We start from the raw sequence: 72,089 nt of genomic DNA on the forward strand, positions 1-72,089 counted from the left end.
GTGTGTGGTATCTATACACAATAGAATACTATGCAATTCTAAAAAAGAATGAAATTATGCAATTTACTCTCATGTGAATGAAACTAGAGGATATTATGCTGAGTAAAGTTAGTCAGAATGATCTCTCATAGGTAAGACTTAAAAGACACAGAAGGTAACAGCAAAGATCCATAGACAACATAATTGGAAAACTGATCTATACAATTGACTTGGTGGATAGGGAGGGAAAGTAAAAAAAAGGGAGGGCACTGGAGTCTTTGGGGGAGAGAGGTAGATACATTGGTGATGTGAATCACGTGCTCAAGAAACCATTATTAACAGTATTGTAACCCACAAAATATTAATTGGTAAAAATATTGTATAGATCAAATACCCACCCTCAAAAAAAATCTCACTAATTTGATAACCACAAAGTTAATCTCTCACAAAAGATACCTAGTTTAGTTGGCCTAAGTGGCTCAACTTCAAATAACAATTCAGAGATTAGAGGAATTCTAAATCATAGCTTTGCCTATTTAGACCACACAGTAAAACTGACACAATAAACTGTTTATTGAATGAAGAGAAAGCACTAATGAGAGTAATGGATGGCTTCAGGGGCAAGATTCAGAAGTGGCATAATCACTTTCACCTAGTTTCCTTTGATCAAAATTAATTCCATGTTTCCATCTTGGTGCAAAGACTTGTTGCAAGTTTTTTTATTTAAATCTATGTATCCTGATGAGAAAGCATAGAAGCAAATGTCTAGCTTAAAACCACCCATTCTTTGAAATATATAGACATTAACATTGTGACAGCCGTGATTATTTCATTAGCATTTCATGTTTTGAAATAAGATATATTCTGCTATCACTGATTACTGTGTTCCATAAGATTTAGACTCTATTCAAATCTTCAATACTTTTACTGATTATTTTATTTGATCTACCAATTGAAAAGAAAAAATGTTAAAATTTTCCACAACAATAGTGAAAATATTATTCTCCCTATAGTCCAATTAATTGTGTTGTATATATTTAAGGTTATTAGGTATAGGCAAGTTTGTAATTACAAGAGCTTCCTGTTAAATTGAATAATTTTGTCATTACTTAATGATCATATCTAGTAGTACTTTTAATTTCTAGTAATATTTATTTTCTCAAAACATAAATTATCAAATATCAATATTACTATATGATCTCGCTAATATATGAGTATTGGTATTTTTCAACCAATACAGTGCATTTATTAAAGTATTTATGCTTGATGTGTCATTAATTTGTGATAGTAATAATAATAATAATAGTAATTAGGGAGCTTCTAGTTTTAAGATACTTTTATATGTGTTCTTATACTTTTTTTTAGTTAAAATATTTCACTAAGGAGACCAGAGAAATAGTAAAGCAGTACACCTGCTGTGCAGGTGGCTGATCTGGGTTCAATCCCTGGCATTTTCTATGGTTCCCTGAGCACTGCCAGAATTCCTGAGTGCAAAGCCAGGAATAACCCTTGAGTATAGCTTAGTGTGGCCCCCAAACCAAAAAAAAATGTTTTCGTTCAAACATTTACTCAGATAAAACACACATATGAAAAATGCTCTATATCATTTATTATTAGAAAAATGCAAATCAAAGACACAATAATATAACTCCTCATTCAACAAGAATGGCCTACAGTCGAAAGACTGGAAACAAGTGTTAGATTATGGAGGTAAAAGGAACCTTAACAACATTGCCAATGAGAATGAAATTTGGTATAGTTTCCAAGGGAAAATGAGTGTAAATTCCTTAAAATTTGAAAATACTATATGACCAAGAAACCATTTTTAGGAATGTATCTAAAATTTATCAAACTGGGCCAGAGTGATAGCATAGTAGGGCATTTGCCCTGCATGTGGCCAACCTGGGAAGGCCCAGGTTTAATTCCTGACATCCCATATGGTCCCCAGAGCCTGCCAGGAGCGATTTTTGAATGCAGAACCAAAGTAACCCCTGAGGGCCACTGGATGTGGCCCAAAATAAATGAATAAGTTATAAAACCATAATTTAAAAAGCTATTCGCATCCAATGTTTATAGTAGTATCATTCACAATAGTCAAAACCAGGTCTCAATCAAAATGGCCATCAACAGATGATTGGATATAGAAAACTGTGTTGGGACTGCAGAGATAGTGAAGAAATAAAGAGCTATACTTTGCATGAAGCTACCTTGGATCAGTCCCTAGAACTACATGGTCACATCCCCAAACATAGCCTCCACAAATGAAGCCCTTAAGGCTCTGAGCACTGCCGGGGGGATCTAGGCAATCCCTTGTACCAGAGAGATCAAATAGCACCATATCCTCCGATTCTTATATGTCACTACGGGCTAGTTGCTCAAGAATCACTAGAGGGCCCTCCAGACTTCCTGAGCATCACTTGGAAAAGCATTACACCCCATACAACTCACAAAAAAAAAAAAAAAGAGCTGTGTTATAGATACTAGCCTAACACTTAAAATTATGCTACTGGGAAGAGAAATGGATGGAACTTGAAGTGATTATGAAAGTGGAAACAGGCAAGGAATTGAAAGACAAAATTTGACTTTTTTATTCACACAGGAATTAAAAATAAATAAACTAGGAAAAGTCAATCAACAAAGCTAACTCCTAGACTTGGCGAAACTAGGTTGATCACTAGAGGGAAGAGGTGGGGAGGAATAAGTTCAAAGTTATTTTGATAGTAGGTTGACACTGGAATTTTGAAGTAGGATAGGAAATTCCTATGCACATATAGAGTTGTAAAGTATACTGAGATTATATAGTGATGCAATTATGAATCATGATGATAAGTTGACATTGGAATTTTGAAGTAGGAGAGGTAATTCCTATACATATGTAGAGTTGTAAAAGTATACTGAAATTATATAGTAAAGCAATCATGAATTAGTGATAAATCAATGACTAATGATACACTAGTAAAGGGGAATTATAAAATGAAACACTTCATTCAATATCTGATATTTTATTTCGTTATCTTCCAAAGCCTCTCATTGCAATGAACTGCTAATCAAATATGTAATGCTTAAAATGATCCTAAATGTTACCTTACCATGCTGATTTTGTAACACAAATAAACAATAATTTTTTATAAATCAGCTATTTTTCAAATTTTTAAAGAAATCCAACTATATACTTATGTATTTTAATGTACTACATTATGTTAAAATTTTTATGTTCTGTAATATTTAACATTTACTGTCATATACTGGTATATTAAATCAGATTTTTTACTAATATTTACTCCTCAAATATAAGCTTTGACCTTAAAGTTAATTTCTAAAACATAAACTTTTTGATCAATAACTATTCATTTTATTCTAGCACTTTTCTTTGTTATTTATTCATCTATCACTTTTCTCTATTACTTTTCCTTGTTGTTTTACACTATATTTACAAGTATGATGCCAGAACAATAATGATAATACTTTCATTTCATGTAGCAAAATAAAGTATGCAAAGTACTTGTAGTCATAGTAATAGGTGCTTAATAACTATTGGTTGAATTAAATTATCCTATTTTTCATAACTGTAAGTTGTTTAATAATAATACAATCAAAACGTTTCTATGTATGACACTCAGTGTCCTAAAAGCCGATTTTTTTCTGACTCCATATGCTGCCTGTCTCCAACCATGTTCCTGAAATGTCTGCTGCTATTTTGTTCTTTATTATATGCTAAGAATTTAGCCAAAAAAGACTGTTCTCTCTGATGAACTGCATCTAAGCCAAGGACATTAAATTCCATCTTCACCACTGAATACGTATTTTTATGAAAGGTCCAATCTATTCTGAATGGATAATCTAAAAGTAACTTATAGCTGATTAATATTTAGGAACCTAATGATCCAAGAGAAAAATATTTTCTAGATTTATTTAATTTTTTTAATAAAGACTTGTTTTAATTTTCACTTTCTGAGTTACCTTTTTCTGGTCAGAACTAGCCAATGGGATATTATTGTCCATGTTAAGCTCCATGACTCTCCCCACCTTATTGAAATGATCTATTTCTATGGCAAAACAGCCAGCTTGAGATAGTCTTTTTCCTGCTGAGCCATTTGTGGTGATGGATGATATAAGGAACAGTAACACTTTCCAATTTGGCATCTTTTAGACATTAACTGGGTCTTTTACTCCCCATCCTTCAAGTCCTATCCTTATTTATCTTTGAGCTAAGTGACTTCTTGACAAGAAAATGACACATTTCCTTAAGAAATTCCTCCTTATGCTAGGAAGAATGCCTTTTTGTTTTCTAAGAATTATTTTAGAAATGACAGAAGTAACCAAAGCACATGTTTTTCCACTGGCTATGAGGTGGAAGTTGTGTTTAAAATATGTGAATTAAGATTTGTTTGCCCTATAATAGGACATATTAAATAAGGAAGGAATTACCTGAAGCTTGAAATAGGGCTTTTATAAATCTATGAATAAAAAACAGCATTTGTAATAACTTATGTGAGACAGTGATTATGCTATTTACCAAGTATTTTTATTTCTCCCTTTCTGTACACATACATTATAGAGTTGTTCTTTTGGTCTCTCTGTACTTAGATTGTGCCAGTAGCTGGTTTTGTCCAGAGTGTCATCTACAATAGTACATGTCATTTCTGAGCTGGATCACAATGTGAGATCCTTAAATGCTTTCTTCCCTCTGGCCCCTAATTAACAGTGGTTTTGTTGTTGTTGTTGTTGTTGTTTTGTTTTGTTTGGGGCCATCACTCAACAGTACTCAGGATTTACTCCTGGCTCTGAACTCAGGGATCACTCCTGGCAGGCTCTAGGGACCATATGAGATGCCAGGGATCAAACCCAGGCGAGCTAGGTGCACCCTCCAGCAAGGACTCAATAATTAATATATTATTCTACACTTTGTCACTTTAATAAAATTTTCAGATTATTTGTTATAGTTTTACATTCTGTGGCTGAGATAAAATATCTGATGGTTTTTAGCAATAATGGAAACAATGGTTTAGTGAACAGGTAAGTAATCAGCCTTTTACTACAAAGGCATATAATAATACCTTAGGGAGCTAATATACAGACACTGGTGAAGAATATGATTGGAAGCCAGAGATTCCAGTGGCAGCATTTCCCAACAATATGTTTTAGTGCCTTAATCTTACTAGGTATAAAATAACCTCTCAGCTCCTCTCTCCACAGGGATTCTTGGATACAAAGGGTAGACACTCTAATTTGACACCTCAGTGCTCAGTTATACTAGAAACCATATTCAGTTTACATTATGAAAATATCTTGATAAAACACCCCAATATACCTTTTCCCCTGGTTTACGTGCTTTAGTTAGGACCTGAAGCATATGATCATTCAGACCACTGCAACAGTCAACTGAGAACCACAGACTTATATTATGAACCTACTCATCGAACGTGTTTGGGAAAATTAACATTTCCTTTCTCTCTCTCTCTCTTCTCCCTACTTCTTTCCTTCTCCCCTTTCTTCTTCCTCTTCTTCCTCATCAATTCAATCTATGTCAAATAAAACCCACACTGATAGTTTCTCTTTAGGAAAGGAACTTTGACACAAAAGATGCAGCGTAACAATACTACATAGGGTAGCTTCCCACATAAGTAGGCCTCAATAACATATTGTTTAGTTCTCGAGACGCTAAATCTATGTGTATCCTAAACTGCTCTAGCCACTATCTAACCCTTAAACCTTCATTTTGCAAAGCCCAACTCCACCACTGATGAAATGCTTAGAAACAGGGAAAACCCCCCAACTCCGACACACTGACCCAATCAATATCTTTACTATGTTTACCTACTTTTCTGTTCTCCTCTCTCTTATCCTCTGCTCTTCCTTTCTCTCTTTCTTAAGTTATACCTAAGATAATTATTTATCATAATTCAGCCATTCCTTAAGAGCTCAGACCCATCCTATCAGGATCAAATCTCTAACATCATCTTAAGAATAGAGCACTAGTGTATGACTTTATTTGGGCATGTGTACATAGAGGACTCCTCTATGAGACCCAAACCTAAATTGTAAACAATCCATGCCTATAGTGTATTAGCCCCTCCTATGAACAAGCCCTCCTCCCCCTTCAGAAATCTTACTATCCCTTCACCCCCCCCAATCCCAATCCGATATCACACCTTATTAATGATTATTAATGATCTTTACCCTCAGTTCTAAACCCATTAGGTATCAAGATTGACCTCCTGCCCCAATAAACCATCACCCAGCTCCCAAGCAAAGGGACACCCACTCAGCCCCACATCTCATCTCCCCGGAAGAAAATACAACCAACACTCCTACTGAGTGGCCTCTGTGGCCCTCCTCACCCCTCCAAATGTGGACTGTTGCTTGATACCAGATTCAGCTCCAGAAGAACCCCAGTTGCAAGAACTCTACCAGATCCCTTTCTGCTGCAAATCATTGCTGAAACTCAACAAGACCAGGGTGTGTGATGAAAATGTGCCCTGGATTCCATCCCACACAAGAATATATCAAAAGACAATGGGGAAGCCTATATTTCCTTTGTAAGTTTAAGACCTATATAAGTATAGATCTATATATATATAGGTCTACATATAGGTCTATAACACTACCTCTTAACCTGTTTATCTCCAAATGTAAGGTAGTCTCCTGCATAACTTTGTTCCCTTAATTACTCTTGTTGAACTCATTTTATTTATTTTTTCCTTTATATATTGTCTTGTTTTAGCTTTCTTCTCCTCCTTAACTTCTTCTGTTTTGGTTCTGTTTGGTACAAAAACTTACAAGAAAAAGTCTTGCCTGGGATTAAAGCTCAAGTCAAAACCAGGACACAGAGATGATGGAGCCTGACACTCTCAACTCCAAATCCACCAGCAATATAATATAGTACCATTTCTTTATACACAGGCACACTAAAAAGGGGGGAATATTATGTATAGAAACAAGTTCTTATCTACTAGGGATAATAACTAATTCATTTTACAATACAGGGTACCTCCCACCTTAAACATATGTCATGTGGTCACAAATTAAACTCCATGTGATTAGACAGCGACTGTTCAACCCTGTACCCTAAATCTCAGACATAGAACCCACGTATTTCTCTGCAACAGCTCCAGGAACCAAACTCCCTCTGGGACATTCTTAACACTGCTCTGACACCAACCAGTGCCAGTTTTGATAAGACATCCTGACAATGAGGAAATGGCAACAATTTGGTCTAAGAGCAGGTTTTCTTATCTCACCACCTAACAATAAGATGAAATCAGAAGACATGTCATGCTTTGATCTGTGCAAAAGCCAAAATCACTAACTTCAGAAGACTGAATGTGACAATCATGACTGGGCAGAACCTATTTTGGAACCAATAAAAAAAAAAAATAACTAGTCTAGGCTTTGGCCTACGACCTGTACAGCAACCAAGATCTCTAATTCCAGAGGCCTGACTGAGACAACTGCAACTGAGAAGAATTTCTGGAAACATAATGAAAGATTCTATCCTATGCTTTACCCTAGAATCAGTATGAAACCAAGACCAACAACTACAGAAGACTGATTAAAACAACAGTGATGGAACAAAGCTACTAGAACCACAAAGAAAGACTCCACCCTAGGCTCCGTCCTATTACCTGTGCAAATACCTAGATCTTTAGTTACAGAGGCCTGATTTTATCATCCATGACTGAGTGGAAAGTTCCCAAACATCACAAAAAAACATAGGGGAGAGAATAAGAACATGTATGGAGTCTGTGATTGTTCCCATGACAGTATACTTCAAGGGAGGAGAAACTCTGTATCTCTTAGGATATTAGATTAAATTAGATTAGAAAGGGAATTCCCTTTCTAATCACCCTAATATTTACTGTGCTTATGCAATAAAATAAAATAAAATTTTTGTTATTGCTGTTGCTTGTTTTTGTCATTATTGTTTGCTTGTTTTGAGCTTTGTCTGGTTTTTATCTCAGGACCATGGTTATTGCATGGTTGTTGTCTTTATTGCTGTGGTGCTTATTGCTGTGGTGTTTTTCAGGTTCTTTTTTGTTTTGTTTTGTTTTTTCCTTTTTTGTATTCTTGTTATGTTTTTCTTCCTTTTCCCCTTTCTTCTCTTAAATTGATATTTATAGCCTCCAGAAGGACTTCTTCCATTTTTGCTTGTTTGATTTTTGCTCCCGCCCCCCTTTTTTTCTTTGTTCCTTCTAACAGAACCACATAACTTGAACCACCTTGTTCTACCTCACAAATTGGAGGATAAATAATGGAGGGTACCAAGACCAAACAGTCGTATGAATATCAAGTAGAAATAAAAAATCATCAGACTTAAACACCAAATTCAAAGCCAATGACAACAGAATTGATTCCCAATCTATAACAAGACCACTTATATGAGCAGCTGGGAGCAGGGGGGAGGGGAAGGAGGGGATATGGAATGTGTGCCGGGAACAAGGGTGAAGGGAGGACAACATTGGTGGTGGGAATACCACTGATTCAATGAATGTCACTATGTATTAAAATATTACTGTGGAAGATTGTTTAATCCACTGTAATAAAAATAAAAATAAAAATTTCTCAAAAAAAATCTGCTGGTTTTTATTATCTAATTTGGGGATCAAAATATTAGCCATGAAACCTTATAAAAACTTAAAGTGTAAATCTACTGAAAAAAATAAAACCAAATATTTGCATATATGTACAACCAAGTAGTTTTTTGTGTAGTTTTTAAAAGAAGGTAATTGCTTAATGAAATTATCACAAAATGTATCCTTAAATGTCTAATAGATTAAAAGAAAATGCTTTGGCCAGAGAGAGAGTATGCAGTGCACAAGGTTCTTGCTTTGTACACAGCCATCAGGGTTTGAGTCCAAGCATCACATATACCAGGAGTGACCCTTTAGTAGAGTCAGGAGGAGGCCCTGAGTACTGCTGGGTGTGACCAAAAAATGGGATGTTTATGTTACTTCTGGTATTTAAATTTGCAATTTTATATGTCATTTGGAATATCCTGATTTGTGAGAATTTTTCTGGAACTCTTACCTTCCAATTAATTGAATAGATTTGTGCTCTTTCTAATATGAATTTGTAAATAAGAAATTATTTGATTTTGTAGCATGTAAATTTGGAAAACTATTCTAAAGAATCATAGAGATAAGTTAATTAAAGAAATTTGATTAAAGTATATTTTAAATAAGTTTGCTTTAATGGAAGCAAAAAAGAGTATGCATGAAAATATTTGAACATGCATTTTTACATTTTGATTTCTAAAAAATTGAAAATATATTCTGCTAGCTATGTTTTATTTTTGCTTAACTGTTACTTCTATATTTGAAAGGAATACAGAGATATTTTCTTAAGAAAAATATTATGATCTACAGATAGTTCAATTAAATGTGACTAGACCATTTTGGTTCAAACTAATTAGCTGTAAACTATATTTAGAAAAAACATGGCAGAAATTTTATGCAAAATGAACCTTAAATTTTTGGAAAAATATTGAAAATAGCATAAAAATTTTGTTATATACATATCATGCCGGGAAAAGGATTAACATGTGGTGTGTTAATCAACAATGGCTATTTTATGCTATTTTTTAATGTTTTCCTTAAATTGAAAACAATCTTTAAATTAAAATTCTTAAATTGAAAACAATCCATTAATTTTATTCTCATCTTATTTGTGTAAGTAGATAAATGATGTTTATATTTTTAGAAAGTACATTTTTTGGGGGGCCATCCCTGACTGTACTCAACACTTACTTCTCCCTCTGTGTTCAGGAATCATTCCTGACAGTATTCAGGACAACTGTATGGGGTGTTAAGTATTGACCTTTGGTTGATACTCATTGTACTATCTTTCGAGTTCTGAGAAAAATTAGTTTTCTTAGTAAAGTCACTTTATAAATATAAATGTATTTTATAAATATAAATGCAATGGTTCTTATAAAATTTAGGGTATAATTTTAATTTAAGTATAAATAATAACATATAATATGATTAATAAATCATTCTAAATAAGGAATCAATAGGCCATTTGAAAGAAGCATAGACTGTAGTCATGGTGACCATCTCTGTTTCTTTCTTACTCCTCTTGATGCTTTCGGTCAGTTTTGTCTAAGTTGTTTTAAGTAAAAATTGCACATCATCATTTTGCTGCTAATTCTACTTTTCTAAAAGAAGATCTTTCCTGCTGAGTTCTTTCTGATTTGATGACACCGAGAATTCCAGAACAGGCATTCAACTGAGAGTTATGGCTGATAAATGTCTTCATTGCTTAATAAACCACCACTCCTGGGCTGTGACGCTCTCCAGTATTGCCTGAATTCTAAAAGAACTATATGCCTTAGTGACTTGAAAGATTAATCTCTGTCACTCACAGCTTGTTGGCTTCCCCAGCTCTTTTCTGCAATATCTGCAGATGGTGTGGAGCTCTGTGTCAGAGATATTTCTCTACAAGTTCTCTTTGTACACAGCTCCCTCTTTGAGACCGTCCAGGGAGAATTAAATACTGAACAATTATGCAACTCTTCTGTCAACCCATGACTCTTCACAGCTTCTACTGAAGGGATGACTCTCCAGTTGTATCTACCTTTCCTGCAACTTGCTGATTCAATCTCACAGCTCTGTGCAATGAAGACATTAGCTTTAAGAAATCTCTCCAAACACAAAACAAATACTTTCAAAATACAAATAATAAACTTTCATTTGGAAGCATTCCTTGACACTGCCAAAGCTATATGCTGCTTCATTGCATTTTTTCTCATAGACCAAAGTCATAGAATATACCAATCCTCTATCATTTTATTTATTTACAAGACAGCAAACATGTTGTCACTGAGGATCAAAGCTTTAGAAGAAATACACAAGGTAGAGGGAAAAATTGAAAAAAAGGAAAAACAATAATAATAATAAATGTTTTATATCTTTAACTTTTCCTATCAGCACAATGACTATTCTTGTTATTCAATTTCAAATATAAGGAAACACCCTAGAAATATAAAATAACTTTACAATATCACATTGCTACTAAGGGTATAATAAGAGTAGATCTAGGCAGTCTGAATTTGGAGACTGCTATTTTCACCCTATATGATATCTCATCAGCATTACTCACAGAGTAGGAACAGAAGAAAAAAATGGAATAAGGGGAGGGGTTGAAGAAAATTTAAGTAGAAAGGAGAAAAGCAAAGTTAGTAAGAAGATGAGTACTGAGATAAAGGGTAGAACCTGAGAGAGACTGAGTATTGGGAGAGGGAGAGAGGAAAAGAGATGCATGTGGAGGAAGCAATGTTCTCAGAATATTCAATCACACCAATTTAACAATTGCTAAAATAGCTACTATGTTCTTTTCAATGGTCATTTTTTGTTTCATACTGTAAGAGTCTGGTGCCACTGATTTGTTAGGGTAAATGTCAAGTATTAGAACAATTCTGGCTTTCAAACCTGTAAAGCCATTTTCCTCTTCTGCAAATTAGAAATAAATACCCACCCACCTTGTATTTTTATGAATAAGATGCTCTAAGTAAAGCATTGCAAATTGCCATTCAACTTCCTTTGTACTGAATACCATCACTTTAGACAAAGAACTAAGGCATAAAAAATGTATAGCCCCGGGAGAGCTGAGAAATGTTGATATAGGAATTAGGACACATATCTAGTATGCTCCCAACAATGGTTCAAACTCTGGCACCAAAAGGCCTTCCAAGAATCACTGGGTGTGACTCTGAGAGTACCTAAGCATCACACATATGGCCCAAGAGCACCATCTGGGTGGGTCTTTTGGTTCCTAGTACTGTAAGACCCAAGGAACACCACATCCTTGTGCCTGAGCATTGAACAAACAGGCCAGTTAAATGCATAAGAGTGTGAGCTGACTGGACAACGCTTGGGAAACATATCACTGCACCATTCTCCCCAAGGGGAAAGGAAGAAGAAGAAATAGTAAGTTATATTCACTGAGCACCTGTCAAATGCCAAGGACAGTGTGTGCTACCATGATGCACGTAGGAGGATTAAATTCTCATCTCTCTTATGGATGAGAGTATGCACTGACTATTACTTTCAGACCTATATTTTGTATAATCTAGGAAAAGCAATATAAAATAATTATGAGAATTGGGTCAGAGAAATATAGGGTTTAATTGCCACAATACCACTGAATCCATTATGTCCTTTGTCCCATCAGATGTATTCCCTGATTTCTGTTGATGACTATGGACTACCTATCTGGCTTTTCCCCTCACATTTTCTGTTGGATATGACCATTGGAAGGCTCAGGTCTCTCTTTTCCCACAGCTTCCCATTCTTTCATAATAGGATTGACTGGTACAGTAAAAAAAACTTCCTCTTTTAAAAGCAATACTCATAGCCAGGCATCTCTCTCAGGACAGTTTTGTGTTTCAGTAATACTGTATTTAGAGCAGTAACATATTCCAGTTGTTACTTAATTTAAAGGTTCTGGGAGCCATCCCTTATTGATTTCCTTAATCTAGTCTCATCTCTGATGAAGTCCTTTTATTAAACTGCCTTTAAGTGTACTTTACAGTTTAACATCTAGACTTGCCATCTATCATTCTCTGCCATGATTCAGCTTAACACAGATGTGCACTGCCTGTGTGATTTTAGACACCTTATCAACAGAATGCCTCAGTTTTATCATCCATAGGAAGGTATTGTAATAAAATTAAAGGTATACTTAATTTGGTGCTTAATATTGTTCAAGTACATGTACAATAGCAGTTAATTATTAAAACCAGTGGAGGAATGTGATATCACACCATTTATACATGTCCTATTCACACACACACACACACACACACACACACACACACACACACACACACCCCTTTACTCTGGGAAACTCTCTGCATTATCCAGAATTTAAAAACTATTTTAGTGTTCTAAATTATTATATTTTAAAATGAATCTTAAGTGCAAGTGTTTTCATTTAGTTTGTGAAAACCAGAATGTGGAGAATGAAGAGGAAAGTATCTACATGAAATCAGTTTGCCTGGAAGACATAAGGCTCACCCTTTTTACAACTAAATAGAGGCTAAGTCACATCCTTGTCAATTTTTCAAGAATCCAACTATCTCCTGAGTCATCCTTTAAATTTAATAAATAAATTCCAATGGTATCAAATGGCCTCTCGCTCAATTATCCCATGTTAGGTATATCAGATGGGAAACCCTCATTGCTCCATACTTTTTCTGAATCTGGAGATTGCAAAGAGGTTTCTTATTAGATCAACTTAGATCAATTGGCAGTCATTTCCTGGAGTACTGGGTGGGAAAAATTCTCTGAACAACTGCACGCTCAGCATGAAGATGAAGTTCTGTGATTGATTAACAATGTCTGCTATGAAAAGATTTTCTGAAAGAGAGTAGGTGGGATGGTAGTATCCCACTGATTTTCACTGCTTTATACAGCCATGCTCTTAAAGAAATACTCTTTGTACACTTCTCCTGTAGAATTTATTACAAATAAGAGGTAATGGCTAAGATTACAGAAACATTTTCTCATTTGGATCCCTCATTTCTATGTGCACTTGCATTCAGCAGTGAAATTATAACACGTACTTGGTATTTGTTGCAGGCATCTTGGGGATGGTTTATATTAAATAGATTCCAGAAACAGACCTCTCCACTGGACAGTGTTTCAGTCAAAGATGTTCAACATAGCACACTGAGCTCATCTTATAATGATATGTTCTTGCAGTGAAAGGAAAATGTTTAAACATTTAGTTAATGCACCATATGTCTTAAATGTTTTAGTTCCATCTGACATTTTATAAAATCCATTTTAGTGGAAACCTGCCAAGTAAATTTACTTCTATGGAAGATGATTATTCCATTCATCTTAAATTCAAACCTTCTGGACCTCTCAACACAATGAAATCTTAATTTGTAGGCTTCCAAATCCAAAGACAATGCTGTCTTTGGGTTCTGAACCTTGAATTATGTATGTGAAGCTGCCAGGCTAGGTAGTTTCTTAGGACACTTTTTATCCTGCAGATCATACAGTTTGGTGTAGGCACAAAAGATTCAAGCGGAACCAATAATTAACAATGGGGCTCAGAGGGGTGGTAAGGCCAATGTGGAGGACTAGTATAAGGACATATTAGAGTGATTAAAATAAAAATATTTTTAAAAAGAAAAAATACAGAAGCATCAATAAAATAAAGATTATTTACAATAAGGTTTAGAGTTTAGTTTTTAGGCCATACTCTTATAGAATAATAATATGCAAGAAATATATGAAATAATATGCGGAATAAAATAGTAAGCACATAATTCTGCGTTTTAAGAATAGTGGGTAGAGGGGCCCGGAAAGATAGCACAGTGGCGTTTGCCTTGTAAGCAGCTGATCCACGACCAAAGGTGGTTGGTTCGAATCCCGGTGTCCCATATGGTCCCCCGTGCCTGCCAGGAGCAATTTCTGAGCAGACAGCGAGGAGTAACCCCTGAGCAACGCTAGGTGTGGCCCAAAAAACAAAACAAAAAAAAAAGAATAGTGGGTAGAAAATAAAATTTATATGCTATACTAACTTCTACCTCTTGCCAAATATGACCTCAAGAAAATTATTTTTCTCTCTGTCTAATTTTCTTACAGGATTGATTATAGTATTAAACAACTATACTAGCTGCGTATAGAAATTCAGATCTGAAAAAAGAAGAAACTTGTTTTATAAATGAATTTATCTTAATGTACAAACTCCCTGTCTACTATAGTAAAAGATACATTTTATCTTTTTTTTTTTTTTTTTTTTTTTTTGGTTTTTGGGCCACACCCGGCGGTGCTCAGGGGTTATTCCTGGCTGTCTGCTCAGAAATAGCCCCTGGCAGGCACAGGGGACCATATGGGACACCGGGATTTGAACCAACCACCTTAGGTCCTGGATCGGCTGCTTGCAAGGCAAACGCCATTGTGCTATCTCTCTGGGCCCACATTTTATCATTTTTAAATACACTTCATTTGTCAGTAATTTTCATAGTGCAAAAGTAAAGAATACTTTTCTTTTTTTAATTATCTTTATTTAAACACCGTGATTACAAATATAATTGTAGTTGTATGATTACAGTCATGTAAAGAACACCCCTCTTCACCAGTGCAGGATTCCCACCACCAATTTCCCAGATTTACCTACTCCCCACCCCACCCACACCTGTACTCGAGACAGGCTTTCTTTTTCCTTCATTCATTCACTTTGTTATGATAGTTTTCAGTATAATTATTTCTCTAACTGTACTTATCACTCTATGTGGTGAGCTCCATATCATTAGCTGCATCTTCATGGGAGGATGGGGGGAAGTAAGGGTTGGGATAATACTAAATAATAATAATAATACTAAAATATTAGAAATGAGCTTTGTAGGGCAGTATCAAGGTCCCAATACAAGATGGATATGTAGAATATATGCACACAATACTATCAATATGAAAACAAAGAGAAAAAATTTCCACTGACTGTCCCAACATAAACCAGTGCTAGAACAGCCTGCCCTCCTCCCAGAGCGCATTCCAATTAGTGTAGGGAGAGATAGGGGGAAAGCCTGTTGACCCCTATAGAGTCCACCTAGACCGGTGCCCAGGGAAAAACTGAAGTCCAGGGGAAAAAACCCTATACCTGGCAAGAGCTGGTCTCCAGAATCAAGAAGAAAATCAGAATACAAATGTCAGCCCGCCCTCCTCCCCATGCACCTCCCCCTGGAGTATGGAGGGAGGGGGGAACCTGAGGACCACTAATAATCCACCTGAACCCACTTCTGGCCATCTGGACTGGAACCCAGGGAAGGCCTGGAGTCAGGGGGAAAAGACAAGGACGTCTGGGGGCCTGCCAAGCCTCCCAGCACTCCCCAGGCTAGGGAGAAAAGCTCTGGTATGGGGCTTCCCCAAACCCTATACCTGGCAAGAGCTTGTCTCCAGAATCAAAGAGGAAACCAGAAGCCAGATGTCTGCCCACCCTCCTCCACATGCACCTCCCCCCTGGAGTACAGAGGGAAGGGGGAACCTGAGGACCACTAAGAGTCCACCTGAACTCACTTCTGGCCATCTGAGCCAAGCCTCCTAGAACTCCTTAGGCTAGAAATAATGGCCCCAGAAAGCTCATTTTTCTGATCTGTTAGTTCAGTGTGAAAATTTCAGTTGATAAATCTTCTTGATGCTTAATTTTGCTCTAGTCAAGTTTATTGATGCTTTTTTTTAGTTGCCTGAATATTTTCCATAATTCTACTCTAAACTTATTTGAGAGGATACCTATTTGTTTCCTACTTTTTATATTATTAGAGGAGCCATCTTGATTTCTGTAAATATGGTGGTCTACTGCAAAGTTACTCCATTGGCAAGGCTGTAGATTGCTTCTTAAAATGTGCAGAAATGGAATTTAGGGGTTACAAGGTAAGTGTGGTCGCGAAGCGAAGCGGTGTGGTTTATAAGTCTCTGGGTACCCAATCATGGCAGGAATTGGCCCCACGTGCATTGGGTGGGGACATCTTACTGGGTGTGGGTCCTGAAGAGGTTATGGTCCTTGGCGTGTAGGCAGGCTCAGCAGAGAAAAGATAAAGAATAATTTTCAAAGTTTTCTTAGATACTTTGAGGGTAAGAATTCATTTTTGCTAAAGTTTTCTCTACTGTTCCTAACCTTATCCTTGAAGGTAAATATGTTTGTGAAGGGAAGATTTTTACATCATGTCCTTGCTCGTATACTTTGGTTTGCAATTTGCAATTGTTATGCTATTCACTTGATCTCTACCCTCTACTTTTAAAAAACAATATCTTTATTTAAGCACTATGATTACAAACATTTTGTTGTTGGGTTTTATAAAAAAATGACATTCTCCTTCACCAGTGAAACATTCCCACCACCAATTGCCCCCATCACTCTCCTCTACCACCCCCTGCTTGTATTTGAGACAGGCATTCTACTTCTCCTTCTTATTAACATTGTCGTGATAGTTGTTAATGTAATTATTTCTCTAACTGCACTCACCACTCTTTATGGTGAACATCATATAATGAGGTCTTTCCAGCCCTCATCTCTATGTGTCTTGATAATATTATAATAATGTATTTTATTTTTCTTAAAGCCTATATATGAATGACACTGTTCTGTGTCTATGTTTTTCCTCTGAGTTATTTCACTCAGCATAATAGTTTCTATGTAGATCCATGTATAAGAAATTTTTATGACTTTATATCTCCTGACGGCTACATAATATTCCATTGTGTATGTGTACCACAGTTTCTTTGGCCATTCATCTGTTGAAGAGCATCTAGATAGTTTCCAGATTCTGGCTATAGTAAATAGCGCTGCAATGAATATAGGTGTACAGAAGGCATTTTTGTATTGAGTTTTTGTGTTCCTAGGTTATATCCCTAGGAGTGATACAGCTGTATCATATAGGAGCTCAATTTTCAGTTTTCTGAAGAATCTCCATATTGTTTTCCATAGAGGCTGGACTAAATGGTATTCCTACCAGCAGTGAATGAGAATTCCTTTCTCTCCACATCCTCATCAGCATTGATTGTTAGTGTGTGTGTGTGTATGTGTGTGTGTGTGTGTGTGATGTGTCAGACTCTGTGGCATAAAATAGTACCTCATTGTTATTTTTGTTTGCATTTGCCTAATGATTAGTGATGTGGAGCATTTTTCATGTGCCTTTAGACCATTTGTATTTCTTCATCAAAAAAGTGTCTGTTTATTTTTTCTCCCCATGTTTTGATGGGGTTAGTTTTTTTTCCTGTTAAGTTTTGTCACTACCTTGTATATATTAGCCTCTTATCTGATAGGCATTGGGTGAATAGCTTCTCCCTTTTGTACCACAGTTTCTTTATTCACTCATAAAACTGAAATTGAACTCTCATGTGATACAGCAATATCCTATCCTTTTTATATGTTCTGGCAGATTTGGGTTCACAAGCCCTTGGCATCATAATTTGGCTTTCATTTAATTAAAGTTTATTCTGCTGATTTTTATGATATATGTGTTGGCATGTTTAGCTCATGTATCTAGTCAAAATATCTTTCCCATTTTTAATTTCCCATTCTTTACCTGATATATTTACTGTCCATTCCATAACCATTTTAGGAGTCTAAGGACTTTAACAACATCACTTATACAGTGTATAAACAGCACACCTAAGGCAGTAGGAGACTAATAAGAAACTATCTACAGTTCACTATCCATGCCTACCTTTTGATGATTACTAGGGAGAATTACTCTAACATTTTGGCATTGAATACAGGCAAGAAAGGGGTTTCTCTGAGAGGGTGTCAACCATCCCAATTTCTCCCTAGTCAGAAAAGTAAGGGCTCTAGATAAAGAATGGCAACCTTGGCTTTCACTATATATTTACCACACCCAACCCCCCTAAAAAGTGCTTAATACGCTCTAGTTTTCCAAAGTCCTGTTATGACTTATCTCTACTCACAAACGTTCTTCCTCTACTATTTTCTTTCACTGGACTTTGGAGAAGAGGAAAAGAAAGGAAAAATATTAGTACTGATATTAATTCTCACTTTCTTTAAAGAGGATACCAATACAAAGGTGAAGTAAATTTGCAGTGAAAGGTTGAGGGTGAAAAGATTTTCTAGAAAAAGAGAGCAAAAAATATACTTAAAATATTTAATTAAAATATTGTCTTTCCTTTTAAACTCACAATTATTACTCATTTTCCTATCACCCTTCAGGTATTCAAGCAGGTTGATAGCATGCCCTTGATCAAATAAATCATTGCTAATTTCTGAATTTAAAAAAACTTATTTGCTCTTATTCATTGTCTAAAAATAGGCTAAAGACAATTTCTAGAATTCAGGATTTTGATGAGGTACTTCTCTGGATTCTAAATGCTGGGCTTTTTAAATCAAAAGTTAAAGTTAAAAACCTCTAGCCTAAAACCTTGATGTGGGGGAAAGGAAATGATTGAAACAGGGAAAAAACCCCAACTCTGACACACTGACCCAATCAATATCTTTACTATGTTTACCTACTTTTCTGTTCTCCTCTCCAAAGGAGTTAGACCAGTTTTCCTCAATATGCACAGAGAAAGCTCTTCCCCAGTGTGGGGTTGTTCTGAGAAAATAACAATCAATGGAGTCCTGGTGGGGCCTTTTGGAGGAGATTGTACAGAGCTGCAGTAAGGATAAAATCTAAGATATATGATCTTTTACTTTATAATTTACAATTATTCATATGTTAAATTGACTTCTTTTTTTGGGGGGAGGCAAACCTATTTGATGCTTAGGGGTTACTCCTGGCTAAGCGCTCAGAAATCGCACCTGGCTTGAGGGGACCATATGGGACGCCTGGGGATCGAACCGTGGTCCTTCCTTGGCTAGTGCTTGTAAGGCAGACACCTTACCTCTAGTGCCACCTCTAGAGCCGGCCCCTAAATTGACTTCTTGACTACAAACTGGATGATGTTGTTTTGATTGTTCAACCTAAGAGAAACTGGGAAGGATAAAGAATATTTTTTCCTATGTCCCAACAATAATCATAAGTGAATTCATTTTCCTGTTCTCTAAAGGTCAGTGATGGCAAAATGCTAAGTTTTTACTTAGAAACTGGAGGCTACTAGGTATGATTCACTTTTGTTTGTTTGTTTTTTCTTTTAAAAATCTTTCACTAAATCACTGATAGAATTAAAAAGTTGTTGATAGTTGAGTTTCAATCACACAATGCTCCAATGCCCAGTGTAATGTGCACTGTCCTTGTCACTCCAGAAATTATGACTTTCACAGAAGATCTCATACATGATAAAAACATCAACCCAGAGCAGAAATGACCTAAGAAACAAACTTTCTCAAGAAAAAAAAAAGTCTCCCTGGTCCCATTTTAGAAAAATAAAACATACAACAATTTATTTTAAACCAAAAAGCTAAAATTTTTAATTGTTTTACGGATCATGTGCTGATCATAGTGTGAGAGAACAAGTAAAATTATGGAAAAATTGAATTAAATAATAAAAAGAGAAATTGTCGAAGGGACTAGTTTTTATTTTTTTTTACTGTATCTGTTAAGTTTTCTCAGATGGTCATACTAGAATGTCATACATTGGGTGAGTTAATAGAGACACTTGAGAGATTGCACAGTGGGAAGGATCTTTGCCTTGCACACAGTTGACCTTGGTACAATCCCTGAGCCAGACCAGGAGTAACCTGAGTGCAAAGTTAGGAAAAATCCCTGAACACTGCCAGGTGTGTCCATCCCCCCCCCAAAAAAAGAGACAAAACTCAAAAAACAGAAATGGACTCTGATAATTCCATAGGTTTAAGGATCAAAATATCAGTAATTTATTTTCCAGTGAGAATTACCTCCTTGTATTTCAGATTGTGCCTTTTCACTCTATCCTCACCTCGCCTTTTTTCTCTATGTGTTCAGAAGAGAAATTTGGTCTTTTTCTTCTTAAAATGATACCATTTGTATATATTAAGTCTTCCTCAAACTAACTCTTCAAACATTATCTTTCTACATACAATACCATTGTAAATTAAGGCTGTACCATATGAATTTTAAAAAGACACAGTCTATAATTAAAAGTATAGTATTATGTAAGTAAAGAACCTAGTCAATTTCCTGGACTTACTACTCAACAAAAGAAAACTATAATTTAAAAATTACTTTATTCTATTATAAAAATCATTTATAATATGTGCTAGGTATAGTTTTGTGTGTGTTATACATGCTATTGCATTTAATAAGCATATTATGTGATATTTACCATTACTCTATGGTTTTATTCCTGACTAAGAAAAAAATAACTTCCCTGTCCCATACCAAAATTCTATCACTGAAAATCCATAGTGAATAGTTTCCTTAGAAGATATACTGGTAACTGAAAACCATTTTAATTTGTTCATTTCTTCTCCACTTTGTCTACATACTTTAGAGATACCTTTAGTCACTTCTGACACTTGATTATCCACTGATATTGATATCTATTGTAAACATATGGCAACTGCTTTTGTCTAGCAAGGACTCTACATCTACTGCCACTTTTTAAGATATAGTTGGAGCCCCCATGTGCATCCACGAAACTCCCCATAATGGCAGAAGCAGCAAGGGAACTTCTATGCCACCCGCCCCTCCCCCCCACACATCTCCAAGGCTCCCCGCAAGCGTCAGCCACCAGCAGATGCAGCAAGGGAACTTCTATGCCCCTGCCCTCCCCCATATGCATCCAGGAGGTCTCCAGCACTGTGGAGACAGACGGGCTAGTAACTAAAGATGGGAGGGGTTTCCAGCAGAAAACTGGAGGGGGCGGAGCTCAGCTGATTCCAGGTAGGGGAGGAGGGCAAGTGAACCAGGCTCAGCAGTGCCCTCCACCATTGTGGCCAAGGATGGTACTGCACTCCAAGCAGTAAGAGGGGGAAGCAACTAACTAGGCTCCACTAGAGGGTGCATGAGGGGCCAAACTTCAGTCAGCTCACCCAACATACTCACCTATAGCTGCAATCCAGAGAAGCGACCCAGCCACACACCACAGGGGGGGCAAAAGCGGGTTAAAATTGGAAGGCTCTGCACTCCAAGCCACACCATTAAGTGCAAAAAAACATGGGTAAACTAAAGAGGACCCTAACAGCTGGAGATACAGAGATAAATTCTAGCAAGTTTCCAAGTCCACCAAAAAGCACAGATCCAATAAAAGAAGATTTAAAAGCAGCCATGAGAAAGGAAATGCAAGCCATAATGAAAGAAATAAAAGAATCGCTAGCCACCGAGAACAAGAAACCCATGGATGAACAAATCAACCAAATTACAGAAGATCTGTTACAGATCATGAGAGATTCCATACAAAAAGAATTAAAGAAAATAAAAGACACCATGAAAAGCCATATGAGTAGAATCTCGCAGTTGGAGAAGCACATAGAATGAATCGAAGAAAAACTGCAAACACAAAATTACCAAGAAACCAACAGGGAAATAAAAGGCAAGGTACTGGTAGAAAAAGTCCAGGATTTAATGAACAAAGACAAAAGAAATAATCTAAGAATTGTAGGTATACCAGAAGGGGAACAAACAGGGAAAGGGGAAGAACAAGTAGTTAGGTAAATAATAACAGAAAACTTCCCCACCCTTTGGAAAGAGGCCTAGGTGCAAATCCAGGAAGTGAAAAGAGTCCCTAATAAAATAGATGCTAATAAACCAACACCAAGAAATGTAGTAATCCAAATGACAAAAAACAAAGAGAAAGATGAACTCCTTAAAACAATAAGGGGAAAAACCTCAAGTACAAAGGAAGAGACATAAGAATCAAACCAGATCTCCCATTTGAAACAGCTCAAGCAAGAAGACAGTGGAATGACATATTTAAATGACTGAATGAAAGAAATTTCTAAGCTAGAGTCTACTACTCAGCAAAACTCTCATTCATATGGGAGGGTAGACTAAAAACATTCTCAAACAAAAAAGAACTTGCATTATTTGTTCAAGCAAAACCGATTTTAAATGACCTATTCAGAGACAAATTACACAATCAAAACCCCTGATTGCAACAACAACCACCCTACATAACACAACTGCACAACATCCCTCTCAGTCAATAATCTCCCTAAATGTTAATTGACTAAACTTTCCCATTAAAAGACACATAATAGAGAACTGGACTAGAAAACATAAACCGGACTTCTGCTACCTGCTAGAACACCTACAAGTACAATACAGGCACAGGCTTAGAATAAAAGAATGGAAATCAAATTTTCAGACCAATGGAAAACAAAAAAGAGCAGGGACAGCCATTCTTATATCAGACCAAATTCCAATCAACCTCACGAAAGTGATCAGAGACAAAGAAGGTCACTACTTACTAATCAGGGGAAAACTATATCAAGAGGTATTAACCCTGATCAATATTTATGCACCTAATGTAGATTCAGCAAAATATGTGAGGCAATTGCTCGAAAACTTGGAGAAACACATAAAGGGAAATGTTATAATAATAGAAGTTCTCAATACTGCACTATTACCACTGGACAGATCCAACAGACAGAAAAATAGCAAAGAAATAAGAGCCATAAATTAAAAATTAGAAGATCTAGGGCTAATAGAATTATGTAGGGCCCTCCACCCCCAGAAAACAGAATACACATTCTTCTCAAGCCCTCATAGAACCTACTCCAGAATAGACCATATCCTGGGATATGAATACAACAAAACAACAAGTGTAAGGATCATCAGAAGCACCCTGTCGGATCACTATGCAACAAAGATCAAAATTGACTGTAAGAAGAAGCAATGGAGAAAATACAACACCTGGAAATTAAACAACATGCTGCTCAACATTAGCTAGATCAAGGAGAAACTCAAGGAAAAAAATAAATAGATTCCTTGAGACAAACGATAATGAAGAGACAACTTGTCAAAATTTGTGGGACACAGAAAAAGCAGTAATTAGGGGCAAACTCACAGCAAAACTGGCCTACATCGGAAAAGATAAAAATGACAAAATCAACAGTTTAAAGATTACCTGAAGAAACTGGAACAACAGCAACAAAGAAATCCAACCACAACCAGAAGGTAAGAAATAATAAAATCCAGAGCAGAAATAAATAACTTACAAATTAAGAAAGAAATACAAAAATTCAATAAGACCAGGATTTGATTATTCCAAAAAAAAAAGCAAGATAGACAAACCACTGGCAAGACTCACCAAAAAAAAGAGAGCAAACATCCAAATTAGTTGGATTACAAATGAAAGGGGGAGAGATTACAACAGAATCCCAAACAGACACCGAATATCATAAGGTTATATTATGAACAATACTCAGGCTAGAGAGCCCAGTAGAAATAAACAGATTCCTCAAAAAATACCATCTTACAAGACTGGAAAAAGAAGATCTAGAAAACCTAAACAGGCCAATCACTTCAGAGAAAATTGAAGCTTTAATTAAGAAATTCCCTACAAAAAAAAATCCAGGTCCAGATGGCTTTACAGGTGAATTCTATCAAACATTGCAAGATGACATACTAACATTGATCCACAGGCTCGTTTAAACCATTGAAAAGAGAGGAATCCTTCCCAACTCCTTTTATGAGGCTAATATTACACTCATTTCCAAAGATGGCAAGGACACCACCAAGAAAAAAAAAACAACAGACCAATCTCACTAATGAACATAGATGCAGAAATACTCAATAAAATTTTAGCAAACCGAATTCAGCACTACATCACAAAGATTATACAACATGACCAAGTGGATTTCATCCCAGGAATGCAAGGGTGTTTTAACATATGCAAATCAATCAACATTATATACCACATCAACAACAAGAAAGACAAAAACCACATGATCATATCAATTGATGCAGAGAAGGCATTTGACAAAATCCATCACCCATTCATGCTGATAACACTCAGCAAAAGAGGGATAAAAGAAACCTTCCTCAAGACAGTAATAGCTATCTATGAAAAGCCCACAGCCAACATTATCCTTAATAGCGAAAAACTGAAAGCATTTCCACTAAGGTCAGGAGCTAAGCTATGCTGTCCACTTTCTCCACTCCTATTCAATATAATCTTAGAAGTTCTAGCAATAACAATTCAACAAGAGAAGGGAATAAAAGTAATCCAAATTGGGAAAGAGGAACTCAAACTCTCTCTTTTGCAGATGATATGATATACATTGAAAACCCTAAAGAGTCCACAATAAAAATCCTAGAAACAATTAACATATACAGCAAAGCGGCTGGCTACAAAGACAATACACAAAAGGCAATAATGATTCTCTATACAAATATTGAAGTAGAGGAGAGAGATTAAGAATACAATTCCATTTAAAATTCAAAATAATAATACCTAGGAATCAACCTTACAATGGAAGTGAAGGACCTATACCAGGGAAACTTCATAACACTTCAGAAAGAAATTGAAGAGGATCTAAGGAAATGGAAGAACATTCCATGCTCATGGGTAGGTAGAATCAACATAATCAAAATGACTATCCTACCCAAACTCCTATATAGATTCAATGCAATCCCTATCCAAATCCAGACATCATTCTTTAAAGACTTAGAACAATCAATCATAAAATTCATCTGGAATCACAAAAGACCCAGGATAGTCAAACAGATACTGAAAAACAAGAAGCTTGTTGGCATCTCTTTACCTAGCCTGAAGCTATACTATAAAGCCATAGTGATCAAAGCAGCATTGTACTTGGACAAAAACAGAGTCTCAGACCAGTGTGTTAGAACAGAATTTCCAGACATAAATCCCCAGATATACAATCAACTAATATTTGACAAGAGAGCCAAGAACTTGAGATGGAACAAAGAAAGACTCTTCAACAAATGATGTTGGTACAACTTAAAAACCGCCTTAAAAATTGAAATTAGAGCCATACCTCACTCCTTATACAAAAGTCAACTCAAAATGGATTAAAGAACTTGAAATTAGACCAGAATCTATAAAGTTTATTGAGGAAAAATAGGCAGAACACTCGAAGACCTATATATTAAAAAAAGTCTTCGAGGATAGAACACCAATGGCAAGGACTTTAGCATCAAACAAACAAATGGGACTACATCAAACTAAAAAGCTTCTGCATGGCAAAGGAGACCCAACTTAAAACAAGAAGACAGTTAACTGAATGGGAAAATATTTTTGCACTTAACACGTCAGATAATGGGCTGATAACCAGAATATACATAGCACTGAGAAATCTGAGTCCCCCAAAATGAAATAAAGCCATAGAAAAATGGGGAGATAAAATAGACACTTCTCCAAGGAAGACCGAAAGATGGCTAACAAACACATGAAAACATATTCACCTTCTCTCATCATTAGAGAAATCCAAATCAAGACAACAATGAGATACCACCTTACACCAGTGAGGATATCTCACATCAAAAATAACGGGGACAATCTCTGAAGGAGGGGATGCAGTATGAAAGAAACTCTCACCTACTAGTGGTGGGAATATCCCCTTGTCCAACCCCTATGGAAAACAGTCTGGAGAGTGCTCAAGAAACTCAGAATTGAGCTGCCATTTGACCCAACAATTACTCTCCTAGGTATCTACCACAAAGTCGAAAGGACATCCATCCCAAAGTATGTGTGTACCCCACTATTTATTGCAGCACTCAGTATAATAGCCAAGTCTTGGAATTACCCTCGATGTCCAACAACAGATGAGTGGATCATTAAGATGTGGTATCTATACACAATGGAATACTACATGGAAATTAGAAATGATACAATCATGGACTTTGAAGCAACGTGGATGGACCTAGAAAATATTATGTTAAACGAAGTAAGCCAGAAGATGAAAGTTAAGCACAAAATAATAGCACTATTCTGAAGTACATAGTATATGCACCAGATATACAACCAATACTTCATGGTCAAATAACAGGGGTAAAGGATAGAAACCCAAAACTTTGTAATAATCAACATATAGTGGGGCATAGTGCCCAAAACAAGTGAAAGAGAAACAACACATAGTCTGACTACACATTATATCATAAAGAAGCCAGAAACAGCAGCATAGAGAAAACAGGTAAGTTATCAGCCATTTACTACAAAGGCTCATAATAATTTCATAGGAATCTTATACAGGGTTACAGGTAAAGATTACGATGGAATATTACTGACTCCAGTGGAAACAATTCCAATTCAAAACAATATGTTTGAATTCCTTAACCTTACTACATTTAAAATAACCTCTCAGTTTTTCTGTTCATAGGGGTTCTTGGATACAAAGGGTGGACATCCACAGTGGCAACTCAGTGCTCAGTCCCACGAGACACCATACTCAGCTTGCATCATGAAAATGCTTAATGAAACTCTTTAACATACCATTTATCTCTAGGTTATGCCCTCTTTTAGGACCTGAAGCACATGACCAACCAGACCACCGAAGCAGCAACCCTGTCCTACAGATTTATACTACAGGACCTATGCATCAAACACCTTCAAGCAAACTAACATGCCCTTGCTCTTTTATCCTCTCTTCTCAGTACTTCGGGTTTTTGTTGTTGTTGCTGTTTGTTTTGGTTTGATTTGATTTGTTTTTTTTCTCTTTTTGTTTCTCCCTCTTCTACCTTTTCCTCATTATCATCAATTCAATCCATGTCAAATAAAAACCACACGAAAAAAAAACATGGTACCTCCTCTATAAGAAAGGAAATCTGATATAGATGGTGCTGCGGACAATACTGCAAAGGGTCAACACCTATATAGATAGACCTCACTAACATAATAACTATTACTCGAGACACAAAACCTATACATATCCAAAAGTTGATCTACTAGTTTTTCTTCCTTACAAGTACTATACTTACCTATCTTTCTGTACTCAGGGTATATCTTGCTTTCCCTACCTCTTTTCATTAATATATACCTAAGCTAACTTCTATATGTTTATATGTGGGCAGGACCACAAAAAGATAGGAAACCTCCTTGAGAGACAAACCTAAATTATAAACAAGCCATACCTATAGCCTATATAACCCCTCTCCCCCTTCAGAAATACACGATATCCCACCATATTAAAATTCTTCACTCTCAGTTTTTAATCCATTAGGCATCAAGACTGACCTCCTACCCCAACGAACCAGTACCCAGCACCCAAGTGAAGAGACACCCACTGAAACCCACACCTTGTTCCCGACAAGAAAATACAACCAACACCCTGACTGACTCATGCAGTGTGGCCCTCCTAATCACCTCTCCGTAATGTGGACTGTGGCTTGATACTGGACCTAGTTCCAAAAGGATCCCCACTCCAAGAACTCTACCCAAGACCTCCCTGCTGCAAATCTTTTGTCAGCCTCAGGAAGGTGAGGGTGTGTGATGAAAAAGCACCCTGGAGCCACACTCCACAATGAAATCTCAAAAGACAATTTGGAAGCCTATACTTTCATTCTAAGTATAAGACCTATATAACACTACCTCTTAACCTGTTTTTCCCCAAATATAATCTCCTGCATCACTTTGTTCCTTTTTTTTTTTTTTGCTTTGTTTTGTTTTGTTTTTCTTTTGTTTTTGCCTTTTTTGGGTCACACCTGGCAGTGCTCCTGGGTTGCTCCCAGCTCTGTCCTCAGAGGTCACCCCTGGCGGGCATGGGGGACCATGTGGGATGCTGGGATTCAGGCCAACATCCTTCTGCATAAAGGGCAGATGGCTTACCTCCATTCTATCTCTCTGATCACAATTTGTTCCTTTAATTACTTATTTTATTTATGTTTATTTATTTTTATTATTATTTTATTATTCTTTTAATTTACTAAATCATTTATCTTTAGATATATATTTTTAGTTTTTGTCGTGTGTCTCTTTTCTTCCCTCTCCACTCCCAAATCACCAGCAATATAATGTAACACCACTTCTTCCTGAAAAGGCAAATTAAAAAAGGGGGGGATCTTATGTATAAAAACAAACTCTAATCTACTAGGGATAAGAACTCATACATTTTTACAACATAGGGGCATCTCCCACCTTGAACATATAACATGTGGAACCAACTTAGACCCCAGGGAATTAGGCACCGACCATCCAGCCTTGACTCCTGAATCTCAGACATAAAAAGGACATAGTTCTCCATAACAGCTCCAGGAACCAAATCCCCTCCGGGGCATTCATAATGCTGCTCTGACACCAACATGTGCCAGTTCTAAATTGATAACCTGACAACGAGAAAATGGGAACAGCTTGATCTAAGAACAAGTTTGTCCTTCCTCACCAGCCAATGGTAAGACAAAACCAGAAGACCAGACACCATTTGATCTGTGCAAAAGCCAAGACTGCTATCTACAATGACTGGTTGTTACAACCAGGACTGGACAGTACGCATCCTGGGACCAACAACAACAAAAAGCTGTAGCCTAGCTTCTGGTCTACAATCTGTTCAACAAACAAGATCTCCAATTCCAGAGGTTTGACTGAGACAATCGCAACTGAATGGGTCTTCCGGAAACATAACGAAAGATTCTATCCCAGGGTCCATCCTAGGAGCAGCATAATGACCAAGACCACCAACTATAGAAGATGAATTAAAATGACACTGAAGAAGCAGAATGGCTAGAACCACAAAGAATGACTTCATCATAAGCTCCATTCCTTGAGCTGTACAGACACCAAGAACTCTAGATACAGAGGTCTGATTTTACCATCCATGACGAAGCAGAAGTCATCCATAACCACAAAAGCACCGAGGGGAGAGTAAATGATCATGCAAGGAGTCTATAGTTAATCTCATGACAGTATACTTCAGGGGTGGAGAAACCCTGTATCTCCTAGGCCAAAGGAATTCCCTCTATAATGCCTCTAATAGTTACTGTGCCTATGCAGGGGGGAGGAGCAAAAAATCTTTTATCCACTTATATATTTATTTTATTTTATTTAAACACCCTGATTACATACATGATCATGTTTGGGTTTCAGTCATGTAAAGAATACCATCCATCACCAGTGCAACGTTCCCATCACCAATGTCCCAAAACTCCCTCCTCCCCACCCGATTAATCCTGTAATCTAAACAGGCTCTCCATTTGCCTCTATATTCTCATTATTAGAACAGTTCAAAATGTAGTTATTTCTCTAACTGAACTCATCACTCTTTGTGGTGAGCTTCCTGAGGTGAGCTGAAACTTCCAGCTCTTTTCTCTTTTGTGTCCGAAAATTATTATTGCAAGAATGACTTTCAATTTTCTTAAAACCCATAGATGAGTGTGAACATTCTGCATTTCTCTCTCTCTCTCTCTCTCTCTCTCTCTCTCTCTCTCTCTCTGACTTATTTCACTCAGCATAATAGATTCCATGTACATCCATGTATAGGAAATTTTTATGACTTCAATTCTCCTGACAGCTGCATAATATTCCATTGTGTATATGTACCACAGTTTCTTTAGCCATTCGTCTGTTGAAGGGCATCTTGGTTGTTTCCAGAGTCTTGCTATGGTAAATAGTGCTGCAATGAATATAGGTGTAAGGAAGGGGTTTTTGTATTGTATTTTTGTGTTCCTAGGGTATATTCCTAGGAGTGGTATAGCTGGATCGTATGGGAGCTCGATTTCCAGTTTTTGGAATAATCTTCATATTGCTTTCCATCAAGGTTGAACTAGACGGCATTCCCACCAGCAGTGGATAAGAGTTCCTTTCTCTCCACATCCCCGCCAACACTGTTTATTCTCATTCTTTGTGATGTATGCCATTCTCTGTGGTGTGAAGTGGTACCTCATATTTGTTTTGATTTGCATCTCCCTGATGATTAGTGATGTGGAACATTTTTTCATGTGTCTTTTGGTCATTAGTATTTCTTCTTTGTCAAAGTGCCTGTTCATTTCTTCTCCCCATTTTTTGATGGGATTAGATATTACCAATTTAATTTTATTAATGGTGATGGGGGTGTTTAGATATGCTACATCCTCTTCCTTCAATCATGGAAGATTATAAGGTCCAAGAATTTATCCATTTCTTCCAGGTTCTCATTTTTAGTGGCGTAGAGTTTCTCAAAGTAGTTTCAGATTACCCTTTGAATCTCTGTCATATCAGTAGTGATCTCTCATTTTTCATTTCTAATATGAGATATAAAGTTTCTCACTCCCTTTCGTTGTTAGGTTTGCGAGTGGTCTATCAATCTTGTTTATTTTTTCAAAGAACCAACTTCTGCTTTCGTTGATCTTTTGGATTGATTTTGGGGTTTCCACTTCATTGATTTCTGCTCTCAGCTTTGTTATTTCCTTCTGTCTCCCTATTTTTGGGTACTTTTGATGAGCACTTTCTAGTTCTATTAGCTGTGTCATTAAGCTACTCAGGTAAGTTCCCTCTTCCTTCCTGATGTGTGCTTGCAAAGCTATAACTTTTCCTCTCAGTACTGCTTTTGCTTTATCCCGTAAATTCTGATAGTTAGTGTGTTTATTGTCATTTGTTTCCAAGAACCTTTTGATTTCCTCCTTGATTTCATCTCTGACCCATTCGTTATTGAGTATGAGGCTGCTTAACTTCCAGGTGTTAAAGTTTTTCTTCTGAGTCCCTTTGGAATTCACAAATAATTTCAGAGCCTTGTGGTCAGCGAAGGTAATTTGCAAAATTTCTAACTGCTTGAAATTATGGAGGTATTTTTTATGTGCCAGCATGTAGTCTATCCTGGATAATGTCCCATGTACATTGGAGAAGAATGTGTACCCAGGTTTCTGGGGATCGAGTGTCCTATATATATCCACTAGGCCTCTGTCTTCCATTTCCATTCTCAGGTCTAGTATATTCTTGTTGGGTTTCAGTCTGGTTGACCTATCCAGTGTTGACAAAGCCTTGTTGAGGTCCCCCACAATTATTGTGTTGTTATTGGTATTATCTTTTAGATTTGTCAACAGTTGTATTAAATATTTTGCTGGCTCCTCATTCAGTGCACATATGTGCATATATGTTTAGGAAAGTTATTTCTTCCTGCTCTACATACCTTTTGATTAATATAAAATGTCCATCTTTGTCCCTTACAACCTTCCTGAGTATCAAGTTTGCATTATCTGATATTAGTATGGCCACTATAGCTTTTTCATGGGTGTTGTTTGTTTGGATAATTTTTCTCCAGCCTTTTATTTTGAGTCTATATTTGTTCTGACTATTCAGGTGCGTTTCTTATAGGCAGCAGAAGGTTGGATTGAGTTTTTTGATCCATTTAGCCACTCTGTGTCTCTTAACTGGTGCATTTAGTCCATTGACGTTTAGAGAAAGAATTGTCCTGGGATTTAATGCCATCTTTATATCGAAATTTGGTGTGTCCTTTGGTTAGTTTTGTCTTAAATTAGGTTTTTCAGATTTTCTCTTAAGACTGGTTTGGGTCTGTAAAGTTTCTGAGCTGTTTTTTGTCTGTGAAACCATATATTCTTCTGTCAAACAAGAAAGTGAGTTTTGCTGGGTACAGTATTCTAGGTGAAGCATTCATTTCATTCAGTCTTGTCACAATATCCCACCACTGCTTTCTGGCATTGAGTGTTTCTGGTGATAGGTCTGCTGTAAATTTCAAGGATGCTTGCTTGAATGTAATTTCCCCTTTTGATCTTGCTATTTTCAGAATTCTGTCTCTATCTGTGGGATTCGTCATTGTGACTAGGATGTGTCTTGGGGTAGTTTTTCTTGGGTCTCTTTTGGTTGGTACTCTTCGAGCATGCAGGATTTGATCACATATATTCTTTAGCTCTGGAAGTTTCTCTTTAATGATGTTCTTGACCATTTATTCTTCCTGGAAATATTCTTCCTGGGTCTCTGGGACTCCAATGATACTTAAGTTGTTTCTGTTGATCTTATCATAGACTTCTATTTTCATCTGTTCCCATTCTTTGACTAATTTTTCCATTGTCTGTTCATTTGCTTTAAGTTTTTTTTCCAATCTCTCCTGCTGTATGGAATTGTTATGTATCTCATCTTCCACAGCACCAAGTCTATTCTCAGCTTCTGATACCCTGTCCCAGAGCTTATCCATTTTGTCATTCACTTCATTTACTGAGTTTTTTAGGCCTGTTAGTCGACATGTTATTTCAGTTTGGAGTTTTGTGATTTCTGTCTTCATATTTTCTTGGTTCTTATTATTGTTCTGTTCAACTCGATCCATGGTTTCTTTGAGTTCTTTGAGCATCTTCCATATTGCTAGTTTAAAGTCCTTATCTGAGAGGTTGATTAGTTGGTTGGTCACTATCTGGTCATCAGAATTGTCATCTTCATTCTCTATGTCTGATGCTGGCCCGTGTTGTTTCCCCATGTCACACTTGTATTGTGGGTTTTTCTACGTGTTGTGGTGCTATTCATCAGCTTAATGATGCGGGCAGCACACTCCTCTGGCTCCGCCCTTTCTGGATTGTCCAACTTGCCTCTAAGGGAGGGGAGTCCTCGGTGGATGAAGCCTCACACAGGATTAAATCTTAGGCCTGAGCATGCAGCAGAGAAGACAGTCCGGAGAGAAATGCTTGCTTCTGTGATCCAACACAGTTCTTAGTGTGATTTTTTCTTCTTGTTGCGATGCTGTTCTTTTTTTAGAAAGAGCGCACGGCCGTGTAGTGAAGCGGAGCCAAAGTGCTGTTCTGGAGCTCTTTTTGGCCTACTCCCAAGAGGTTCATGCAACAGGATAGTAGACAGACACACACAGGCAGCACTCACAGTTTTTCACTATCGGGCCCCAATGGGCAGGTGTAGAGTCGTGGATTTTCCCAGCCTGACATCACAAACAGGGGATCTGGCTTCTGCAAAGCATAGCCAGTTTTCACGTTATGGAGTCCCACCCTGGAATTGGCCTCTGGGAGAGCAAGTTTTCTGGAGCCTCTTTTCGGCCCACTCCCAAGAGGTTCAAGCAACAGGATATTAGACAGAAACACACAGGCAGCACTCACAGTTTTTCACTGTCTGGCCTCACTGGGCAGGCATAGTTTCATGTTTATATTTATTGATTGATTGATTGATTTTCTTGACTTCTTTGTTTTGGTGTAGATATTGAAGTTGATGTCTCCAATTTTATTTTATTTTATCTTTCTCTTTCTTTTTGCACTTTGACATGGTTTTATTTCAGGACGGAGACTATTTAGTGGTGCTTGTCTTTATTGCTGTAGTGCTCACTGGATATTTTATTTTATCTTTCTTTCTGTATTGTTGCAATGTTTCAATTACCTTTTTCTTGTTCTCTCAAACTGAGGTTAAAAGCCTCTAGAAGGACTCTGCCTATTTTCAGCTTAATTGATTTTTTTACCCCATTCTATTGCTTTTTCCCTTCAAACAAAACCACATAACTAGAATTATCTAGCTCTGCTTCTCAAATAGAGGGGGAAACAAGGGAGGGTACCAGGACCAAACAAATATATGATCACTCATAATAAGCTATACAAAGAGGGGACCACTTTCTCTAGCAGCCCTGGGGGTGATGGTGGTGGATATGGGTTGCAGGAAGGGAACGGGAATGGGGAGAGGACAAATTTGGTGATGGGTAGTCCCCTGATTCAATGTTAATATGTACCTAAAATACTACTGTTAAAGATATGTAAGCCAATATGATCAAAATAAAAATTTAAAAGAAGATCAAGGCACTAAAACATATTGTTATGAAATGCTGCTTCTGGAGTCTCTGGCTTCCTATCATATTCTTGACCAGTATTGTATATAAGCTCCCTAAGACATTATTTCCGTATACTTGCAATATTTCAATTACCTTTTCCCAGTTCTCTCTCATACTCAGGTTCAAAGCCTCTGCCCGTTTCAAGTTATTTGATTTTTTTACCTCATTCTATTGCTTTTCTTTCCTTCAAACTAAACCACATAACTGTAACTATCTAGCTCCGCCTCTCAAATAGAGGGGGAAACAAGAGAGGTTACATACCAAACAGATTTGTGATCACTAGTAGTAATCTAGACACAAAACGGATCACTTACTCTAGTAGCCTGGGGTGTGAGGGTAGGGGATATGGGTTGCAGGAAGGGAACGGAGGTGGAGGAAGGACAAATTTGGTGATGGGAATTCCACTGATTCAATGATAATATGTACCTAAAATACTACTGTGAAAGATATGTAAGCCATATGGTCAAAATAAAAATTAAAAAAAATATGTAGTTGGAACAATAAGATTACTGAAGTCATTATCATGGAAGTCCATAGCCTTCCATATGCCTGTCACCAACAATGCTATCACACCTATACTAACCTAAGCTAGTGCAAGCAATGCTTCTTTGATCCTATTAAAGCCATAGCCCTTCATATTAGCTTATTGCTGATAATTCTTTGACTGTCATACAATACTATATCCAGAATTGTATGTCCTTTCTAAGTTTCTGCAGCTTTCTTCTCCTATCTACTTGTATTTCATACTTTTATTAATATATCTAGATGTTATGAAGAATACAGCTTATGCTCCAAAATACAACTAAAAAGTAAATGAAGGCTTAGGAAGAAGGGAAAAAACAAAGAAGAGATAGCACAGCAGACAAGGCACTTGCTTTACATATGGCTGACCCAAGTGTCATTTGCAGCATCCCATGTGGTCTCCCAAATCTGCCAAGAGTTACTGCTAGCACAGAACCAGGATGAGGCCCTGTGTACCATTGGGTGTGGTCCAATAACTGACTAAAAGCAAGTACCAGCTAGGCAAGAGGTTTGGTGTAATAGAGAAAATAATTTATAAATTTACAATATATGATAGGCTAAACTTAATATTCACAAAGACCATGAGTGTTTTTCTAGGAATAATATTCCATGTATATCATTTTCATGACTAGTAGTTGATTGTTAAGTGTCAATACTCTAGAAAATTATCACTGCAATTTCAAAGAATAGTTAAAATATCGAGCAAAAACAATTTTATGCTCAGTTTGGGCAATCTTTTTTTTCAACTTTATTTTATTTGAAGCTGCCTTTTTCTCTTTATTTTTTCACACCAAAGCTCAAATTTAGAGAGATGATAAATCTGTAGTTCATGCTCCCCTTGATACTATCTTAGTGTGATTCCATTTGATGTCTTCTAGATAAAACAATCAACCTGAAATGGAATGTGGAACCTACATAGTAAAATGTGACATGTAATTATTAGTGCACTTATTAAGTGAATAAAGAGGCAAAGCCCAATTACATCTTTGCAAGATACAGTGAAATACCTCTTAAACAGTTCTTCAACTAAGAAATAAACCTGTCACGAAAGAAAAATTTTCTGCACATCAAGGCTACGTATTAAAGAAGTAATGTTGTGGTCAGGATCATGCTAGCTGTAACTCAAAGTATAATTAAGGAAAATTAGAGGCAGTTCTCATTACATACATTTTACACTTTGTTTAGTGTGCTGCGAATTTTATAGTGCAGCCACTGACTTATAGCAACGATAGCTTATTTAATGGAAAATGAGAATGTTAAAATAGAATGTTTGAGGGTTGAAGGACAGAATGCAGCTTCTTGCTAAAACTGGATCTTTGAATTATAACAAAAAATATTAGAAAGATTTAAGACTTGAGTATTAAGATGTAAAGAATTTACAATAAATATTTCTGAGGAAACTATTTGCCATCAAAATACAATATGTATAGACCAACATTTTCTTCTTGATGAGTTTTAGTTCAATATGTTTGTCTCAGTCATTTTTGAGTTTTTCCTTTCTTCTCTGTAAAATAATTGATTGATATAACAGGATTTTTAAATTTTTTTAAAAAATTTGACTTTTTTTCAAGTAGAAGTTCAGATATGTCATATACATATAATGCCAAGCCATTATTACACATCTAAGAGGCCAGAGTCATAGTGTACTGGTAGGATACTTTCCTTTCATGTGGCTGATGCAGGTATGATTCCCAGCATCCCATATGACCCCCTGAAGCATTGTGAGGGGTCATCCCTGTGCACAAAATTAGGAGTAACCCTGAGCACTGCTCAATGTGATTACAAAACAAATAAAAGCATATGACACCACTGAAATTCTACTTGGGAAAAGGCAAATTTAAAAAATGTTGTTATCAGTTGTTGATCATTTTCAGCTCAAAGAACAAATTTCCAATTAATTCTTTGACAAAGAAGTAGAAAGAAAAACTCATAAATAACTGAGACAACTATGCTGAACTGAAACTCGTCAAGTAGAAAATGCTAGTCTATATAGACTATATTTTGAAGGCTAACAGTTCCCTCAGGAATACTCAATGTAAATTCTTTAAATCTTAAATTCTGATATATCTAGTCTCATAACCTCAGAGTTGCTTCTCAGTATTATGTCTACAAACTTCCACTATTCAGTCATATAGAAATAATAAAAAGTGAAGCTATAGAGCAACGAATTGTAGAGTAATAGTGTAGTATTGATGAGTGTCACATTGTTCTCATGGTTGGGGGAATGGAGTGGAGACTGGACATATAAAATAATGCAAGCATTTTATGCTTCTTTGGAACTAGATCACCTCAATAAACCTTTGAAAGAGAGTGAGTACCAAATTTCTAAAGTTAGAAATGATGCATGGATTCTTATTAAAAGTTATAACCTGACTTTGATGTTGGAGGAAGAGTTGAGGTGTGTGGCAGTAGCAATACTGGCAGATGAAAAATCGGACCACATGGACTTTGAAAGTCTCCTCTCAGAAGAGAGTCCAAAGTTAATTTTGAAAGAAATGTGTAAGCTTTTCCCTCCCCAGAAATTTCTGGCATCTTGAACACAAACTCAATCCAAACAAACCAGGCATCCCCATATTTGATGTTAAATACTCAGATAATAAGACCACACTTGAGGTTATTTTCTCTTAAAAAATTAAGAATGGCTGTGTTTCTTGAATACTTGAAGCTCTCCTCAGAAACCTAGGGAGCTCACTCCAAAAAAATTGTCAACTAGAGGCAGCAGAAGAGCATTCTTTATAACCAATGAAGCCCACCACAAAACACAGGAAAAACCACACTACAAGCGTGACAATGGGGAAACCATGCAGAAAAACACCATGCACAGAGAATGAAGACGATAACTCAGATGACCTAAAAAATTCCAACCATCTGATTAAGCTCTTATATAAGGAATGTAGAATAGAAATATGGAAGATGTTTGTAGAACTCAAGGAAAGCATAGATCGATCTGAACAGACCACAAAGACATAAATCAGAAAACTGCAAACTGAAATAACAGATCTGAAAAACACGGTAACTCAACAGAAAATCTCAGTGGATGACCTCACCAGCAGCATAAAAGCAGCTGAGGAGAGAATCGGTGTACTGAAAGAGGAGATGCAGAAAACCTCAACAAAGCCGAAGACAATGGAAAAGACACTTAAGATAAACGATCAGGCAATGGAAAAAGTACTTAAGGAACGCAAACAGATGAAAATAGAAGTCTTTGATAAACTCAACAGAAACAACATAAGAATCATTGGAGTATCAGAGACCAGGTAGGAGATCTCCAGGAAGAATCAACTGTCAAAGACATCATTAAAGAGATACATGCAATCAAATCCTACATGCACGAAGGGTACCAACTAAAAGAGACCCGAAGAAAAACACCCCAAGACACATCCCTGTTACAATGAGAAATCCTACAGATAGAAATAGAATACTGAAAGCAGCAAGATTAAAAAGGGAACTTACATTCAAAGGAGCATCCCTAAGACTTACAGCAGACATGTCACAAGAAACTCTCAAGGCCAGAAGACAGTGGTTGGATATTGTGACAAGACTGAATGAAATGAATGCTTCACCGAGAATACTGCACCCAGCCTGACTCATGTTCAGATTTGAAGGAAGGATACATAGCTTCATGGATAAACATCAGCTTATTCAAAGATGAGAAACCAGCCTTAAAGAAAAAACTGACATGTCTACTTTAAGACAAGAGAGACCAACAAACACAGCGAACCTATCTACAAAGATGACATTAAATCCTATGACAATCATCTCCCTCAATTTCAATGCACTAAATTCATCAATTAAAAGACACACAGTGGCAAAGTGGGTCAAAAAGATGAATCCAACATTCTGCTGCCTACAAGAAACACATCTGAATAGTCAGAACAAACATAGACTCAAAATCAAAGGCTGGAGGAAAATCATCCAAGCAAATAACACCCTTAAAAAAGCTGGGGTGCCCATATTAATATCTGATGACACCAACTTTAAACTCAGAAATAGATACTATGTGCTAATCAAGGGATATGTGCAACAGGAAGAAATCAGACTATTAAACATATATTCACCCAATCAGAGACCAGCAAATTATCTAATACACTTACTAACAAATCTGAAAGAAGACATCAATAATAACACAATAATTGTGGGAGACCTCAACACGGCTCTATCAACACCTGATAGGTCAACCAGACTGAAACCCCAAAAAAACATACTAGCCCTGAAAAGAGTAATGGAAGAAAGAGGACAAGTAGATATATATATAAGACACTTTATCCCCAAAAACCTGGATACACATTCTTCTCCAATGTACATGGGTCCTTCTCCAGGATAGACTACATGCTGACACATAAAACATACCTCCATAAAATCAAGAGGATAGAAATCTTGCAGGCTACATTTGCTGACCACAAGGCTCTGAAATTAGATGTGAGCTACAAAGGCACACAAAAGAAAAACTTTAAAAATTGGAAAATAAACAGCCTACTACTGAAGAACCAGTGGGTCCGAGATGAAATCAAAGATGAAATTAAAACTTTCCTGGAAACAAATGATAATAAAGACACAAGCTGCCAGAATCTACGGGACACTGCAAAAGCAGTCCTGAGAGGAAAATTGATAGAACATTGGCAAAACTCACAAAGAGAGAGAAACCTGATAACCCATATTAGAAATAAAAGGGGGGAGATCATGACAGATATTGCAAAGATACAAAGGGTAAACAGAGACTACTTTGAGAAACTTTATGCTACTAACATGAGAACCTAGAAGAAATGGAAAAATTCTTAGACACTTATAACCTTCCACATATAAGTAAGGAGGATGTAGCATATATAAACACCCCCAGCATTATTGAGGAGATTGAAACTGTAATAAAACATCTGCCCAATAATAAAAGCCCAGGCCCAAATGAATTTCCTAATGAATTCTTTCAAATCTTTCGAGAGGAGCGACTACCAATCCTACCCACGCTCTTCCATGAAATTGAAAAAATGGGAACACTCTCAAACAGCTTTTATGAAGCCAACATCACCTTGATACCAAAACCAGACAGAGATGCTGCCAAAAAAGAAATTTATAAATCAATATCCCTAATAATGCACATGCAAAGATCTTCAACAAAATCCTGGCAAATAGGATCCAATGCATCATCAAGAAGATCCTGCAGTACGACCAAGTATGTTTCATCCCAGGAATGCAAGGATGGTTTAACATCCTTAAATCTATCAACATCATACACAACATCAATAACAAGAAACATAAAAGTGATATGATCATATCAATAGACGCAGAGAAAGCATTTGATAAGGTCCAACACCCATTCTTGATAAAAAAAAAAGAAGTCTCAGCAAGATGGGAATGAAAGGAACCTTTCTCAATATAGTTGAGGCTGTCTACAACAAACCAATAGCAAATATTATCCTCAATGGAGAAAAACTAAAAAACTTTCCTCTAAATTCTGGTACAAGAGAAGGCTGTCCGCTCTCACCACACCTCTTCAACATAGTACTAGCATGGTATTCGAATAAAGACAGACCCTCAGATCGGTGGAAAATGCTTGAATTCTCATACAGTGTTCCCCAGACATAGAATCACCTAATTTTTTAGAAAGAAGCAAGAAATCCTAAATGGAGCAGGGAAAACCTCTTCAACAAGTGGTGCTGGCAGAACTGGTTAGCCACTTGCCAAAAAGCAAACTTAGACCCCCAGTTAACATCATGTACGATGGTAAAATTCAAATGGATTAAAGACCATGATATCAGACCTGATACCATAAGGTATATAGAACAACACATCTTAAAACACTCCGTGACATTGAGACTAAAGGCATCTTTAGGAGGAAACTGCACTTTCCAAACAAGTGGAAGCAGAGATCAACAGATGGAAATACATTAAGTGGAGAAGCTTCTGCACTTCAAAAAAAACAGTGCCCAGGATACAAGAGTCACTCACGATGTGGGAGAAACTATTCACCCAACACCCATCAGATAAGGGGCTAATCTTCAAAATATACAGGGCACTGACAGAACTTTATAAGAAAAAAATCTAATCCCATCAAAAATTGGGGAGAAGAAATGAACAGACACTTTGATTAAAAAAAAATACAAATGGCCAAAAGGCACATGAAAAAATGCTCCTCGTCACTAATTATTAGAGAGATACAAATCAAAACAACAATGAGATACCACCTCACACAGCAGAGATTGGCATGCATCACAAAGAATGGGAACAATCAGTGCTGGCGGGGATGTGGAGAGAAAGGAACTCCTATCCACTGCTGGTGGGAATGCCGTCTAGTCCAACCTCTATGGAAAGCGATATGGAGATTCCTTCAATATCTGAAAATTGAGCTCCCATTCGACCCAGCTAGTCCACTCCTAGGGATATACTATAGAAGCACAAGGATACAATACAAAAACCCCTTCCTCACACCTATATTTATTGCAGCACTATTCACAATATCAAGGCTCTGAAAACAACCAAGATGCCCTTCAACAGATGAATAGCTAAGAAACTGTGGTACATATACACCGTGGAATATTATGCAGCCATCAGGAGAGATGAAGTCCTGAAATTTTCCTATACATGGATGTACATGGAATCTATCATGCTGAGTGAAATAAGTCAGAGGAAGAGAGAGAGATGCAGAATAGTTTCACTCATTTATGGGTTTTAAGAAAAATAAAAGTCATTTTTGCAACAATTCTCAGAGACAATGAGAGGAGGTCTGGAATTTCCAGCTCATTTCATGAAGCTCACCACAAAGATTGGTGAGTGTATTTATAGAAATAACTACACAGAGACCTATCATAATCACGTGAATGAATGAGGGATCTGGAAAGCCTGTCTAGAGTACAGGTGGGGATGGCATGGGATGGAGGGAGATTTGGGACATTGGTGGTGGGAATGTTGCATTGGTGAAGGGGGTGTTCTTTACATGACTGAAACTAATCATAATCATACTTGTAATCAAAATGTTTAAATAAAGAGAAATATAAGCAAAAAGCAAAAAAAAAATAAAACCAAAATAAAACATTGTATGCCTTGGCTGGAGCAGTGGTGCAAGTGATAGGGCTTGTGCCTTGTATGTGCTAATCTAGGACAGACTCTGTTCGATCCCCTGGCATTCCATATGGTCCCCCAAACCAGGAGTAAAAGAAAAATTAAGAATGACCCCATAATATTGGAATATTCGTTACATATTCAATTTACAAAATCTTCAGGAAATGGTGCTGAGAGATAAACCTATGCCCATGCTTAGCAATGGCATTGATGTGTGTTAATTAGGAGAGTTGTGGGTAGGGGTGACAGAAGATGATGAAAAAAGAAAGTAAAATGCCTGAAGTATTTGCCAGAATTCTCAAGGAGAAGGTTGTGCTTCTGAGCAATTAAAGGAATCAGCTGAAGTCAAAAAAGCATGCCAAGCTGGAGATGAGGAGCTATTAAAATTGTGCTTATCTTCCGTCAGGGAAAAGAACAGTTACATTTTTAACTCTTTTGAGGCTTCAAAGACATATTTATGAAATAGTGTTTTATAAATTGGGGATTCTTAGACTTGCATTGCTCTCTTGTAAGACTAAGCTTGCATTGATTGGTAGTTATTTTTTGTCAGTAGTTTGATGTCTGATTTAATTGAGTTTTTGATGCACTGGACAATAGAAGGGAAAATTGGTGCCTTAGATTGCAAAAAATTGATTTCAAAAATTTGCTCCCATCCTTTACATGAAATAAATAATTTGGTAAACACATACTAGAAACTTATTTGAAATCTTCCTCTCCAATTTCTCACACAATTCCCAAAACAGGTGTGATGGAAACATACTGTCTAGCTCTACGTTAAATCCTGGCCCTATTATGATTTAAGTTACATAACCTTACTAAACCTCCCATGCTCATTTTCTTCATATGTGAGAATAAAATAAAATAAGAATAAAAATAATTGGGGCCGGGAAGGTGGCGCTGGAGATAAGGTGTCTGCCTTGTAAGCACTACCAAGGAACGGACCGCGGTTTGATCCCCCGGTGTCCCATATGGTCCCCCCAAGCCAGGGGCGATTTCTGAGCACATAGCCAGGAGTAACCCCTGAGCATCAAACGGGTGTGGCCCAAAAACCAAAAAAAAAAAAAAGAATAAAAATAATTTTGTTTATGCGTTGGCTGAAAAACATAAAATTTTAAACCTATGAATTAAATGGAGTGCTATTGTTTCAAATATAACTGCTTATTAGATGTTAGTAATAGTTTAAACCATAGGCAAAACATATAATTAATTCTATTTAGTTTGGTAGGGATTAAAATATTTTGAGTAATTTTACTGAGGTCCTAGTATTTATAATATTTTATTTATATATAATGCATACATAATTTCAACACCACACCCATCACCAGAGTTCATAGGGAATTTTATCAATAAATATCCAATAGAATTGCATCTGGGCTATCAAATCAAATATGCTGACAAAAATATAAAAGACAAGAAAAAGGAGTTAAAAAAAAGAGAGAAGAAAAAGTATGTACTTCAGAAAATGTCAAAAGACTTTTTCTGGAGTGTATATTTGGGAACTAGAACAATTTTTAAAGACAAAATATTGGCTTCTAGTACTTGTATTTTGCCTACATTCTATCATATTTTCTCAAATTTTAGCTTAGTCTGATGTGACAGCAATTATTTTCCAAATTTTATAACAATAGTTTCTATCATTCTACATGCTCCTCTTACAATGTCACCTTAACTTTCTTCTTCCTCAACAATTGATGAAGGTCTATGCTAAATTTTCCTTGAACTTAAATAGAATTTTGCTATTGTCTCAACCAAAGGAATAGAAAACAGAACTGACCTCTAAGAATATATCAAAACTCTCTTTGCTCCTGTGGTCTTGGCACAGTCATTCTTGAATACGAGCCACCATGACATAAGAAAAACCAAATTAGTCTGCACAGAGAGATAACATAATGAGGAGACTTCATGTAGATGACCTAGCTAACAACCCACTGTGCTCTCAGCTGATGGCCATCATCAACTTCCAAGCTATAAATAAAAAGACTCCCAGATAATTCCAGCTTTCATATATCACATCACTCCCTATCTTCAGGTCTTTCCAAATTAGGTGTCAGTCATAATGAAGCTGCACAAATCATTCTGGCTCTATCCTGTCCTAATTTCTAGCCCACTGAAACTAATATAAAATGGTTATCCTTGGGGCATGTGATGTGGTGCTAGAGGTAAGGTGTCTACCTTGCAAGTGCTAGCCAAAGAAGGACCACGGTTTGATCCCCTGGCATCCCATATGGTCCCCCCAAGCCAGGGGCAATTTCTGAGTGCTTATCCAGAAGTAACCCCTGAGCATCAAACGGGTATGGCCCGAAAAACCAAAAAAAAAATGGTTATCTTCTCATTAAGTTTTAGGGTAGCTTGTGTAATATCAGACTCAATTTCGAGAGTGCTAACTGCCACCTTACATGGAGAAGTTTCACCTTATGACTCTAGTCAGTTGAATACAATTACAAACTGGTTTTATTGGAAGGATCACAACACAGTAATTATACAATTCAATTTTCACTATACGATGAAGGAAATTGTGTGTCCCACTTAGGACAGAATGTTTAGAGGACAAGCTCGCTAGAACACAGTAGTGGCAATCCAAAGAGTTTTTAATCCTCAACATAGTTTTCTGTTCACAAAGAACCTACAGTAAAGAAGACCTTAGGACCACTGGTTAAATTCTAAAGGCATCTCAAATCTGGCCCAATTCAATGGATAAATTTATGGCATATTTCAAAGATTTTTTTGTTAGAATCATTTATTAATTTTTATTACTTTTTGTGGTTGTGGTTTTAGGGCCATACCTAGCAGTGCTCAGGGCTTACCCCTTCTAAATTAGGGGATCAGATAGATGACAGGGGTAATTGAATTCAGGTCAGTCAAGTGCAAGGCAAATTCCCTATCTACAATCCTATCTCTCTGACCTCAGAGACCTATTATTTTATTATTTTATTTTATTTTATTTTAGATGTGTTCTCCCACATTCTATTCTTGCCTCATACTATCTACTTAGGTCAATAGTATAAGACTCTATATTGCCCCCATCTTTGTATCAGTAGAGGTACTGTTCCACTTCCAAGACCCATACTTTTCAGCAGTTTCATTCATCACAATGTCAGTACAAAATACATTTATATCTGTCAACTTTATTACAGCATTAGTACATATAATAATTATTTTATCCATATAGTATCTAGTACAGAAGATATTCTTCTGATTTCTTTGGAAACTTTTGCTTGTCATGATATCAATTATGGCTGCCAGTCCTTTTCTAAGAATTTACTTCTGCTTGAAACCAACAATGGGAGAACCCAACAATGGCAGTAACCATAATCTTCTCTAGGACACAAGGCATTTCTGGGTTTTAAAAAAAAGAAAACAATTTTTAAGGACTTAGAACAATCAATTATAAAATCCATCTAGAAACACAAAAGACCCAGGTTAGCCAAAAACATACTGAAAAACCAGAAGGTGGGTGGCATCTCTTTACCTAACCTGAAGCTTTACTATAATGCCATACTGGTCAAAACAGCATGGTTTTGGAACAAAGACAGAGTCTCAGATCAGTGTGTTAGAAAAAAATATCCAGAGATAAGCCCCCAAATATACAGTCAACAAATATTTGACAAAAGAACCAAAAACTTGAAATGGAACAAAGACAGTCTCTTCAACAAATGGTGTAAAATAACTGGATAACCACCCATAAGAAATTTAAAACTGATCCATACCTCACACCTCACAGAAATGTAAACTCAAAATGGATTAAAGACCTTAAAATCAGACCTGAATCAATAGTTTTGTGAGGAAAAAATAGGCAGAACACTTGAAGACCTATATAACCAAAAAGTCTTTGAGAACAGAATGCCAATGGCAAAAACTTTAGCATTAAACCTAAATAAATGGGACTACATCAAACTTAAAAATTACTGCATGGCGAAAGAAACCTTACTTAATACTTAACAGAATGAGGAAAAAATTTTTGCACTCAACACATCAGATAAAGGGCTGATATCTAAAATATACAAAGCACTCATAAAAATGAGCTCCAAAAAATCTAATAAAGGCATAGAAAAAAATGGGGAGAAGAAATGAATAGACACTTCTCTGAGGAAGACCAAAAGATGGCCAACAGACACATCAAAACATGCTCACCTTCACTCATCATTGGGGAAATCCAAATCAAGAAAACAATAAGGTACCACTTTACACCAGTAAGGATGGCTCACATCAACAATAATGGAAACAATTTCTGTTGGCAAGGATGTGACAAGAAAGCAACTCTCATCCACTACTGGTGGGAATGCTGCCTGGCCCAATCCCTATGGAAAATAGTGTAGAGAGTGCTCAGTGAACTTAAAATTGAGCTGCCGTATGATCCAGCAATTGCTCTTCTGGGTATCTATTCTCAAGTCAGAAGGGCATTTATCCAAAAGTATGTGTAAACTCCAGTATTTTTCACAGCACTCAGTTCAATAGCCAAGATTTGGAACCAACCTTGATGTCCAACCACAGATGTATGGATCATGAAGATGTGTTATTTATACAAAATTAAATGCTACATAGCAGTTAGAAATGATACTGTCATAGACTTTTCATCAATGTGGATGTATCTACAAAATATTCTGTTAAATAAAGTGAGCCAGAAGATGAAGGATAATTACAGAATGATAGCACTTTTCTGACGTACTTAGAATATACACCATATATACATATCTATGTAAGAACAAATACAATGGACTAATAGGGTAGAAACTCTAAGTACTGTAGTTGTCAGCATTTACTGGGGAAAGGGGTCCAAAACAAGTGGAAGATAATCAATACAAAATCTATACTATCCATAAAGAAACCAGCAGCAATGAAAACAACGGTTTAGTGAACAGGTATGTAATCACCCTTTTACTACAAAGACCCATAATAATGTCTTAGGGAGTGTACACACAGATACAGGTGAAGAATATGATTGAAAACTAGAGACTCCAGTGGCAGTGTTTCCTAACAGTATGTTTTAGTGCCTTACACTTACTAGGTATAAAATAACCTCTCAGCTTCTCTCTCCACAGGGATTCTTGGATACAAAGGGTGGACACCTTAATTTGACACCTCGGTGCTCAGACATACTAGATACCATATGCAGTTTGCATTATAAAAATACCTTGATAAGACACTCCAATATACCCTTTTATGGTTTATGTCCTCTATTAGACCTGAAGCATTTGATCATTCAGACTGAAACAGTCAACTGCGAACCATAGACTTATAGACTTATATTACAGGACCTACTCATTGAAAACATTTGAGCAAATTAACATTTCATTTCTCTCTCTCTTCCCTCTACTTCTTTTCTTCTCTCGTTTCTTCTTCTTCTTCTTCTTCTCCTCCTCCTCCCCTTTCTTCTTCTTCTTCTTCTTCTTTCTTCTTCTTCTTCTTTCTTCTTCTTCTTCTTCTTCTTCTTCTTCTTTTTCTTCTTCTTCTTCTTCTTCTTCTTCTTCTTCTTCTTCTTCTTCTTCTTCTTCTTCTTCTTCTTTTTTCTCCACCTCCTCCTCTTCTTCTTCTTTCTTCTTCTTCCTCCTCCTCATCAATTCAATCTATGTCAAACAAAGCCCACACTGATAGTTTCTCTTTAGGAAAGGAACTTCGCTACATAAGACGCAGTGGACAGAGTAGCCACCTAAATATGTAGGGCTCATTACCACATTGTTTAGTACTCAAAAAGCTAAACCTATGGTCTTCGTAAACTACTTCAGCCATTATTTAACCCTGTAACCTTCATTTAGCAAGGCCCAATTCCATCACTGATGAAATTCCTAGAAAATGGAAAAACATGAGTTTTCTTTTGGGGGGGAATGGGAAGACTTCCCAACTCCAAACCACCAACCCAATCTCTTTAATTTGATTTATTAAATTTTTTAAAATTTAATTTTACTATATTTACTTATTTTTCTTTTTTATGTTTGTTTTTGTTTGGTTTTGGGTCACACCCTGCAACGTTCAGGGATTAATCCTGGCTTTATACTCAGAAATCATCCCTGGAAGGCATAAGAGACCATATGGGATGCCAAGATTCAAACCACTGTCCTTCTGAATGAAAGGTAAATGCCTTATCTACCTGCTATCTCTCCAGCCCCATATTTACTTATTTTTCTGTTTTGCTCTCCATTCCTCACTTTTCTAAGATATAATTAAGCTAATTATTTATCTTTTTTTTGTTTGTTTTTTGTTTTTGGTCCACACCCGGCAATGCTCAGGGGTCACTCCTGGCTGTCTGCTCAGAAATAGCTCCTGGCAGGCACGGGGGACCATATGGGACACCGGGATTCAAACCAACCACCTTAGGTCCTGGATCGGCTGCTTGCAAGGCAAACACCACTGTGCTATCTCTCCGGGCCCTAATTATTTATCTTAATTCAACAAGACTTTAAGAACTAAGACCCATCCTAGTAGGGTCAGACCTCTCTTAAGAACAAGTTAAGAATAAATCACTGGTTCACTCTGAGAACTTCAAGGGAAACTTCTCCTGCCTGTGCCTGTATGCCTGTGTTTCTGAATCCCTGTAGGTCTTCTCAGAGGTCTAGGGAGTGCACCCCCCAAAAAAAACTGCATTTTGATGCTGCCCAGTGAGTAAATTCTAGCTGTGGGGTTGCCATCCAATAAGCTGAGCTCTCTGGCCTGCGGAGGGTCCGCCCAGCTGTGCCTTTGTTCTCTCTGAGGACCTCAAGGGAAACTTCTCCTGACTGTGTTTCTGAATCCTTGAAGATCTCCTCAGAGGCCTAGGGAGCACACCCAAAAAACTGCATTTTAAAGCTGCCCAGTGAATAAATTCTGTCTTTGGGGTCGCCGTCCAATAAGCTGAACTCTCTGGCCTGCAGAGGCTCCGCCCTGCTGTGCCTTTGTTCACTCTGAGGACTTCAAGGAAAACTTCTCATGCCTGTGCCTGTCTGCCTGTGTTTCTGAATCCCTGAAGGTCTCCTCAGAGGCCTAGGGAGCACACACCCAAAAAACTGTCAACTAGAGGCAGCAGAAGAGTGCTGCTTTGATTCGCAACTGCACACTCTTTCTAAACAATGAAACCCACCACAACATGCAGGAAAAAGCACACTACAAGCGTGACAATGGGGAAACCCCGCAGGCAAAAACCATGCACAGAAAAATGAAGACAAAAGCTTGGAAAACCTAATAAATTCCAACCACCGGATTAACCTCTCAGATAAGGAACTTAAAATAGCAATATGGAAGATGTTTGAAACTAAAAGAAAGACTAGATCTATCTGAACAGAACACAAAGAAATAAATCAGAAAACTCCAAACTGAAATAACAGATCTGAAAAACACAGCAGCTCAACTGAAAAACTCAATGGATGGCCCAAATGAATTTCCTAATGAATTCTTTCAAATCTTTCAAGAGGAGCTACTACCAATCCTTGCCAGGCTCTTCCATAAAAGTGAAAAGATGGGAACACTCCCAAACAGCTTTTATGAAGCCAACATCACCTTGATACCAAAACCAGACAGAGATGCTGCCAAAAAAAAAATTACAGACCAAAATCCCTGATGAATGCAGATGCAAAGATCTTCAACAAAATCCTGGCAAATAGGATCCAATGCATCATCAAGAAGATCATACACTACGACCAAGTTGGTTTCATCCCAGGAATGCAAGGATGGTTTAACATCCATAAATCTATCGACATCATACACAACATCAACAAGAAGAAAAATAAAAATCACATAATCATATCAATAGACGCAGAGAAAGAATTTGATAAAGTCCAACACCCATTCTTGATCAAAACTGTCAGCAAGATGGGAATGGAAGGAACATTTCTCAATCTAGTTGAAGCCATCTACCACAAGCCAATGGCAAATATTATCCTCAATGGTGAAAAACTAAAAGCCTTTCCTCTAAATTCTAGTATAAGACAAGGCGGTCTGCTCTCACCACTCCTCTTCAATATAGTACTGGAAGTTATTGCTATAGCAATCAGGCAAGGAAAAAATATAAAGGGAATCCAGATAGGAAAGGAAGAGGTCAAGCTCTCATTGTTTGCAGATGACATGATACTCTACTTAGAAAACACTAAAGCCTCTACCAAAAAGCATCTAGAAATAATAGACTCATATAGCAAGGTGGCAGGCTACAAAATTAAAACACAGAAATCTATGGCCATTTTTTAAAATATAATTTTTATTTTGAACATAGTGGCTTACATATTGACAATAATATTATATGTACATATTTACATAAAACCAGGGGGATTCCCATCACCGATTTGTCCTTCCAATACCTCCGTTTTTGTCCTACCTCCCAAATCCTCCTCCCTCACTCCCAGGGCTGCTAAAAAATGTGGTCCCTTCTATACCTAGCTTACTACTTAGTAGTCTTGCACCTGTTTGGTTTTGATGCCTCCTTATTTCCCCCTTTAACTGGGAAGCGGGACTAGATAGTTCAAGTTATGTGGTTTTGTTTGAAGAAGAGAAAAGTAATAAACTGGGGTAAAAGTCTAATATGCCGAAAATGGGCAGGATCCTTCTAGGGGCTCTCATCATCGGTTTGAGAGACAAAGGAGAAAAATAAGGTGTAACACCCCAAAAGTACAAAAAGAAGTGTCAAATATCCAGGGAACACTCCAACAATAACAATTATAAGCACCAAAAAAATAGCCATGGTCTTGAGATAAAAAACATTGCAGGGCATATAAAGAGGGAAAGGAAAAGAAGGAAAAAGCATAAATGCAAATAGGGATAACAACTTCAATAACCACAACAAAACAAGGAAATCGACAAGAAATAGATAGGTAAATAAAAATAAAAATAATAAAAATGAGTATTTTAAAAATAATATATAAAAAATATAAAAATGTTTTGTGCTTTTTGCCTTTTTTCCCTCCTGCAATGGCACAGTAAATATTGGGGTCATTTGAAAAGAAATTCACTTGGCCTATGAGTAATGGCGTTTCGCCACCCTTGGAGTATATTGTCATGGGATTAACTATAGACTCCGTTCAGGTTCATTTACTCTCCCCTTGGTGCTTTCGTGGTGTTTGGAAGGCTTCTGATCCTTCCTGGGTTATAAAATCAGACCTCTGTATCTAGAGACTCATTATCTGCACAGGTCCAGGGGTGGGACTTATGATGAAGTCTTTCTTTGTCATTCTAGAAGTTCTGTTCCCTCAGTGCCATTTTAATGCAACTTCTGTGTTTGGTGATCTTGGTCTTTGCACTGATCCTAGGATGGAACCTAGGATAGCATCTTACATTGTGTTTCCAGAAGCCCCATTTCTTTGCAATTGTCTCAGCCACACCTTTGGAACTGGGGATGACGGTTGTTGTGCAGGTCGTAATTCAAACCCTAGACTGGGCCTTTTTATTGGTCCCAAGATATATACAGTCTAGTAATGATTCTAGTAGCCAGTCATCTGTAAATTGCGATCTTGGCTTTTGGACCGACCACAGGGTGACAAGTCTTCTGATTTTGTCTTATCATTGGCTGCTGAGGTAGGATAACCTGCTCTTAGGTCAAGTTGTTCCCATTTTCCTCATTGTCAGGATATCATATTAGAGCTGGCACTTGTTGGTAGCCCAGCAGTATTAAGGATGTCCCGGTTGGGATTTGTTTCCCGCAGCTGTTGTGAAGAACTTTGTCTTTTCCATGTCTGGGATCCAGGGTTCAAGGCTGGACTGATGGTGTCTAATCACCTGGGGTCTAAGTTGGGTCCGCATGACATATTTTCAAGATGGGAGATATCCCTGTAGTGTAAACAAGTATGAGTTCTTCTCCCTAGTAGATAAGAGCTCGTTTTTATATGTAGAAATTCCCCTTTTATTAGTGTGCCTTTGCAGGGAGGAATGGTGCTACATTATATTGTCGGTGCATTTGGGGGTGGACAGAGAAGAAAACAGAAACAGGTCACACACCCAAAAACGATAAAAATAGGAATAAAAATATATGTGCTCACCTATGTATATGTAGAACAAATATTTTTAAAAAATAAATTAAAGTAATTAAAAGAACAAATTGATGCAAGAGACTACTTTACTTTTGGAGATAAGCAGGTAAGAAGGTGGTTTAATACAGGTCTTATACTTACATTGAAAGTTTAGGTTTCCCCATTGTCTTTTGGGATTTTCTTGTGGTGTGTGGGTGCCCAGGCATCTTTCCATCACAGCCCCTGACCTTCTTGAGATTGGTAAAGATTTGTGGCAGGGGGCCCGAGAGATAGCACAGCGGCGTTTGTCTTGCAAGCAGCCGATCCAGAACCAAAGGTGGCTGGTTGGAATCCCGGTGTCCCATATGGTCCCTCATGCCTGCCAGGAGCTATTTCTGAGCAGACAGTCAGGAGTAACCCCTGAGCACTGCCAGGTGTGGCCTAAAAAAAATGATTTCTGGCAGAGAGGTCTTGGAAGAGCTCTTGCATTGGGGATACTTTTAGAGCTAAGTCCGGTTTCAAGTAACAGTCCACGTTAGGGGAAGTTGGTAGGGAGGGCCACGCAGCCTGAGTCCACAGGGGAGTTGGTTGCCTTTTCTTGCAGGGGACGAGGTGTGGGTTTGACTGGGTGTCCCTTCGCTTGGGTGCTGGGTACTGGTTTGTTGAGGTAGGAGGTCAGTCTTGATGCCTAATGGATTAAGAACTGAGGGTGAAGAGTTTTAATACGGTGGGAGGTCTGGATGGGATTGAAGATGAAGGGATAGTTGGATTTCCAAAGAGGGGAAAGGGGGAAGTATATGGAAGGGTTAGGAAGAAAGAAAAGAGAAAATACTTTAGAAAGAAAGAGAGAAGAGGAAAGAAAAAAGGAAAAGAAAAGAAAGGTATAGAAAAAATAAAAAAGAAACTAGTGAGATAAGAGGAAAAAATAGCAAGGGAATGCTACTTTGCTTGAATGTGTTCAATGAGTAGGCCTGTAGTATAAGTTTGTATGCCACAGTTGCTTCTTCGGTGGTCTGACTGGTCACATGCTTTAAATCCTAAAAGAAGGTATAACCTAGAGATAAAGTGTATGTTAAAGAGTTTTCTCAGGACATTCTCGTAGTGCAAGCTGGGTATGGTATCTCGTCTGACTGGGCCCCAAGATGCCATCTTAGTTTGCCACCCTTTGTATCCAAGAACACCTGTGGATAGAAAAACTGAGAGGTTATTTTAAATATAGTAAGACCAAGGCATTAAAACATAGTGTTATGAGATGTTTCCATTGGAGTCAGTGACTTCCCGTGGTGTTCTTTACCTGTGATCCTGTATAAGATCCAGAAGGGATTATTATGGGGATTTGTATTAGAAGGCTGATTACATACCTGCTCTCCCAATGCTGCTGTTTCTGCTGTTGCTGGTTTCTTTGTGGTATAATGTGTTGTCAAGAGTTTGTGTTGCTTTTTCTTGTATTTTGGACCCTACTCCTGAGTATATGTTGACTATTACAGTGTTTGGAGTTTCTACCCTGTTAAACCCTGTTATTTGGTTGTTGAGTATTAGTTGTCTATAAGATGTATGTTCTAGGTGCTTCAGAATAGTGCTTTCATTCTGTGTTTATCTTTCATCTTCTGACTTACTTCGTTTAACATAATATGTTCTAGGTCCATCCATGTTGCTGCAAAGTCTGTGATTGTATCATTTCTGACTGCCATGTAGTATTCCATTGTGTATAGATACCACATCTTAATGATCCATTCATCTGTTGTTGGGCATCAAGGTTGGTTCCAGGACTTGGCTATTATACTGAGTGCATAGATAAATAGTGGGGTGCACACATCCTTTGGAATGAATGTCCTTCCAACTTGTGGGTAAATACCTAGGAGAGCAATTGCTGGGTCAAATGGCAGCTCAATTTTGAGTTCTTTGAGCACTCTCCAGACTGTTCTCCATAGGTGTTGGACTAGGAGGCATTCCCACCAGCAGTGGATGAGAGTTCCTTTCATACCACATCCCTGCCAACACAGATTGTTCCCACTATTTTTGATGTGAGCCATCCTCACTGGTGTAAGGTGGTACCTCATTGTTGTCTTGATTTGGATCTCCCTAATGATGAGTGAAGGTGAGCATGTTTTCATGTGTTTGTTGGCCATCCTTCTGTCTTCCTCAGAGAAATATCTATTCATTAATCTCCCTATTTTATGGCTTTATTTGGTTTTGGGGGGCTCAGCTTTCTGAATGCTTTGTATGTTCTAGATATCAGCCGATATGTCGAGTGAAAAGATTTTTTCTCATTCTGCTAACTGTCTTTTTTCTGTTAAGTAAGATTTCTTCACCTTGCAGAAGCTTTTTAGTTTAATGTAGTCCCATTTGTTTATGTTTGATGCTAAAGTTCTTCCCATTGGTGCTCCATCCTCGAAGACCTTTTTGATATATAGGTCTTTGAGTGTTCTGCCTATTTTATTCTCGATAAACTTTATAGATTCGGGTCTGATTTCAAGGTATTTGATCCATTTTGAGTTGACTTTTGTATAAGGAATGAGGTATGGGTCAATTTTCACTTTCATACGTGTGATTTTCCAGTTGTACCAACACCGTTTGTTGAATAGACTTTCTTAGTTCCAAGTTCTTGCCTCTTTTATCAAATATTAGTTGGCTGTATATCTGGGGGTTTATGTCTGGGAATTCTGTTCTGACCCACTGGTCTGAGGTCCTGTCTCTCTTCTAGTTCCATGTTGTTTTGATCACAATGGCTTTATAATATAGTTTCAAGTTAGGTAAGGAGATACCACCCAGCTTTTTGTTTTTCAGTATGTGTTTGGCTATCCTGGGTCTTTTGTGGTTTCAGATGAATTTTTTGATTGATTGTTCTAATTCTTTAAAGAATGATGTCTGAATTTGGATTGGAATTGCATTAAATCTATACAGTAGTTTGGGTAGGATAGTCATTTTGACTATGTTATTTCTACCTATCCATGAGCATGGGGTGTTCTTCCATTTCTTAAGATCCTCTTCAATATCTTTCTGGAGTGTTTTAAATTTTTTCTGGTATAGGTCTTTCACTTCCCTTGTAAGGTTGATTCCTAGGTACCTGATATTTTTTGATACTATTTTAAATTGGAATTGTATTTTTAATCTCTCTCCTCGACTTTGTTGTTTGTATATAGAAACGCTACTATCTTTTGTGTATTGACTTTGTATCCAGCCACTTACCTGTATTGGTTAATTGTTTCTAGGAGTTTTACTGTGGACTCTTTAGGGTGTTCGATGTAAAACATCATATTGTCTGCAAATAGAGATAGTTTGAGTTCCTCTATCCCAAATTGGATTCCTTTGATTTCCTTCTCTTGTCGGATTGCTATTGCTAGGACTTTTAAGGTTATATTGAATAAGAGTGGTGAGAGTGGACAGCCTTGCCTAGTTTCTGACTTTAGTGGGAATGCTTCTAGTTTCTTGCCATTAAGTATAATGTTGGCTGTAGGCTTTTCATAGATAGCTGTAACTATCTTGAGGAAGGTTCCTTCTAACCCTATTTTGCTGTGTGTCTTTAACATTAAAGGGTGTTGGAATTTGTCAAAAGCCTTCTCTGTATCGATTGATATGATAATGTGGTTTTTGTCTTTCTTGTTGTTGATGTGATGTATAATGTTGATTAATTTGCATATGTTGAACCAACCTTGCATTCCTGGTATAAAACCCACTTGGTCATGATCTTTTTGATGAAGTGCTGAATTTGGTTTGCTAAGATTTTGTTGAGTATCTTTGCATCTATGTTTATTAGTGAGATTGGTCTATAGTTTTCTTTCTTGCTGGTGTCCTTGCCATCTTTGGGAATGAGTGTGATATTAGCCTCATAAAAGGAGTTGGGAGGATTCCTGTTTTTTCGATGGTATGGAAGAGCCTATGGAAAAGCGATAGTAAGTCTTCTCGGAATGTTTGATAGAATTCACCTGTAAATCCATCTGGGCCTAGACTTTTGTTTATAGGGAGTTTCTTAATTATATCTTCAATTTCCTCTGAGGTGATTGGTTTGTTTAGGCTTTTTAGTTCTTCCTTTTCCAATCTCTAAAAATGGTATTTTTCCACTAATCTGTCTATTTCTACTGGATTTACTAGCCTGGCTGACTAAAGTTGTTCATAATATGATCTCATGATATATTGTATTTTTTGGGGTTCTGTTGTAATCTCTCCCCTTTTGTTTATAATCCTAATGATTTGTGTGTTTCCCCTCTTTTTTTTTTTTTTTGGTGATTTTTGCCAGTGGTTTGTCTATCTTGTTTATTTTTTCAAAAAACCAACTCCTGGTCTCATTGATTTTTTGTATTATTTTCTTAGTTTCTATGTTTTTTAATTTCTGCTCTGGTTTTTATTATTTCTTGCTTTCTGGTTTTGGTTGGATTTCTCTACTGCTGTTGTTCCAATTACTTGAGGTGATCCTTTAAACTGTTCATTTTGTCATTTTCCTGTTTCTTGATATAGGCCTGTATTGCTATGAATTTCCACCTAATTACTGCTTTTGCTGTGTCCCACAAATTTTGACAATTTGTCTCTTCATTATCATTTGTCTCAAGGAATCTTTTTATTTCTTCCTTGAGTTGCTCTTTGATCCAGCTTTTGTTGAGCAGCACGTTGTTTAATCTTCAGGTATTAGTTTTTCTCCATTGCTTCTTCTTGAAGTCAATTTTGACCTCTGTTGCATAGTGATCTGATAGGTTACTTCTAATGATCCTTACATTTGTGGTCTTATATAGGTTGGCTTTGTATCCTAAGACATGGTCTATTCTGCAGAATGTTCCATGTGGGCTTGAGAAGAATGTATATTCTGCTTTCTGGGAATGGAGAACCCTATATAAGTCTATTAGCCCTAGATCTTCTATTTTTCATTTAGGGCTCTTATATCTTTGCTATTGTTCTGTTTGGTGGATCTGTCCAGTGGTGATAGTGGAGTATTGAGGTCCCCTACTATTATCACGTTTCCCTTCATGTTTTTCTCCGGGTTTGCGAGCAGTTGCCTCACATATTTTGCTGACTCTACATTAGGTGCATTGTTACACCCCACTCAGGAAGGGCACACATGAAAAAAGTGTTGCACTCCTGAAAGAAAATTATTTGCCAAAAAGGCCCGCTTAGAGCAGTCAAAATCAGTTGACCCTTTGTGTGGATTGTTTGGCCATAATTCTAATATGTGGCTGTAACTATCTCTCTTTATTTTTAACCAATATTAGAAATCAGGCCTTAGTAATTCTTTCTAATAAAGAACAGTACAAATCCCGCCAAAAGTCTCCCACTAACCAACTCTTGTGATCTTTGCTACCTTGGCGCCAAGTTCATGTTTTTTCCAAAACTTAGCTCATAGTAAAGCAATTTTCAGCTTTCCCCCAAAACTCTAAAATATTTCTCTCTCTTCCCACTTCCTGAAAATTACCTGGTTTCCCCTGCTTACCCAAAACAAAGCTAACCCAAAACAAAACTTCTTTTCACCTTTAGTATCGGTTCTTTAATGTGCAAATTTTAGCCACCTCTTTCATTCTGTTTCCCTAACTATCTCCCACTCTCTTTGATGTCAAAAATTACACCCTGCATTCCAAACCTCAACCTTAAAAGCTACCCAGCTCAAAAAATAAATTTGTCTTCGTCTTTGTAGACGCAAGTCCCCATGCATTTTGTGTGGTCTCATTCATTTCATATTTCATAATTCATATTTCATATTCACCTCTTCGTGCTTCCGCTTGACTTCCAGTGTGAAAATGAATTCACTAAGGTTTTGCTTAGGAACTTTTTATCTCATCAGGATAAAACAGTCCTCAGCAGTGCATAGCTATTGACCAGGGTTAGTGTTTCTTGATCTAATGTTCCCCTGATCAGTAAGTAGTGACCCTCTTTGTCTCTGATCATTTTCTTGAGGTTGAATGCAATTTGGTCTGATATAAGAATGGCTGTCCCTGCTCTTTTTTGTTTTCCATTGGCCTGAATAATTACTTTCCGTCCTTTTATTCTAAGCCTGTGCTTATCCTATAGTTGTAGGTGTGTTTCTTGCAGACAGCAGAAGTCCGGTTTATATTTCCTAATCAAGTTCTCTACTATGTGTCATTTAATTGGACAGTTGAGTCCGTTAACATTTAGGGTGATTATTGACAGAGATGACTGTTGTACATTTGTGTTGTGTAGGGTGGTTTTTGCTACAATCGGGGGTTTGGATTGTGTAATTTGTCTCTGAGTAGGTCACTTAGGATTGACTTTGTTAGCTCAAATAGTTCAAGTTCTTTCTTGTTTGAGAATGTTTTTAGTCTGTCTTCCCATGTGAATGATAGTTTTGCCAGGTATTGGACCCTTGATTGGAAATTTCTTTCATTCAGTCGTTTAAATATGTTATTCCACTCACTTCTTGCTTAAATTATTTCAAATGGGAGATCTGGTTTGATTCTTATGTCCTTTCGTTTGTACTTGAGATATTTTTTCTCCCTTATTGATTTAAGGAGTTCCTCTTTCTCTTTGTTTTTTGCCATTTGGATTACTATATGTCTTGGTGTTGGTTTTTTAGGGTCTATTTTATTAGGGACTCTCTTCACTTCCTGGATTTGCACTGACGTTTCTTTCCAGAGGGTGGGAAAGTTCTCTGCTATTATATCTCTGACTACTTGTTTTTCCCCTTTCCCTATTTCCTCCCCTTCTGGTATACCCACAATTCTTAGATTGTTTCTTTTGTCCTTGTTCTTTAGATACTGGACTTTTCCTTCCAGTGCTTTGCCTTTTATTTCTTTGTTGGTTTCTTGGTCATTTTATGTTTGTAGTTTTCCTTCGAGTTCTTCAATGTGCTTCTCCAACTATGTGTTTCTGCTCATAAGGCTTGTTACTCTGTCTTTTAATTCCTTCAATTCTTTTTGTATGTTATCTCTCATGTTCTTTAACATTTCTTCTTTAATTTGGCTGACTTTTTTATCCACAGATTTCTTATACCCAGTAGCTAGCGTTTCTTTCATTTCTTTTATCAATTTTTGCATTTCCTTCTTCATGGCTATTTTAGGTCTCCTTCCCATGGATCTGTGCATTTTGGTGGACTTGGAAACTTGTTAAGGTTTATCCCTGTATCTCCAGATGTTAGGGTTCTCCTTTATTTACCCATATTTCTTTGCATTTATTGGTGTGGCTTGGAGTTCAGTGCCTTCCAAGTTCAGCCTGCTTTTGCCTTCTGTGGCGTGTGGATGGGTCCCCTCCCTGAGCGTGGCTGTAGAGGTGTTGTTGGGTGGGCTCACTGAGGTTTGTCTCCTCCTGTGCTCTTTATGTGGCCTAATTTGTTGCTTTTCCTTTTTGTTGTCAGCTAGTGCAGGTCCTCTCCTGCGCACAATGGTGGAGGGTGCTTTTGAGCCTAGCTCCTTTGACCCCCTCCCCTATCTGGAAGCCAGCCCTCCTTCAGTGGGTCTGCTCAATTTCCTTCTCCTTATTCCTGCCAGCAAATGCATTTCTTCCCCTGGCCACAATGGTTGAGAGCGCTATTGAGCCTAGCTTTTATCCTACCTCCCTGTCTGAAAGTCAATGGAGCTCCACCCCCTCCTAGCCTCAGCAAGTGAAATCCCCGTAGTCAAACCCACCCAGTAACTGCCCTCAGTTTTTGGGGAGTCTCAGGTCCACTCCGAGGCTCAGGGGGTTAGTCTGCTCTAGGTTAGCCAATGGTCCAGGTGGCAGGCCCAAGCTCACCCAGTCTATTGGTCCTAGCCCATCCAAGCGGCTCAGAGTGGGTCAGGTGCAGGGTACTCCTCACCCAGTCTGCATTCAGCTCAGGCTCAAGGGCGCGGTGAGAAGGCTCAAGGGCATGGCGGTGAGAAGCATGTCTTAGGCTCCCACGTGCGGAGTGTGGAGATTCCGGGGAAAGCACTCACCTGTGTGCTCTCCGCTCGGACTTGGGGTCCCTAGGAGGGGCACGGGGTGCGGAAGCAAGAAGCCTGTCTCAGGCTCCCACGTGGAGAGTATCTAAAATGTCCTCAATGGCCTTTTTATACACCAATGATAAGAAAGAGAAGGAAGTCAAGAGGCAATCCCATTCACAATAGTGCCACACAAACTCAAATATCTTGGAGTCAACTTGACCAAAGATGTGAAGGACCTATAAAAAGAAAACTATAAAGCCCTGCTCCAAGAAATAAGAGAGGACACATGGAAATGGAAACACATACCCTGCTCATGGATTGGCAGGATTAACATCATTAAAATGGCAATACTCCCCAAAGCATTATACACATTTAATGCTATCCCCTAAAATATACCTATGACATTCTTCAATGAAGTGGATCAAACACTTATGAAGTTCTTCTGGAACAATAAACACCTTCGAATATCTAAAGCTCTCCTAGGGAAAAGGAAAATGGGAGGCATTACTTTCCCCAACTTTAAACTGTACTACAAAGCAATAGTTATTAAAACAGCATGGTATTGGAATAAAGACAGACCCTCAGATCAGTGGAATAGGCTTGAGTTCTCAGACATTGTCCGCCAGACATACACTTACCTAATTTTTGACAAAGGAAAAAGAAATCCTAACTGGAGCATGTAGAACCTCTTCAACAAGTGTTGCTGGCAGAACTGGTTAGCCACTTGCAAAAACAGCGACCATAGACTCCCAGTTAACATCAAGTAAGAAGGTAAAATCCAAATGGATTAATGACCTTGATATCAGACCAGATACCATAAGGTATATAGAACAACACGTCGGTAAAACACTCCATGACATTGAGACTAAAGGCATCTTCAAGGAGGACACTGCACTTTCCAAACAAGTGAAAGCAGATATCAAAAGATTCAAATACATTTAACTGAGAAGCTTCTGCACCTCAAAAGAAATATTGCAGAGATACAAGGTCACCCACCAAGTGGGAGAAACTTTTCACCCAACACCCATCAGATAAGGGGTTAATATCAAAAATGTACAGGGCACTGACAGAACTTTACAAGAAAAAAAACATCTAATCCCATCAAAAATGGGAAGAAAAATAAACAGACACTTTGTAAAAAGAAATACAAATGGCCAAAAGGCACATGAAAAAATACTCCACATCACTAATCATCAGAGAGCTGCAGATCAAAACAACGATGAGATACCACCTTACACCACAGATTACACACAAAGAATGAGAACAATCAGTGCTGGCGGGGATGTGGAGAGAAAGGAACTCTTATCCACTGCTGGTGGGAATGCAGTCTAGTCCAACCTCTATGGAAAGTGATATCGTGATTCCTCTAAAATCTGAAAATTGATCTCCCATTCGACCCAGCTATTCACTCCTAGGGATATACCTAAGAACACAAGAATACAATACAAAAACCCCTTCCTCACACCTATATTTATTGCAGCACTATTCACAATAGCCAAGCTATGGAAACAACCAAGATGCCCTTCAACAGATGAATGGCTAAAGAAACTGTGGTACATATACCCAGTGGAATATTATGCAGCCATCAGGAGAGATGAATTCATAAAATTTTCCTATACATGGATGTACATGGAATCTATAATGCTGTGTAAAATAAGTCAGAGGGAGAGAGAGATGCAGAATAGTCTCATCTATGGGTTTTAAGAAAAATAAAAGTCACTTTTGCAACAATCCTCAGAGACAATGAAAGTAGGTCTGGAACTTCCAGCTCACTTCATGACGCTCACCACAAAGAGTGGTGAGTGCATTTATAGAAATGACTACACAGAGAAATACCATAATCATGTGAATAAATGAGGGAATTGGAAAGCCTTTCTGGAGTAAAGGTGGGGGTGGGGTGGGATGGAGGGAGATTTGGGACATTGGTGGTGGGAATGTTGCACTGGTGAAGGGGGTGTTCTTTACATGACCAAAGCCTAATCACAATCATATATGTAATCAAGATGTTTAAATAAAGAAAAAAAGATTGCTAGATGATTAGAACCGCCAATAGAATAGAAATATGAAAATTTTACCAAATATGTTAATTAATATGTAAATTAATAAAGAATTTTGTCAGTTAAAAATTAAAAAATAAAAAATAAATTAAAAAGAATAAATCACTAATATTTGTCTTTATGTAGGCATGAGTACCTAGAGAGAGGACTCCTCTATGAGAGTCAATCCTAAACTGTAAATGAACCATGCCTATAGTGTATATATATCCCCTCTAATATACAAGCCCTCCCCCTCCAGAAATCCTAGTATCCTTTCACCCCCCCCATCCCAATTTGATATCCCATCTTATTCTCTTTACCCTCACTTTTTTTTTTTTTTTGGTTTTTGGGCCACACCCTGTGACGCTCAGGGGTTACTCCTGGCTATGCGCTCAGAAGTTGCTCCTGGCTTTTTGGGGGACCATATGGGACGCCGGGGGATTGAACCGCGGTCCGTCCTAGGCTAGCGCAGGCAAGGCAGGCACCTTACCTCCAGCGCCACCGCCCGGCCCCTACCCTCACTTTTTAACCCATTAGGTATCAAGATCGACCTCCTGACCCAATAAGTCATCACCAAGATCCCAAGTGAAGGGACACCCACTCAGCCCCACATCTATTCCCACGGCAAGAAACCACAACCAACATTCCCGCTGACTCGTGCTTTGTGGCCCTCCTTCTCACGCCCCCCAAGTGTGGACTGTTGTTTGATACCAGATTCAGCTCCAGAAGGACCCCCAATACAAGAATTCTACCCAAGCCTTTTTAGCTGCAAATCATTTCTCAAACTCAACAAGACCAGAGTGTGTGATGAAAATGTGCCCTGGATCCCACCCCCCACAAGAATATCTCAAAATACAATGAAAGTCTATATTTCTTTTATAAGTTGAATACCTCTTTTATATTGTAATAATTTATTCAAGAGACAAAATTGTTTAACATATTGAGGTAAACTGACATAACATAATATAGTAACATAACATAACATATAATTAATATAATAATACATGTAAGTCAAAGAACATTTCTAATTAAAACACAATTTTTATCATAATGACTTACATATCTTTCACAGTAGTATTTTAGGTACATATTAACATTGAATCAGGGGAATATCCATCATCCCCAGTGTTGTCCTCCCTTCATCCTTGTTCCCAAGCATATACCCTTTCTCCCTCCTTTATCCCCCCAAATGCTAATTTAACTAAAAGAATATATGTTAACACTAATGTAAACCTTTTTTTTTTGCAGTTCCAGATATTTTTACTAGTGTTTTTTAAAGGTTTAGAGTCAAAGGAGCACTGTATAAACAATGTTAGAGTGGCAATTATCATTTGCATGGGCCCACCAAAGTATGGGGGTCATGGAAAGGAAAAACTTTTGGCCTAAGTACAAAAGACCTTACCCCTGAAGTTTCCTGATATAAGACCATTTCTAGGCTCCAGGCAAACTAGTTTGTCCAATCCTGGTCATTGTCTATAGTGCCCAATCAGTTATATTTTTCAGTCTCTGTTGTTGGTATCCTGTTTCTGTATTGAAGGTCCTGGAATCTGTATATTCTACATTGAAGTCATGATGGTGTAGAGCGGCAGAAGACCTCTTTAATATTACCTCTTTACCTGTTTATCCCTAAATGTATGGTAGTCTCCTACATCACTTTGTTCCCTTAATTACTTTTTTAAACTCATTTTTATCTATTTTTTCCTTTATACACATGAGTGTGTATGTGTGTATATATACATATATATTAAATCTTTTTGTTTTCTTCTTTTCCTTAACTTCACCTGTTTTGGTTCTTCTAAGTACAAAAGTCTACAAGAAAAAGTCTTGCATGGGATAAAAACTCAGGTTAAAATCAGGGTACAGAGATCCTGATACCCTCACCCTCAAATGCACCAGCACCATTTCTTTGCAAAGGCATACTAAAAAAGGGAAAATTTTACTTATAGAAGCAAGCTCTTATCTACTAAATATAAGAATTCATACATTTTACAATACAGGGATGCATCCCTAATTTAACATATGTCATGTGGTCCTAACTTAGACTCCATGTGACTGGACAGTGACCATCCAACCTTAAACCCTAGATCTCAGACATAGATTTGCCACGGTTCTCTGTAACAACTCCAGGAACCAAACTCTCTCTGGGACATTCTTAATAGTGCTCAGAACCAATATGCGCCAGTTTTGATATGATATCCTGACAATGAGAAAACGTCAAGAACTAGATCTAAGAGCAGGTTGTCTTACCTGCTTCAATAAGATAAAATCAGAAGACACATCATCCTTTGATTTATGCTAAAACCAAAATAACTAACTACAGAAGACTGACCATGACAACCATGACTGAGCAGAACTTATCCTGGGACCAATAAAAAAAAAAAAAAAAAAAAAAAACCTAGTCTAGGCTTTGGCCTACGACCTGTACAACAACCAAGATCACTAATCCCAGAGGTCTGGCTGAGACAACTGCAACTGAGCAGAATGTCTGGAAACATAATGAAAGACTCTATCCTAGGCTTTATACCAGGATCAGTGCAAAAACCAAGACTGATTAAAATTACAGTGTTAGAACAAAACTTCTAGAAATGTAAAAAAGACTTCACTTTAGTCGCCATCCAATGACCTGTGCAAATATCTAGATCTCTAGCTACTGAAGCCTGATTTTATCTTCCACAACTGAGCAGAAAGTTTCCAGCCAGCACAAAAGGACATGAGGAAGATAAAAAGAGCATGTACAGAGCCTATGGTTATGCTTCAAGGACAAGGGAATTCCTTTCTAGTCTCCCCAATATTTACTGTGCCTATGCAAAAAAAACCCCACTAATTTATTTTGTTGTTTTCTTTTCTTTTCTTTTGTTTGCTTTTTTGTTTTTATCTCAAGACCATGGGTATTGTTTGGTTATTGTCTTTATAGTTGTGCTTTTCAGGTTCTTTTGATTGATTTTTTTGTATAGTTTTTTATGTTTTTCTTCCTTTTCCCTTTTTTTTCTTAAATTGATACTTATAGCTCTAGAAGGACGCCTCCCGTTTCTTTCTTGTTTGATTTTTACCCCCCCCCTTTTTTTTCTTTTTCTCTTTCCTTTTTTTCCCTCCAAACAGAACTACATAACTTGAACCATCTTGTTCTGCTTCACAAATTGAGGGGGGGAAATGGAGAGTATCAAGACCAAACAGGTCTATGAACATTGAGTAGAAATAAAAAAAATGATCATACTTAAACACCATCTCCAAAGCCAACGACAACAGAATTGAAACCCAATCTATAACAAGCTAGACACAGAGGAGACCACTTATACTGGTAGCCCTAGTGTCAAAGGAGGCGTATATGGGATGCATGTTGTGTACAGGGGTGGAGGGAGGAAAAAACTGGTTGTGGTAATGCCCTTGATTCAATGTCACTATGTGCCTAAAATATTACTGTGAAAGATTTGTAATTTACTTTGGTCAAAATAAAAATTTATTTAATTAAAAAAAAAGAAAAGAACATAGAATGCCTCTCTCAAATACAGGCAGGGGATGTGGGAGGAAGGAGATGAAAAGCATTGGTGGTGAGAATGTTGCACTGGTGAAGGGGGGTGTACTTTCTATGATTGAAACCCAGTTACAATCATGTTTGTAATCACGGTGCTTAAATAAAGATATTTTTAAAACAGAAATCCTAAAAAATATAAAATTCATTGAAAGAAACAAGCCAAAGACTGGGGTAAGAAAACTAGCAAATAGGAAAGTTTTGATTTTATCTTGGACTCACTGGTTATTCAGTATGAGGCTGTTTAACTTCCAGGTGTTAAACTTTTTCTTCTGTGTTCCTTTGGAATTCACATATAATTTCAGAGCCTTATGGTCAGCAAAGGTAGCCTGCAAAATTTCTATCCGCTTGATATTACGGAGGTATGTTTTATGTGCCACCAAGATAGGAGAATGTCCCATGTATATTGGAGAAAAATGTGTATCCAGGTTTCTGGGGATGGAGTCTCTCTCTCTCTCTCTCTCTCTCTCTCTCTCTATATATATATATATATATATATATATATATAGATAGATAGATAGATAGATAGATAGATAGATAGATAGGTAGGTAGGTAGATAGATAGGTAGATAGATAGATAGATAGATAGATAGATAGATAGATAGATAGATAGATAGATAGATAGATAGATAGATAGATAGATAGATAGATAGATACATACTAGGCCTCTTCCATTTCTTTTCTCAAGTCTAGTATATTCTTGTTGGGTTTCAGTCTGCTTGACCTATCCAGTGTTGACAAAGCCGAGTTGAGGTCCCCCACAATTATTGAGTTGTTATTGATATTATTTTTCAGAGTTGTCAACAATTAAATATTTTACTGGCCCATCATTTGGTGCATATATGTTTAGGAGAGTGATTAATATAAAATATCTATCTTTGTCCCTTAGAACTTCAAAGAGTATAAAGTTTGCATCATCAGATATTAGTATCACCACTCCAGCTATTTTTTCCTTTTTTTATTTAAACACCTTGATACATACATGATAGTGTTTGGGTTTCAGTCATGTAAAGAACACCACCCACCACCAGTGCAACATTCCCATCACCAAAGTCCCAAATCTCCCTCCTCCACACCTGACCCCGCCTGTACTCTAGACAGGCTTTCCATTTCCCTCATACATTCTCATTATTAGCACAGTTCAATATGTAGTTATTTATCTAAATAAACTAATCACTCTTTGTGGTGAGCTTCCTGAGGTGAGCTGGAACTTCCAACTTCTTTAACTTTTGTGTCTAAAAATTATAATTGCAAGAAAATCTTTCATTTTTCCTAAGATCCATAGATGAGTGAGACAATTCTGTGTTTTTCTCTCTCTCTCTGACTTATTTCACTCAGCATAATAGATTCCATGTACATCCATATATAGGAAAATTTCATGACTTCATATTTCCTGACAGCTGAATAATATTCATATTCCATTGTGTATATGTACCACAGTTTCTTTAGCCATTCATCTGTTGAAGGGCATCTTGGTTGTTTCTAGAGTCTTGCTATGGTAAATACTGCTGCAATGAATATAGGTGTAAGGAAGGGGTTTTTGTATTGTATTTTTGTGTTCCTAGGGTATATTCCTAGGAGTGGTATAGCTGGATCCTATGGGAGCACGATTTCCAGTTTTTGGAGGAATCTCCATATTGCTTTCCATAAAGGTTGAACTAGACAGCATTCCCACCAGCAGTGAATAAGAGTTTCTTTCTCTCCACATCCCCGCCAACACTGTTTATTCTCATTCTTTGTGACATGTGCCATTCTCTATGGCATAAGGTGGTACCTCATCATTGTTTTGATTTGCATCTCCCTGATGATTAGTGATGTGGAGCATTTTTTCATGTGTCTTTTGGCCATTTGTATTTCTTCTTTGTCAAAGTGTCTGTTCATTTCTTCTCCCCAATTTTTGATGGGATTAGATGTTTTTTTCTTGTAAAGTTCTGTCAGTGCCTTGTATATTTTGGAGATTAGCCCATTATCTGATGGGTATTGGGTAAATAGTTTCTCCCACTCAGTGGGTGGCTCTTGTATCCTGGGCACTATTTCCTTTGAGGTGCAGAAGCTTCTCAGTTTAATATATTCCCGTCTGTTAATCTCTGCTTTTACTTGCTTGGAGAGTGCAGTTTCCTCCTTGAAGATGCCTGTAGTCTCAATGTCCTGGAGTATTTTGCCTATGTGTTGTTCTATATATCTTGTGAGTTTGGGTCTGATATTGAGTTCTTTAATCCATTTGGATTTTACCTTTGTACATGATGTTAGCTGGGGGTCTAAGTTCAATTTTTTGCAAGTGGCTATCCAGTTGTGCCAACACCACTTGTTGAAGAGGCTTTCCTTGCTCCATTTAGGATTTCCTGCTCCTTTATCGAAAATTAGGTGACTTTATGTATGAGGAACATTTTCTGAGTATTCAAGCCTATTCCACTGATCTGAGGGTCTCTCCTTATTCCAATACCATGCTGTTTTGAAAACTATTGCTTTGTAGTAAAGTTTAAAGTCGGGGAAAGTAATTCCTCCCATATTCTTTTTCCCAATGATTGCTTTACCTATTCTTGGGTGTTTATTGTTCGAAACGAATTTCAAAAGTGCCTGATCCTCTTCTTTGAAGAATGTCATGGGTATCTTTAGAGGGATAGCATTAAATCTGTATAATGCCTTGGGGAGTATTGCCATTTTGATGATGTTAATCCTGCCAATCCATGAGCAGGGTATGCATTTCCATTTCTGCATGTCCTCTCTTATTTCTTGGAGCAGAGTTTTATAGTTTTCTTTGTATAGGTTCTTCACATTTTTCGTCAAGTTGATTCCAAGATATTTGAGTATGTGTGGCACTATTGTGTATAGGGTTGTTTTCTTAATGTCCATTTCTTCCTTATTACTATTGGTGTATAGAAAGGCCATTGATTTTTGTGTTAATTTTGTAGCTTGCCACTTTGCTATATGAGCCTATTGTTTCTAGAAGCTTTTTGGTAGAGTCTTTAGGGTTTTTTAAGTAGAGTATCATGTCATATGCAAACAATGAGAGCTTGAGTTCTTCTTTTCCTATCTGCATTCCCTTGATATATTTTACTTGCCTAATCACTATAGTGAGTACTTCCAGTGCTAGGTTGAATAGGAGTGGTGAGAGAGGACAGCCTTGTCTTGTGCCAGTATTTAGAGGGATGGCTTTACGTTTATCTCCAGTGAGGATAATATTTGCCACTAGCTTGTGATAGATGGGCTTAACTATATTGAGGAAGGTTCCTTCCATTCCCATCTTGCTGAGAGTTTTGATCAAGAATGGGTGTTGGACCTTATCAAATGCTTTCTCTGCATCTATTGATATGATCATGTGATTTTTATTTTTCTTGTTGTTGATGTTGTGTATTATGTTGATAGATTACGGATGTTAAACCATCCTTGCATTCCTGGGATGAAAACTACTTGATCATAGTGGATGATCTTCTTAATGAGGCATTAAATCCTATTTGCCAGGATTTTGTTGAGGATCTTTGCATCTGTATTCATCAGCGATACTGGTCTGTAAGTTTCCTTTTTTTAGCATCTCTGTATGTTTTTGGTATCCAGGTAATGTTGGCTTAATAAAAGCTATTTGGAAGTGTTTCTGTTTGTTCAATTTCATGAAAGAGTCTTGCCAGGATTGGTAGTAGTTCCTCTGGGAAAGTTTAAAAGAATTCATTAGTGAATCCATCTGGGACTGGGCTTTTGTTTTGGGGCAGACATTTGATTACCGTTTTAATTTCATCAATAGTGATGGGGGTGTTTAGATAGGCTACTTCCTCTTCACTCAACCGTGGAAGATTATAAGAGTCCAAGAATTTATTCATTTCTTCCAGGTTCTCAATTATAGTGGCATAAAGTACCTCAAAGTAGTTTCTGATTACCCTTTGAATCTCGGTCATGTCAGTAGGGATCTCTCCATTTTCATTCCTAATACGAGTTATCAAGATTCTCTCTCTCTTTTATTGTTTGTTTTGCCAGTGGTCTATCAATCTTGTTTATTTTTTTCAAAGAACAAACTTCTGCTTTCGTTGATCTTTCGGTTGTTTTTTGGGTTTCCACTTCGTTGATTTCTGCTCTCAGCTTTGTTATTTTCTTCTGTCACCCTATTTTTGCATTCTTTTGTTGAGCACTTCCTAGTTCTATTAGCTGTGTCATTAAGCTACTCAGGTAAGCTCCTTCTCCCTTCCTAATGTGTGCTTGCAAAGCTATAAATTTTCCTCTCAGTACTGCTTTTGCTGTGTCCCATAAGTTCTGATAGTTTGTGTCTTTATTGTCATTTGTTTTCAGGAAACTTTTGATTTCCTCCTTGATTTTATCTCGGACCCACTGGTTATTGAGTACGAGGCTGTTTAATTTCCAAATTTTAAAGTTTTTCTTCTGAGTCCCTTTGGAATTCACAAATAATTTCAGAGCCTTGTGGTCAGCGAAGGTAGTATGCAAAATTTCTATTCTCTTGATATTATGGAGGTATGTTTTATGTGCCAGCATGTAGTCTATCCTGGATAATGACCCATGTACATTGGAGAAGATTGTGTATCCAGGTTTCTGGGGTTGGAGTGTCCTATATATATCCACTAGGTCTCTTTCTTCCATTTCTCTTTTCAAGTCTAGTATATTCCTGTAGAGTTTCAGTCTGGTTGACCTATCCAGTGTTGACAAAGTCTTTTTGAGGTCCCCACAATTATTGTGTTGTTATTAATATTATTTTTTAGATTTGTCAACAGTTGTGTTAAATCATTTTGCTGGCCCCTCATTCGGAGCATATATGTTTAGGAGAGTTATTTCTTCCTGCTCTACATACCCCTTGATTAATACAAAATGTCCATCTTTGTCCCTTACAACCTTCCTGAGTATAAAATTTGCATTATCTGATATTAGTATGGCCACTCCAGCTTTTTCTTTTTTTTTTTATCCAAATAAATTTATTTGTAAAGTGGGTCTGTGCTCTAATTACACATTATAAACTCACTAACAGAGAGAATTGTGAGAAATATTAATACAAAACTGATATCTGGGACAGCACTTTGATATCAAATTATGCTTATTAAATTACATTTTACAACACTGGAATCTAGAATTGAATAAGAATGCGCAAAATCATGCAACATATTTCCATATTATTGAATACTGATATTTTTTTCTATTAAACATTTTATTTTCTGTTTTTTTTTAATTTTTTTAAACACCTTGATTACATACATGATTGTGTTTCGGTTTCAGTAATTAAAGGAACAACGTCCATCACCAGTGCAACATTCCCATCACCCGTGTCCCAAATCTCCCTCCTCCCCACCCGACCCCCGCCTGTATTCTAAACAGGCTCTGCATTTCCCTCATACATTCTCAATATTAGGACAGTTCAAAATGTAGTTATTTCTCTAACTAAACTCATCACTCTTTGTGGTGAGCTTCCTGATGTGAGCTGGAACTTCCAGCTCATTTCTATTTTGTGTCTGAAATTTATTATTGCAAGAATGTCTTTCATTTTTCTTAAAAGCCATAGATGAGTGAGACCATTCTGCGTTTCTCTCTCTCTCTCTCTGACTTATTTCACTCAGCATAATAGATTCCGTGTACATCCATGTATAGAAAAATTTCATGACTTCATCTCTCCTGACAGCTGCAAAATATTCCATTATGTTTATGTACCACAGTTTCTTTAGCCATTCGTCTGTTGAAAAGCATCTTGGTTGTTTCCAGAGTCTTGCTATGGTAAATAGTGCTGCAATGAATATAGGTGTAAGGAAGGGATTTTTGTATTGTATTTTTGTGTTCTTAGGGTATATTCCTAGGAGTGGTATAGCTGGATCGTATGGAAGCTCGATTTCCAGTTTTTGGAGGAATCTCCATATTGCTTTCCATAAAGGTTGAACTAGACGGCATTCCCACCAGCAGTGGATAAGGGTACCTTTCTCTCTACATCACCGCCAGCACTGTTTGTTCTCATTCTTTGTGATGTGTGCCATTCTCTGTGGTGTGAGGTGGTATCTCATTGTTGTTTTGATTTGCATCTCCCTGATGATTAGTGATGTGGAGCTTTTTTTCATGTGTCTTTTGGCCATTTGTATTTCTTCTTTGTCAAAGTGTCTGTTCATTTCTTCTCCCCATTTTTTTATGGGATTAGATGATTTTTTTCTTGTATATTTCTGTCATTGCCTTGTATATTTTGGAGATTAGCCCCTTATCTGATGGGTATTGGGTGAATAGTTTCTCCCACTTAGTGGTTGGCTCTTGTATCCTGGGCACTATTTCCTTTGAGGTGCAGAAGCTTCTCAACTTAATATATTTCCATGTGTTAATCTCTGCTTTCACTTGCTTGGAGAGTGCAGTTTCCTCCTTGAAGATGCCTGTAGACTCAATGTCCTGGAGAGTTTTGCCTATGTGTTGTTCTATATATCTTATGGTTTGGGGTCTGATATCCAGGTCTCTAATCCATTTGGATTTTACCTTTGTACATGATGTTAGCTGGGGGTCTAAGTTTAATTTTTTGCAAGTAGCTATCCAGTTGTGCCAACACCACTTGTTGAAGAGGCTTTCCTTGCTCCATTTAGGATTTCCTGCTCCTTTATCAAAAATTTGGTGATTGTATGTCTTGGGAACATTTTCTGAGTATTCAAGCCTATTCCACTGATCTGAAATCCTGTCTTTATTCTAATACCATGGTGTTTTGATAACTATTGCTTTGTAAGAAAATGTAAAGTTGGGGAAAGTAATTCCTCCCATATACTTTTCCCAATGATTGCTTTAGCTATTCTAGGGTGTTTATTGTTCCAAACAAATTTCAAAAGTGCCTGATCCACTTCTAAGAAGAATGTCATGGGTATCTTTATAGGGATTGCGTTGAATCTCTATAATGCCTTGGGTAATATTGCCATTTTGATGATGTTAATCTTGCCAATCCATGAGCAGGGTATGTGTTTCCATTTCCACGTGTCCTCTCTTATTTCTTGGAGCAGAGTTTAATAGTTTTCTTTGTATAGGTCCTTCACATTTTTAGTCAAGTTGATTCCAAGATATTTGAGTTTGTGTGGCACTATTGTGAATGGGGTTGTTTTCTTAATGTCCATTTCTTCCTTATTACTATTGGTGTATAGAAAGGCCATTGATTTTTGTGTGTTAATTTTGTAGCCTGCCACCTTGCTATATGAGCCTATTGTTTCTAGAAGCTTTTTGGTAGAGTCTTTAGGGTTTTCTAAGTAGAACATCATGTTAT

Source organism: Suncus etruscus, chromosome 5 (genome assembly GCF_024139225.1).
Source record: "Suncus etruscus isolate mSunEtr1 chromosome 5, mSunEtr1.pri.cur, whole genome shotgun sequence".
NCBI classification, from domain to species: Eukaryota; Metazoa; Chordata; class Mammalia; order Eulipotyphla; family Soricidae; genus Suncus; species Suncus etruscus.